Genomic DNA, 72,089 nt, shown 5'->3' on the forward strand with positions numbered 1-72,089 from the left:
TCAATTTCCCATAAGGAGATGCAAGATTCATTCTCCCATAAACCAGGCCATCTGGATGTAAAGATAAATGAGCTTCCCACATTTGAGTAAAAACAGGCATATAATAGCATCATACCACCATCTGTACCACCATGTACCCCACGTAGCCTCGCAATGCCACCATATAACTCAATATCTTTACTGTATACTCTCATAATGCCACCAAATATTCCCAGGGGGCCTCTATGTAGCCTCTTCTTGCCAGCTGCCAGGGTCCACTTACTGGGTGTGACACTGTTCTGAACTACTGTATGTGAGACATGGTGGGACTATGTAATTTGATAAATGTATAAATCATAAGATATATTCATTATTTATTCCATGCAATACGATAGTACTGATGGGAATAAAGGCCCTTACACATATTGCATATCATATACATTCATATATATAAAATTCTGTAAATCGTTATTCTTTCAGCCTAGTAGTGTTCATATGTTGCTGGGTGGTTCAACCGCTGCATGTACATTTCTAAGGGGAGATATCTGTGAGTTCTTAGACCTCCAGATTACGTTAAAATATTAAAATCCTTTTCTATTAGTAGCCATACTCAGACTCAGGCTTTCATAATGAAGTAGAGTTTCAGGACATCCAGTAACGGCCTTTCTATACTCAGATCTGGGAAGAGCCTACCTTCATGGCCCCCATAGCAGTGCCAGGCTTTCTACTCTCAAAGGTGCTTCACTGACTCAAAGAATATCAACAACAAAGATGGTAAACAGGCCTTGCCCTGTATCAAAAAATCTGTTCTTTAGAAATGTGCAGAAAGATAAAAGTGTATTACTGTCCCTATAAGATGAACGCATTAGAGGAGAGATGTATCAAACATTCGAGAGAGAAAGTGGAGAAGCAGCTTCTAGCTATAATATATCTAGCACAGTCTATAAAATGACAGTAAGAAACTGATTGGTCCATATGGGCAATGTCTCCACTTTATCTCTCTCAAAGGTTTGGTACATCTCCATCAATAAATGTAACCGCTAAGTAATAAAAAATGAATCTATTGTGCAAGGTTACACTGAGCAGCAGACTCTCAATGCTGAACTAGGCACCAACCACTACATTAAGCTTTTAATGTTTTCTTTTCAATCATCATAGAGGGAACATTTTATCTTGTGTATAGTCATATAATAGTTATAGGTTATGCCATGATACTGCATTAATAAGCTAGTTTATTTGCTAAATATTGGTAAATCTGTAGAAAGGAAAATGTTATATATTTAAACAATACATATATTAAATGTATAAAGCATTTTTATAATATAGGAAAAATATAAATCATATTTTATTAATAATATTTTTTAAATAAACATAGATCAGACATACAGTGGTATTCTAATCATACAGCAGTAGTTAAGTCAAGATTTAACAGAGACCAACACTGCCACTAACTCTAGATTAATTACATTTCAGGCCTCCAGACCTGGCACGAATGCGAGTGTTCCTGTGCTAGTGTTTAGGCTGAGCCGTGTGAAGTGGAATGAAAATCATCTCTAATGAGGACTGGGATTCATCAGGCTGCAAGGACAGATTGTTTTTGTTATGGATGTTCTCCAGAGACCGTCCTTGCAGGGTTTGCACCCGGTATCTCTTCAGCAGAGTCACAAGAATTGCTTTCATCATCACCATGGATATGTACTTTCCTGCACATGCCCGAGGGCCAAAACCAAATGGCTGAAAGTAGCGATGTGGAACCTGCAAATATTAGGGAGAGACATTCTCAGAGGTAGAAGAAACATCTCACTTGTCTGGGTATGATGCAATCACTAATAACACTATAACATTGCTCTACCATCCGTTCTTTTGTTAGACCCCTATACAGCTTTATCCCCATGACCACAGGCCTACTAGAGAAAGAATACACTCTTCTTTCAAAAAGTCTAACAGGGCAAATCCAGGATTCTCATAGATATCTTTACCCTTTCTAAAATGATGTGTATTTTCTTTTGGTAAATACTACAACATATATATATTTATATATGCATAAGAGACATATTATATACACTCCAATATGGTATATATTAATCTGTACAGACTTTATAAGGCTGATAAGACATTGGCCCCCATTTACTAACAAGTTTTATCACCAAAACGAGTGATAAATGTATTATAAGTGGGGCTCCAGCCAATCAGCTCCCAACTGTCATTTTTCTAACAGTTGACAGTTGGGAGCTGATTGGCTGGAGCACCATTTATCATACACAGTGACATTTATCACTCGTTTTGGTGATAAAACTTGTTAGTAAATGAGGCCTATTATGTGGCACTGCAGGCTTAGTAGGATTCCAGAGTAATGTAATCTCTGGGTGACAGTGATCACATCACAAGGATTGTGGTTCTCATAGCTGACTTCTACAGTATCTCTCTAATGTAAGTTCATCCCAGACGCCCGGAGGCAATTTATAATTTGGTGCCCCCTGTCACAGCCGCTGACATTGTAATGCCGGACGTGTCACACTGACATAATCTGAGGAGCAGCGACACCCATGAGTAGGGACAGGATATAGATAGACGGAGGTGACAGCTGATGGTCTGACATGGAGCTCTCCGCTAGTGTATGGTGGCTTCTCAGGTGCCGGGAAGAGGTGCCATGTATTGGGCGGCCATGACGGTACACTCCGGGTACATAGTTACAGCCCTAAGTGGGGTGAATATATTGTGGGCAATGGAGGAGGTGCCCCTTCAGTGCTGGCGCCTCCATTGACTTCCACAGTTCTGCCCCTGGTGGGGTAGGTGCTGGGGGGGACCGGGGTGATATATTTAAATAGTATATATCTTATCACTCTGTTATGTAAGGGGGTGTGTGTGATATATTTAAAGAGCATATGTTTTATCACTCATGTTACGGGGGGGGTGTCAGGTGATATATTTAAATAATTTAACATGGCAGAGTGATAAAATATACAGTATGCTCTTTACATATATCACCCCCCCCCTAACATGGCAGAGTGATAAAATATACAGTATGCTCTTTACATATATCACCCCCCCCCTAACATGGCAGAGTGATAAAATATACAGTATGCTCTTTAAATATATCACCCCCCCCTAAGATGGCAGAGTGATAAAGTATGTGCATTTAAAATATATCACCCCTCCACCCACTCCTACCCCCAGGAATGACCCCACCCCACCCTCATAGGGCTTGACAGACTTACTATGTTTTACTGCCAGACTGTCTGCCACCGCCCACAGAGCCACTGCCCACTGCTTATCTCTCCCGAGTCCCAGGCCACTCTCTCTCCCCGCAGTGACAGCCGCCGGTGCCTTGCAGTATCCGAGAGGAGCGACCAAGACAGTCTCGGCTCCTCAGGCGGGCAGGCATAGGGTTGCGGGCAGTCACATGCTACGCGAGCTGAGACCATAGAGTCCAGACGTGGAGGAGGAGACGCCGCTGATGCTCAGCTCAGTGGCTCCTCTGTTTTGGAAGGAACTAAGTACTTAGAAGCGGCTGCCGGTATGACATGGAATGGCCGGGACCCGGGTGACATTGTAGGAGGTGCCCCCTTCAGGGCTGGCGCCCGGCGTCAACTGACAACATTGTCTCCGGGAGTACTGGCACTGCACACCACTATTCAGACTGCAAATTTCCCAGAATGGTGACACAAAGCTGGAACACGAAGATGTGAAATGGCCTGCCCTGCAACAAAACTTCATTTGTGTGTAATTCCTTTGTGTGATCTCCAGTGGAAATATTTTTCTGTCTCTGCGAAAAACCAAAAAGCTAATAAAAAGTAATAATTAAACTAAATTGATTATAAAATCGCTTTTTAGATATTGCCTCTGACAATATTAGAGTCCTTATTATAGTTAACAGGAAGGGCTGTAGAAATTCATGTTAATACATTCAACAATATTCAGTATGTTTTGAAAATGTGTTTTTTGAACATCACAGCATGCATTCATTTTCCACTGTGTTGTCATATAAATGTGCCCACGTACTATATTCCTCCAACACAAATTTCTAATAAACATGCAATTATCACTGTTATTGAGAGGATACTGTAACAATGAAAATTGACTATATGATCTGAATGCCCGTTCAGTGTTTGAACTTTAAAAGAAGATGTCCATGTAAACAAAATATTTAAAGTCACCCTCATTCCACCAGCCAGTGGTGCCCCTGAGTATATTTCACAGGCTGGTTTAATAAAAGATGCTTGACTTGGCTGAGGCTCTGTTATGATATATAATTATAGTTGCAGATTATGATGGGAAAATAAAACTTGCAGTGCTATAACTAATACAGAAATGCCATGTCCAAGTTTGCACAAATACATTTAATTAATAGTTCCACTAAAAATGAAATATTCCAATTCCAAAATGCCTAATGCTGGTCATACACTGATGGATAAATGTGCGACAGACATATCTGACAGCCCGACACCCAATAGACAGCATGGCCATACACTGTGAGATACTTCTCAGTGTATGGACCATGATATGTGGCTTCCTCCCCTGGGGAGGAGACATTTTCCCATTCCTCCCCTATGAAAGAACAGGGGAACTGTCAGGCATCTACACTGTTATATGCGGTTCACCAATTACCGGATTTATAGAACGATATGCTGGACGATTTTATATGTCCGACAGACTAATAATTACAGTTCGGTCATGGCAATACACTGTTCGATTGTCGGTCCAATCAAATGATTATCAGCGTGGAAGCCACATGCACAAAGTAAAATTAATATTTTACACCATTAAAGCAAGATAATAGTATATGTAACAAGGATAACAAAAATTTGATTGTTCTGAGAAATCCATAGGAATTATACTAAAGAGAAACTAAAGAAGTGATTATATACTGTACCTGTTATATTAATTTAAATTTTCTTTTTGTTATTTTTGGTAGTCTGCTGCATTGGAAATGGTTTTTAGAGAAGATTGTTGACTAAGAGGCGAGTTTGGCTGTATTTTAAAACTGATGGATATCTTTGCAGATCAACGGCGGGTTAATGCCCAAATCCCTGAATGTACTAAAGGTCGTATTGACTTTCTAAGCTCAACCCACCTTTGATGTTTATTGGTTTCTAAACACTGATCTATTATGAGCCCCTCATAAATACCACAGCAAAACTGCTATTGTTTAGAAATACAGCAAAGATCCCTAGGATCCATGCAATAAATTATATATATATATATATATATATATATACACAGACATACATATATTAGGCATGTGCGGGTTCGGATTTAAGAAATCCGAACTCCCCTGAGCCTGCCCGATCCCAGGTGAGAACCGAGTCCGGCTCTGGTTTTCCCGACAGACTCTGTTCCCGGAACGAGGCAAAACGTCATCCTCGCGCTGTCGGATTCTCGCGGGTTCTATAAAAGGTCCCCGCGTCAGCGCCATTTTTCACTCAGGCTGTGGACTGTGAAAAGGGAGGGAGGGGGTTGCTGTGCTGGTGCTGCTGTTGTCTATAGGGGCTGTGTCCAAAGTCCATAGGGGCTGGCTGGGCTGTGTTGTGCAGTGCTGTTGTCCCATAAAGGCTGTGTTGTCCATAGATGGACGGTGGAGGTTGCCGTACTGGTGCTCCTGTTGTCCATAGGGGCTGTGTCCAAAGTCCATAGGGACTGGCTGGGCTGTGTTGTGCAGTGCTGTTGTCCCATAAAGGCTGTGTTGTCCATAGGAGCTGTGTGCAGACAGAAGAGGGGGGGCTTCAGTGGCTCCTGTGTCACTGTAGTCCTAAACGGGTGCTGTAGTGTTGTCCAGGGGGTGCTCTGTCCATCAGGGGTGCTCCCCCCAAGTGCAGTTTTTATTTCCCTGTGTTTGTGTGCACGTTAGCCGCACGTGCATCAATAAAGTAGCAGCCTTTAAGCGTGCGCCTGTGTCATAAGTCAAGGGCCGGCTGGTCTGTTGAAGGGTGGTGTAACCCCCAAAGTGCCCAAAAAAATTAAAACATTTTATTTTTTTTTATTTTTCTGTGTTTATGTGCGTCTTAGCCGAACGTGCATCAACAAAGTAGCAGTGCCAAGCATGCTCCTGTTTCATAAGTCAAGGGCCGGCTGGTCTGTTGAAGTGTGGTGTAACCCAGAAAGTGCCCCCAAAAATTAAAACATTTTTCTGTTTATTCTTTTTCTGTGTTTGTGTGCGCGTTAGCCGCATGTGCATCAACAAAGTAGTAGCACCAAGCACCAAGTCAAGGGCCGGCTGGTCTGTTGAAGGGCGATGTAACCCCCAAAGTGGCCAAAAAAATTCAAACATTTATAATGGTTTATTCTTTTGTGTTTGTTTGCATGTTAGCCGCACGTGCATCAACAAAGTAGCAGCGCCAAGTATGTACTCTTTGGGGCCTAGTTTTTCAAACTGCCATCCTGTCTGCCACTGCAGTGCCACTCCTAGATGGGCCACGTGTTTGTGCCGCCCACTTGTCTCACTTAGCATAATCATCCAGCTACCTTGGTGCAACCTTTTGGCCTAAAAACAATATTGTGAGGTGTGAGGTGTTCAGAATAGACTGGAAATTAGTGGAAATTAATGTTAATGAGGTTAATAATAGCGTAGGAACAAAAAAAAAAAAAACAAATTCTGTGATTTTAGCTGTTTTTATGCTTTTTTCCAAAAAAATACAGATCCAAAACCAAAACCCAGAACCCAAAACACGGAAGGGTGGTTTTGGCAAAACCAATCCAGATCCAAAACACGAAAAAAGATCCAGATTCAAAACCAAAACACGAAAAGTGGCCGATGCACACCCCTAATATATATATATGCTTCGCCCCCGCCCCCCCTTCCAAATTGCTAACCAGCTGTAGACTTTTAAGCATGAGGTACCCCTGACTATCCAATAGCCTGCATTATATTAAGGGGGAAATGTGGCGTGGTGTCCCCCCGCCATAGTGCCAACCATCCTTACGTTATGTGCTGGGCATACATTGTCAGATAAAATGTCACAGACCGACTAAAAGACATTTTATCTGACAAGCTAAAACCCATTAGATATTGTGGCCATACACTGTAAGATATGTCAGGGTATGTCCACAATATCTGTGCTCCTCCCATAGGGGCCTAGTCATCATAACTAAAAACTTGATGGAGGTAATTAGGTTTAAAACTCGCATGGAGTTCTACCTATTTACCGGAGGAATTCATCATTCCTCCTCTCCATAACTATCTATATGAAAAGCTGCCATTTTTGCGATGACAGCTTATCAGAAAATAGATACTTTTCCCTATCTGCTCTAACTTACCACAGCTGTAATCAGTGCTGTGCATGGACCGTTACTTTCACAAAATGCGGTGCATGCGCAGCACTGGCTACAGCTGTGGTAATTCTGTGTCCGTCCGCCATCCCCAACCTCCGCTCCCACCTACCTGGCCGCCTGGTACACAGGCTGCAGCCGCGGACCCCGGAGCTCCCGTCTGAAGATTTTTTTTTTTTTTTTAAACATTAGACTGTGTCAGAGCAGCAGCCAGAGCCGGAGGAGGGACCAGGGAGCGATGGAGGGAGCCGAGTAGGACCTGCTCATGCTGTAAGCAGGCAAAGTATAACCCGCTATACGCCGCCTGAGAGTGGCGGATAGTAACACCATCACATTCCAAAAATACATAATTTTTGGAATTTGATGAATAACCTAATTTCTACATCACCATACTAATGTATGGGGAGTGTGGAAATTAACGCAGACTGACTTAACGCAGGAGATATCACTGATATCTCCTGGTTAAGTGTGTTAATGAATACTAGAAAAATGGTAATTGAGGAAAATGTCCTTAGAACCGTTATTTTAGTGTTGATGAATAGGCCCCATAGGGAGGGAACATTTTCCTGTTCGTCCCCTGTGAACAAACAGGGGAAATTTTGAATACCTATGCAGCTGAACAATTATCGGGTCTATCAGACATGCTGGATGATTTTGCATGTCCGACAGACCAACAGTTACACTGTTCGATTATCGGGGCGGTCAGAAGATTATCGACTGATCTGCCGAATAATTACATAGTATATGCCCACCTTTAGTCATTACAGGGCTGGAATCCTTTGGTAAGTGGGATCTGGCCTAAAAAAGTAGGCCCCTCCCCTAGACGTAATCAGCCCCTTGCTGACAGCACTAGGGCTATATCCCACAAGCCTTGGGCTGTGGGTTTGGGACTAATTAGAAATAGTATTGTACTCTACTGGCACACTACGGTTCCCAGCTACCACTGTCATTCATGCCTAATATAAATGGCTGCCAGGGCATGCTGGCACTTGATGAACCATAAGTGCCAACATGCCCTACTAGACAGGGCATGCTGAGACCTGCAGTGCATCTCTAAGAAAATATATATTTAAAAAAACAGTACAGATACACCATGTCAAAAATAATTAAATAAGACTCCCCCACATCCCATCATTCACCACTTTTTTATGCACATATATTTTTAAGAAAAGAGTCCTTTCTGTTCCATGTATACATCCCTGAAACGTTGGCAAAACCTCCTTCTTTCATGTGTATGACGTACTATTTTCTCCAACGAGGCCCCGCCATTAATAAGAGTTCACATCTGGTCATTGCCACAGATGAGCCAATCAAAGTGTTCTAATGCATTGCTATGGTATCTGAACATGAACTCAGTCTTGTAGGGGAAATCAGGACTGCGATTTCTGTTTTAAAGTTTTGTTTCTCTGCCTTTCTGTGAAGTTTTTGAGCTACCTGCTGAAAAAATGCTTCAATCCCGGCTGGATTTCAAACCCTCTGCTTAGTAAATTTCCCCCATAATATTGCTTGAATGGAGTGTGGAGTGTAGGATAGAACTATTGTTCATTGTTTCTCTATTGGAGAGAATCTGTGACGTTGGATTCAGGCTATTGAGATGACAAACTTTGCATTGAATTACATCAATGTGGCCTGTCCCTTTCTCTACAATACCGGTAATTGCTGCTGATATAGTGGGGGTGGTGTCACAATAATGTGATCGGTACAATACGCCCCCACACTGAAGATGGCGTTAGCCGCTGTAGCCTATGGGCTACACTTTGCATAATTAGCTGGGAGAGGGTTCCTCCGGAACCATCTCCGGAAATGGCAGCTGTGCGTGTGCAGTAAGCGTGTGTGCGTGTGCAGTCAGCGTGTGTGCGTGTGCAGTCAGCGTGTGTGCGTGTGCAGTCAGCCTCGGCAGCTCTGTGTGCTGGATAATACATTCCGGGAATAGGATCGCATCGCATGGGCGGTAATGTCATGCCCAGATCGCATTGCAATTGCGATCATTAATAAATGGGGCACGTCTGCATAGAAACCTGTCTATTAGGTATAACTCACATTCTTTCTCCATGTTGACATCCAGACAGAGGTGCAAAGGGAGCAGGAGATGGTGCTGGTGATTAGAAATGTACGCATACCAAATGGCTGGCTGAAACAAAGGTGTTTTAATGATTTAGATCAGTGGTTCTCAAACTCCTCCGTCCTTAGGACTCCAAACAGTTCATGTTTTCCAGGTCATCTGTGGATCTTCAAAATGTGACATTGGTAATACACCTGTGCACCTGCTGGGTGACATGCAAAACTGCAAACTGTTTTTGTTCCTGAGGGCAGAGTTTGAGAACCACTGATTTAGATGATTGATGCACGTCGCACCTCAGATGCTATAATAAGAACAGGGTCACTATTGTGCCAAATGATTCAGTCTCAAGAATCTTTGACTTTGGCCATGACAAGGACTATTACTGCTGTCCAGTGTACTAGATCTCTGCCTTTGACCCTGACCTCAGCACCTCTTCAACTGTTGGGCATCAGTCCTGTTTACAGTTCCTCATCCGATTCCAAGGCATATTTGTCAGCAGATTATTGCCTCTTCATCAGAAGTTGCCGTCCTGTTGTTTTGATGGGGGGGCACACTTTTTTCTTTTAACATTACATGTTTTGTTTTAAGTCATTGTATTCTGTAAGCTACTGACGATGTGTGGATTTTTCAGCCTCCAAATTGCCAGCTATTACACCCAGTGATATGGAGACCATATAACTGTTGAGTGACCTGGTCATAATGCCCCTAAAATTAGGTGGAAGTGTCATCAAGGCAATATGTACATGTGTCCAGTAGTATGAACAGAGCATCCGAAAGGTCCTGTCATTACGGAGATTAAATAGATTCCTCCAGTATGTATGTATGGAATATTGTCTGCACTATATGGTAAGCTATTTGTCATTACTTACAAAAATAGTTCCAAGTAAACTAAAATCTTTTTTTAGAACATTATAGAAACTCAGTTGTAATTATGAATCATTATTACTATCAGTCATGGCATTTTTACATACCTAACTCGTTATTAGTTTGGGTGTCTTCAATAATCAAAGATGTACATACCGTTTTTTCAAAATTTTCCAAGGTGAATTCATTTGGCTTTGGAAAAAATTCAACTCTATGCATGCGTCCTAGATTTAAAATGATGTTGGTGCCTTTCTTCACATAATAGCCATCAATGACATCGTCCTCCAAAGCCTTGCGCATGACCATGTCTACCACGGGCTGGTACCTCATGCTTTCATAGATGAAGTTCTCTAGCACTTTAAGGTTTTGCATGTCACTATGCTGCACTTCCCGGTCACCTGCCAATGGAAAAGTAAAAAGTTATTGCTCAATCTCCATGACAGGTTCATTTACCTCCTTCTTGCTTCTCTGACTGAATAAGTCTATTAGTTAACCCTACTCTCCTTCCAGTCAGTCCAAAACCTAAATTTCATATGGGAAAACCAAAATTATGCAGTCATTAAGGGATTATTGTTATTCCCTACATGGGCATTATGCAATGGGTTCACACATAAAGGGACCGAGGTGATTTCAGCAAGGTTGTCATTAAATTTAAAGTTCCAATCAGTTATAATGCAAAACCAGCTGTGCGAGTATGACTGATTGGTTCTTTTAATTCAGTGGCAAACTTGCCAAAATCACGTTGGTACCTTCACCTCAGAACCTATTACATAACCCCCATTTTGTGTGTTCTAGGAGGTGCTAGCCTAAATAAATGTTTTCATATACAGAGTTAGCATTATTTATTTGGCTTTACATACTGTATTATACAGTAGGTGACCTTTGTGGGATAGTGTCCTAAATTTCACTACAATAAACCTAGCTCTGAGCAAATAGTTATCAAATACCTACTTATACTGTACAGTAAGTGAGATGCTCTAACACCAAGTTTTATTCAGCAATTTATTTAGCAAAACTTTGTGATGGGATAATAGAAAATGTCACTGTATATTATCAATATGGCATTACACCTTTGACATTACACTATTTAAACTATGAAGCTTGTGTACGGTTATCAATAATCTAATCAATTTAATCCTTTTCTCACATTGTTTTCTATAAATATTAAACATATTTAAATGAATAGAAAATCATAGAAAACAAATCTAAACTCCCCATATGTTAGCAATCAGTATATTTACATCACTATGCGAAATGTCATGCACAATTGTACTTTAATGTGCAATTAAAAGCAGCTCTAGCCTCTCCCTGAACTACAGTGGCAGTTACTATGCTTCATTGTTGAATTAGGAAAATGTCACTGAATCTTTTCCTTTCTATTTACAAACAACTGCACTAGCAGTAATTTTATTGGTCGCTAGGAAATTATAGAGAGAATAGCCAAAATAAAGTAAATCTGGAAATAGGACTAGCATAATATGGACAATAGATATTTATCTATGTGGTCTTTTACCAGAAAACAATCGTTCATATGTCATTCTGTGCTATTCTGCAGAACATTGCACAAACAAAAAAATATTGTTAACTTTCTTATGTTAGGATATGATTTGAGTTTTACAATGTCATTTAAATCTTTTTAAATTACAAACCAACCTTCATTATTTACATGAATTGCCACAAGCTGAGTTTAAATAGGAACAGGGTCGACTTTTGTCATTGAATTGCCATAGAATTAAAACAACAATGCATTGCCTACAGAGCGCAAACGTTACACAGATCTAATCTGACATATTGGCCATCTTGAGGCAGTTTCTAGCATTAAATGGGACAGTCATTTTCAGTTTATTGGTAATACACAGTTTGCCAATTGTGTAAAATGTAATTATATTTTCTTATTGCATAAGTTTATAATTTATTTTATACAATACATCTTTTTTATTAAACTTATAGTAGATAAATATTTTTCTTTTGCTGTGGGCTTATACTTTCTCATAGGTTATAAATAGTTCCCGATGCAACTGCTGGCTGAGTGGGAACACGTTCTCTATAGGCAGCAATGCAAACAGTGACACCTACTGTCTGTAACTTGTTATTACTACTATACTAGAAAAGTTATAATTAAAAAGAAATCTTGAAATTATAATTTCCCCTGGGTAAACATGTATGTTACATGTATATGAATGGTTTTTGGGCTATAACATTTTATACTACTTTTTTTTATATTGTATTTATATTCTCATTCAAATAACAATATATATTATATTTCTTACTTTTGTATGATGTAAGCTGGTTCAATAAACACGTTGTAGGAATAAAATTTAAAAAAACCTACAGTATATTCAAAATAATTTTATTTTGAAATTTACTGAAGTTCTATAATTGTTTAAAGTTAAAGTCAATACATAACTATATTTTGTGAATTCAGTTAGTTCTCCAGGAACTAGTGACACATCCAGAAAGTCTCAGTGATGTCACTCATTCTGTGTAGAGATAACTGTGCTGTAAAATCGAGTTTTGCTGCAGAACAAGCCATTTGTTAAAGGTGCTTCTGTGAGGTCCTGCTGTTCTGTAGAATGGCATTCTGCCCTGTATTTCTAAATTGGCTTTCTGCAGAAATAATAGTTTATAAGCAGAGCTGGGATGACAATGGTGTCAATTAATTCTGTGCTGTTGTTTGGAAACAGTAAGGGAGAAATTCAGATGGAACAGTAATGATAGAGGAATTCTGTACTGAACACTTTCTTCTAAATGACGCCAGTAAAACCTGCATATCTTGACAACCAAATGCAGAACGAGGTGAATATTTTGAAGGATAGTTTTAAAAGTTTCCCTCATCTAATTCTGAGTTTTAGACACATAATGAAACCTACAGGGATCAAAGGTCAAGATTCCAGACACAAAGCAAAGGAAACAAATCTGTGTGCAGCAAATATAAGCAATTTGTACAGGGACCTCATTTGTTATTCAGTATTATGGTGCTGTGGATTTCATAGTTATATTTACCAATAACAGAATGAATCTCATTCATTATCATCTCTTCAGTCTTTGGATGTTGCGCAATCAATACAAGCATGAAGTAGAGAGTTATGGACATAGTGTCAGGAGCAGCAATCAGCATCTCCAAGATGCTCTGGTTCACATTCTCTGCTGTCAGTTCTCCATTATTCTGAGAGAAGACAACAAGTAAAAAGGATGTTTTAAAAATGTTGGTATCTAATTTGGACTATGTTTCTTGAATTCATGAATTTGTACATTCAGACATCTATAATGAATTGATATGAACAGACCCTATTGCAACTTTTACTTAAACATAGCACAATTTTCCTTGTTTCATCTTGTTTCCCAACTCCAGTCCTCGGGGACCAGTAACAGTGCATGCTTTACAGATCTTCTAATTGGAGCACAGGTGTATTCATCACTGGCTGACATCTTAAAAGATCAGGTTATTCTCTGCCATATGCAGAGGGGAGGGGGGGCACTTTTGTAAAGTTTTAAAGTTAAAATGAAACTTTTATTCATGTTATTTTATAATGTATAGCAGCAAAAAAAAAGCCCAACAACATTACATTTGACCATACATTGTTCCTTATTCCATACAACACAAATCTATTGCAGGGGAAACTTTTTTTCTCTCTTAAATTCCTGAGATGTATTAGGATAAGCACTTTATGTTCTTTACCATATAGACTTGTTTCAGGAAAATCAAATAACTGAGAGAAAAAGGTATTGGGCGAAAATATTAAAAGGCCCTTATGGAGGGTACACACGGTCAGACCATCGGACTATCAGATAATGATAATGATCGTTATCTGATCATCCTGCATGTGCTGGATCGAACATCCAGCAAATGCAGCAACCCCCCAACTACTATAACGACCCACAATCAACGATCGCGGGTCCCTATAAAAAACAGGCTAATATGGTCGATATCGACCATATTGGCCTGCATGCATGGGCGATGGTCGATATCTATATCGACCATTCGTGCCCGCGCATCAGCCATCGTTTGGCCTTTGAAAGGGTTAATATTCCAGTCGATATAAATGATCGAACGATAAACGATATCGTTATCATTTATATCGTCCAGAATATCTGACAATGTGTACGCACCATTAGCTTGTTCTGGATTAGTTTTACTGGAATTCTCAGAATAATCTTTACACAATCAGATGAACTGAACGTTTTATGTGAATGCATCAGACTACCTTGGTGGATAATAAAAGAGCTTATATCATTTAAGCCAGAGATTTTTACACTTATTTCAATCCAAACATGAGTTTATGACAATGAAATAGTGGAACCCAGGAACTATTTTAATGTGTCACATAAATATGTGACTCTTGAGTACAAAGATACTCCGTCGGTCCTCTGACAACCCTATGGTTGCTCAGAATGATGGTTGGAAGTCAGCCACCAGAGCCATTGTAACTGCGTACACAGACGCATTCGCAGAATTAGAAACACACCAAAACAGTTGCGACATGCCTGTGTTTGACAGCCCAGTTACCTCCCAGAAATGCTCAACTACTGTTAATCACTCTGTGTCCAAATCCTCCATCAGTAATCCATCGGGACCTATACGCAATGTGACTCAGATGCTTGCGCAGTACAAAAATAATTGCTCAACTCAGCAAACTTCGGCATTGCATCCACTTCTTAATCAGGCCCATAGTCTTTCCTATGGTATCACAGAAGTGTAACTTCCAAATGATTGAGTAATATAAAAACATTAAGATTTACATGATCACACAAAAAGATCAAATAAATCACTCAGGTTATCTTCTCATTATGATACATAGATTGATGTGTTTCTAATAAATAGCAAAATAAATTATTAAGCATGTGACACAATAAGTAATTAGGTATTGCAGCTGAGAGAAAAAAAATAATTGTCCAGCATTAGTGACCCCAAGATTTCTGCTGTCTAAACGTTTGTGTCAATGGCATTGGACGGTGGATGAGAGAATCTCTGGGTAAAATGCTTGGACAGAAACAGATTAGGACAATTGAACCATGTATGTTAACATTTAATATTGTTGTTTTTTTTGCTGCTATATATTTTAAAATAACATCAATAAAAATTAAATTCTGTCTTAAAAACTTTACAAAAACAGTGCCACCCCTTCCCAAAAAGTTTCTTCTTCTCTCTGCATCTGGCAGAGAATAACCTGTTCTGATACTTTGTTTTTGACTCTGGGAGCTCCACCAACTCCGTAATTTGAGAATAAATATACTCTTGAATCTAACCTTTACAGTTAGTACAGTACTTATATTACTTTAAGTTGTGTATAAATGCCCTTCCTTTCCCATATACTTTTTAAAAGATCTTCATGTGGAGCTAATTATTTTGCTTATGATACTGACAGGGGCCTCTCCCCTCCTCCCTCCCTCTCTCTTACCTGAGCCGTGCCACGGATGGTCAGGGGCTGTGCTTTATAGCAATAGGCTGCAAGGCCCCTGCACCGCACAGAGGAGGAAGTGTAATATGCTGTGTTTTAACTTAAAGACCGCACATTACACCTCCTCCTCCACGAGGTGCAGGGGCCGTGCAGCCTATTGCTATAAAGCACAGGCCCTGACCAGCCGCGGCCGCCACTCCTCTCACATGTTTGGGGGGGCGATTCACCCCCTTGCCCTCCCTTGTTCAGGCGCCCATGGTTACTGATGAAATCTGTAAAACAAGCAAAGTTAGAGGTCCCTGAGGACCTGGTTTGGGAAACACTGGCCTAGCCCATTTAATTTCATATATATTTATCTGCTCCTGAGGAATTGGCATGATTTACCTCTGGACAGCGGTTGGAATCCCGACAGCGGCTGCCCGACATGGGTGAAAATCCCGATCATCCCCAGGTAAGTATTCACTAACCTAACCTCCCCCCCAACCCTAACCCTCCTTAGGGGTGCCTAACCCTAACCTTCCCCCCAGTGCCTAACCCTAATCCCCGCTCTAAGTGCCTAAACCTAACCCCCCCATCCCTGCTGTCTAACCCTAAGTCCCCTCTGGGGGTGCCTAACCCTAACCCTCCCTCCCCCTAGCCTAAACCTAACCTCCCGGGGGGGTGCCTAACCCTAAGTCCCCCCCGGGAGCCCTAAACCTAGATTTAGGCGCCTGTCATTTTACCCTCGCCGGGATAAAGCAGTTGGGAATAAGTCCGCCGGCTTCCCGACTGCATACCGCTCCTGAATTTAGCACTGAGTTACTAAATTAATCTGTGCTCAATTAATGAATTGGGTCAGGTTGAAATCTCTAATATAAAGTATTTAAAGTTTTCTAAGTGTGAATCGTAAAACATCTTCTTTACCTTTCCTTTGTGTGCACTATATTTTTGTGTGTTCCTCTTATATTTGATTTCTACTACTAGTTGTGGAGCACAAGCTGCTCCTGAGAACACAATTACTTATTCATACATTTCGTTAAACTGATGGAATACACACTTGTGCGAAAATAAGCTCTGATGCAAAATCTACATTCTCACTCAGCTTCTCTGAAGTCGAAATCTCCCGTCGTTTTTGTTCAATAAGAACTTCAACAGCCTCTTTCAAATCATTGCTAAAATACAGAGAAGATATTTACGTTTTGAATCAGCGTAATTGTTTTGCATTGATACACCATTTCATTTGTTCTACTGTAGGTAGAGCATTGTTTAGACATTGATTACTCACGCTGATTTCTCGTACTTCTTGTACAGCCAGGAAATTTTGAAGAATATGTCTGGTTTCAGTAGAAGAGCCTGCCATGCGTCAAAGTACTTCTGAATCTTTAAAACAATGTCATTTTCTGGAGGAATAAATATGATATTGTGTTTAAACATAAACCATTTTACAGATACCCATTTATCAAAAGCAAATTTTCTTTCATATATTATCAGCAAATTTAGGGACCTATTTATCACAGAACACATATTTTTGATGCGTTCTGATGTGACAACGACTAATCCATAAAGCAAAAATAAATGTGTTCACTCAAATTAGCAAAAAAGGATACAGGCTCCAATAAAAGCCCTTCCCAATGACCTGACCAGCTGAAAGTGCATGCGCATACTTTCCTAACCTCCTGGGACGGCTGGGAGGCTCCTAAAAATCAGGTGCTGCTCCTGGCCGCCCGGACAGACATACAAGTATTCCACAGTGCCTTGGTCCCCCCGGCGGCAGCCACTTCTAAAGTGGGCGGGCCAGGCGGCCGATGACACGTGCTGAATCGTGTCATTGTAGGCATGCCCTCTATTTTACAATGTCGTTAATATTGACATTGTGTAGCTGGGGGCATGGCCACAATGAAGTGATCATGTTGGCATGCCCCCTCGCATCGGCCACCTATGCCACGCCTCTCACTTCCCTGGTTTCCCTCTCTCGGAGTGGGCAGCCAGAATGATGGGAAGTATGTGCATGCACAGCCATCAGGCTACACGCATGTTAGTGGATGTCTATGGGGGGGGGGGGGGGGGTGTGGAAGGTCCTTCTCTTGAAACAATTGCAGAATAGCAGACCATAGGCCACTATGGGCTAACACCGTGTGAAGATGTCAGTGCCAAGGATCTGGAATACGTCCTATTCCAGATCTTAGTAAATCTCACACTATGGCAGCCCCCATAGAAGCCTATGGGGTCTGCTTTGCAATCAAAAATATGGGACCAAAGCAGTCAATGAGATAGCTGCTTTGGTTCCTATCCCCTCTAGATTCAGTACATTCTGGGAATGCTTGAAAATTGAGGATATCCCCTGATAATGCTATCTTTGGGGGATATCCCACACATTTATTTGTATATAAGCCCCTTATAATAACCAGAGCTGGTATTCACTCAAGGCGCATAACACAACAAGGAGTACATGAAATATTGATATATTTTTCTGTATAAAAAATAATGCTGAGTACATAAAGCGGTCTTTTCCCACTGGCTGTATGACAACAGGGTCCCTGTCACAGCCCATTTCTGCTGGTTGCTCCCAGAATTCATATATGCCATAGTACAGACCATGCTGTGGGTAACACCTCCCAGACTATTGTAGGCATTTAGTACATGCATGCAAGCTGGGGAAAGGTGTCTTCACAGGGAGTGGGTGAGAGGAAACTACACCTTCTATAATGCGACGGGTATATTTATATTTATTTTCTTGTATTCACTGAAACAGGTGAAAACATTTCTTTGCAGTCATATTAACATGGTCTAAATTCAGTGACGGTTCTAGGGGCGGGAAAGCAGGGCGGTCACCGGGGGTGCTGCGGCCTGGGGACGTGCCCGCAGTCACCCCATTGGTGCCGTCTAATCTGACAGGGGTGGGCTGGGGGCCCCCCGGGCAGCTACACTTTTACAGTTTGGGGCCGACAGCTGGATGCAGTTGCATGCCGTATCATATGCCCAGAGGCCATTAAATAAGCAGCTAAGGTGCCTAACTAAAGGTGCATAACAACATTGTTATCGTTCAATCGCTTCTTAATCGTCGGCAAATCTGGCAGTTTAAAGTCAAAAGCAACCAGCGATGTGCATGCCCGCTGGTCGTTTTTTGACATCTATCATCGCCTGAACATGCTGGCCAACCTGACGATAACGTCAGGTTGAGCATGTACGAGTATGATTGATGTGCCTACACTGAATGACTGAACGTTCAGTGTAGGCACATAACAGACTGTGAAATGACTGCACGATTACAATGTCGTAATCGTGCTCTCGTTTCACAGTTGGCAAGTGGATGTGCGGCATAGTGCCGTTATTAATGTAGTGTTGACCACGGACGTGTATAAGCTGCCGTGACCCCGCCCCCTTAGGGGCCACAGTGTCACTGAAACTGCCAGCAGTGCTGCATGAACAGGAAGCCAGGTAGCAGCACAGGCAGCCCACCCCCTTTACAAGGGACGAGGAGCTGAAAGCCTGATAATACACCTGCATGAGGAGGACTGCAGTGGGGAACACTTGGAATAAGAATTAAAGTACAGTAAGCACCTATTTGTGTAAAATATATTAAAAAGTTAAAATACAATCAAAAATAGTAAAAGTAAGCATAGCTTTGTAAATAAATAATAATATACACAGTAGATGCTGCTATACTTTATCATTTTGAAAAATTGTGATTTTGGGGTAAAAATTGTGTGGAGTATCCTGAAGAAATAAGGTTATTTTCTATTTCTATCTGTCACCCACTGCCTCTCCGTCACCCACTGACTACCCAGTCACCCACTGTCTCTCCCTGTCTACCTCTACCCTGTCACAGATTGGCTTTCTCTGCTTTCTCCCTGTCACAATCTGCCTCCCGCTGTCTCCCTCTGCCTCTCGCTGTCTCCCTCTACCACCATCTGACACCCCAGGCCTCTACCTCTCCCTATCACTCACAGTCACCCACTGCTTCTCCCTGTCTGCCTCTATCCTGTCACCCAGGGCCGGTTCTAGACATTGTGGAGCTCAGGGCGAAAGTTCCCAGTTGTGCCCCCCCCTCCCCAAAAAAAATAATTAAGAAATAATGGTTTGTAGATGGTGTTACTCTGTGCGCGCTACCGGAAAGGGGGCATGTCCTTGTGGAACACCCCCAATTGATCACACTGTGGGGCGTGCCCAGCACTTACGAGGGTGCCGGGCTTCCCCCAAGCTCTCCCCTCGTGGCGAATAATTGCCATGTGCAGTAATACGCCTTACACAGTATGTCTTACACTGTAATGCCCTTTATAACACATTACGCCACATGCCAGTAATGGCCTTTATAACACATTATGCCACATGCAGTAGTGCCCTGTATAACACATTATGCCACACACAGTAATGCCCTGTATAACACATTATGACACACGCAGTAATGCCCTGTATAACACATTATGCCACACGCAGTAATACCCTTTATAACACATTACGCCACATGCAGTAATGGCTTTTATAACACATTATGCCACATGCAGTAATGCCCTGTATAACACATTATGCCACACGCAGTAATGCCCTGTATAACACATTATGCCACACGCAGTAATGGCCTTTATAACACATTATGCCACATGCAGTAATGCCCTGTATAACACATTATGTCATACGCAGTAATAAGCTGTATAACACATTATGCCACACGCAGTAATGCCCTGTATAATACATTATGCCACACGCAGTAATGCCCTGTATAATACATTGTGCCACACACAGTAATTCCCTTTATAATACATTATCCCCAATTCAAATTACGCCACACAGTAGTCCCTTATTCATGTTATGACACACAGTGGTGCCCCTTTTGCACAATGCCCAAATTAGTGCCCCTTATACACAAGGCCCACAGTAGTAGTGCACCTAATACAATGCCCACAGTAGCAGTGCCCCTTATACAATGCCCACAGCAGTGGTACCCCATACACAATGGCCCCCCAAGTGGTGCCCGCCATGCAGTGCCCTCATTAGTAGTGACCGCAGTGGTAATGCTCCCATTGGTAATGCCCACAGTGTTAATGTCCCCAGTAGTAGTGCCCCCATTGGAATGTCCCCAATAGTAGTGCCCACAGTAGTAATGCCCCCTATAATAGTGCCCACAGTTGTAATGCCCACATTAGTAGTGCCCACAGTAGGAATGTCCCCTACAGTAGTGCCTAAAGTAGTAATGCCCCCTATAGTAGTGCCCCCAGTAGTAATGCACCATTAGTAGTGTCCACTGTAGTAATGCCCCCTATAGTAGTGCCTCCAGTAGTAATGCCCCCTATATTAATGCCCCCATTAGTAGTGTCCACTGTAGTAATGCCCCCTATAGTAGTGCCTTCAGTAGTAATGCCCCCTATATTAAGGCCCTATTAGTAATGCCCCCATTAGTAGTGTCCACTGTAGTAATGCCCCCTATAGTAGTGCCTCCAGTAGTAATGCCCTCTATATTAATGTCCCCATTAGTAATGCCTCCATTAGTAGTGTCCACTGTAGTAATGCCCCCTATAGTAGTGCCTCCAGTAGTAATGCCCTCTATATTAATGTCCCCAGTAGTAATGTCCCCATTAGTAATACTCCCATTAGTAGTGTCCATTGTAGTAATACCCCCTATAGTAGTGCCTCCAGTAGTAATGCCCTCTATATTAATGCCCCCATTAGTAATGCCCTCATTAGTAGTGTCCACTGTAGTAATGCCCCCTTTAGTAGTGCCTCCAGTAGTAATGCCCCCATTAGTAGTGTCCACTGTAGTAATGCCCCCTATAGTAGTGCTTCCAGTAGTAATGCCCCCTATTAGTAGTGTCCACTGTTGTAATGCCCCCCTATAGCCGTGCCCTCAGTAGTAATGCCCCCTATAGCCATGCCCCCAGTGCTGGTGCTTCTGAAAAAAAAAAAAATTAAAAAACAAACACAATACTTACCTTAAGCCCCGCTCCTGCCGTCCGCTGCCGTCCGGTCCGACAGCGGCTCCACCACAGACCTATAGGAGAGACGTCATGACGTCCCTCCCATAGTGCTCTCTGGATCCTCGGATCTATGGGAGAGACGTCATGACATCCCTCCCAAAGTGCTCTCCGCGGAAGCTGGAAGCCGTAGCTCAGGAGTGAGCTCTGGCTTTTGGCTGCCGCTGGAGGGAGGGAGCTGGACACCCGCTGATATGGAGCCTCCCTGCAGCGGCTAGCGGGGGGGGAAACCGGCGCTGGGTTTTTTTTTTCTCCTGAAGACTCAGTGGCGCCCTCTAGGGGCCGGCGCTCCGGGTGATGGCCGTGTTAGCCCGCCCCTAGAACCGCCACTGCTGTCACCCATTGCGTCTTTGTCACCCACTGCCTTACGCAGCCCCCCAATGTCTCTCCCTGCCACTTTCTTCCCGTCTCTCTCTACCTCGCCATATGCCCCCTAGAGTGATGAACAGGGGGTGTGTCATGAAATCACTCCCCCTTTTTGGGAGTGCGCAGAAGGGAGTCCTCTTTTTTTTTTTCTTTTTTTACGGGGAGCTAAAGGAAACTTTTGCACATTGCACACAATGCTTAGCAGGCCTTGCTGGGAACTCAAATTCAGGGGTGGCCAAAGCATCAATCATGATCGACTGGTCAAATGCGGACACTCGACCTGCAGATTGCGGTGACGTCCAGTATCAGCCAATGAGAATCGGCATGATTCTTATTGACTTGCTGCGATAACGTCGTGGATGTACCTGTTCATTGTCACATGTGACAGCAATAACCAATAAGAATCAGGCTGATTCTTATTGGCTGAGGCTGACCTGCACCCGGCTCATGTGGTTTCAGTAGACTTGATTCTCTCCAACACCACCGTCGGCTCCACACTGCATTCGGAACACAGTCTGTCCACTACACACAGGCTGCTACACAGCTTCTCTACATTAATAACAACAGCCACGTTGAGACACACTCCTCTGAGCTATAAAGTGCGAGGCTCGCGGGAGCACATTCTGGACAATAAAAAGGCGACATACTGTGTGGACTAAGGGCCGTATTTAATAAGGTGCGATAAGTGCCGATATGCTGGTAAATTATCGTACTGGCAATAATATCGCTATCGCACACTCTATTTTGCAGTAAATTATCGCACCCGCGATAATCAGATAGTGTGAAACAGGCAAAAAGTTTTCACCATCTCATACCAGGTGAAAAAAATGCAAAATCCCTATTTTTGCCTAAAGATGTGGAGATTTCTTTCAGAACCCTTTGGACAGCCCCCCTAATGATTACCCCAATAGTTTTTTGTAATTTGAGTAATTTGGGCATAAACGACCGGCCAAGTTTTGGGTGAAAAAAACAAAAATAGCTGAAAATAGGTTTAATGTATTGGGTCTGGTATTTCGGGGGGCTATATGGATGCGACAGGTGTTTTAAACATTGCATGTGGCAGGAGCAGGTGGTTTTTTTAACTGTTTTTAAAAATGCGCTTTTACGACAAGAAAATATACTTGCACCTATTTTAACCAATTTGCACCTATTTTAACCCCCAATTTATGTGCAACAGTAATTTCCTGGAACAAATATAGCTTTCTATAATTTTTTTTTTTTTAATACGCAAATTACAGCCAACCGACGCAATATAAGTACCCTAAATACTTACGGCCAATAAAACACTTCCAAATTGATTTCCGATGTACGTTAGCCATTTTATTGGGTACAGACGCATTTTCATACATGTCCTGACATTTTTGCTTTTTTTCGCCTGTTAAATTATCGCACCTACCCGTTTTCGCCTGTTTTTTGGCGAAAAAGGGAGCGCGGATGCTATTATTGGCAATAATATCACGCAACAATCAGTGAAATCGGCCGATGATATCGCCGCTAATTGAATACGCCCCTTTGAGTGTGGTGAGAGAAATATCAGCTCAATATCACCTGTGTGAATAACACCTTGTTGCATGCAGTAATTACTGTACTAACATCCAGATTACTGCCGATTACTATCTGCAGCATCTTTATTTCTTACACTGTGGGGCCTAGTCATCATAACTTAAAATTCTCTGGAGGTATTTAGGTTTAGAACTCGCATGGAGTTCTACCTAATTACCGGAGGAATTCATCATTCCTCCTCTCCATAACTATCTATTCCGAAAAGCTGTAATTTTTCCAATGACAGTTTTTCGGGAAATAGATAGTTTTCCCTATCTACACTACCTTACCGCAGCTGGAATCAGTGCTGCGCATGCGCTGTTACATCCGCAAAACCAGTGCATGCGCAGCACTACCTACAGCTGCGGTAATTCTGTGTGTGTGTCCCCAACCCCTCTTCCCCCTACGAAAAACTCCCCCTTGCCCGCACTTACCTGGCCGCTGCAGCACCTCCGACTCCGGTGTCTGCTCTGACACATGTTCTCCCAGCAGACCATAGTACAGTTTAGAATAAACAAAAAAAAAGTTGTTTTTTTTTCTAAACTTTATTGTGTTCTGCTGGGGTACACAGTGTCCGAGCAGCCACCGGAGCCAGAGGACGGACCAGAGCGCCGGAGGAAGACGTAGGGGGACCTCACCAGCTGGAAGCAGGTAAGTCTCACCTGTTATTCGCCACCTCACAGTGGCGGATAGTTACTCCATCAAATTCTGAAAATACATAATTTTCGGAATTTGATGAATACCATAATTTCCATATCCCCATACTAATGTATGGGGAGTGTGGAAATGAACGCAGGGGGACTTAACCAGGAGATATCAGTGATATCTCCTGTGTTAAGATACTTCATGAATACTAAAATAACGGTAATTAAGGAAAATGTCCTTAAAAACTTTATTTTAGTGTTGATGAATAGGCCCCTGTGGCCATTAGTCTATTGATTGCAGTGCTAACCTGATATGTGGAGTTAGTTTACATTTCAGTGGCTAAGTCCCCACGCCCATTGCTATGAGGCCATGCCCCTTTTTTTCGGGAGCATGCCTATGGTGCGCGCAAATGTCCCTTTTTGGTAGATGGAAATCAATTTGTGGCCTTTAGAGTACATCATTGAGTCCAAAAGTCTGACCTTCCCTTAAGTATAGTAATTCTAACTCTATGTAAACTATTGTAATTTGCTACTTAGGGCCTGATTCAGAGATGTACGCTGTAGCACAGCTGCTGTGTCCTTGTACGCAGCGGCTGTGCTACAATATGCAAAGGTCACAGGAGGCATCTTTTGTAAATAGACCCCTCCTGCCGGCTTCTGTGATCTGATGCTGTATCCGGAAATGTAGCATTGGATCACTAGCATAACCATTGGACATCTGTAACCCTTAGGTTACTCAGGATGTCCGGTGTAATTACGCTGCAGAGGCCAGGATACTGTGTCGGAAGATGCAGGACCTGGCCTCGACACGCCTTGAAAATGCGATTGCTCTCCCCCATCGTGAAGAACACAGTTCTTCGCCGCCCCCTCTCTGCCTCCAAATGTCTGGACCATATCAATCATGCTGCAGCTTAGGGAGCATGCGCAGATCGCAAATCATTGAGAGTTGTGTGTAAACCATCAGGTTTGTGTACAACTCTGAATCAGGCCCTTAGACCACTGGAGCTAAGCAGGTCTATGTAGTGTGCAGCTGCATGTTAGTAAAGTTGTAGCAGGTACTCAGTACCTCCTACTAACCTGCAGCCACACACTACATAGGTCTGATTACATGGTGGCCTAAGCTACGAATTATAAATAGCTTATAAATAGTTATTAATTACTAGGCTTGCTACATAGTAGCAAATAGCAAATGTGTTACATGTGTGACTGTGGTGCATGAAGTTGTGAGATCAAGTCAACTGCACTGCATGCTAAGCATTGTTTTACATAAAGGCATCTACATTCACAGAAGGTCAAAATTGATACATGAAAAAAAAAATCAATATAATTAATATCAGCACTTGCAAAATGTTGACATTGACTGAATGTCGACATTTCCCAGGGGGTATTGTTAGGGACAGAATGAGAAGTAAACAGTATGTCGACATTCTAACATGGCATGCTGAATGTCCGTGAATGTAGAAATTGTGATTATCGAACATACAGTATATACCGAACCCTCAAAATTAAATGATTGACAAGGTGCACATACATAACACTAATACTGATAGCTTACAAGTTAAGAGTCTGAATATGGTATAGGAGGTTTTGTGTTTAAGGACCTCACTCAGAGCCGGTCGCACAGAGCGTGCGGTTGGTCTGAATGAGGGGAGGACCTCTTGAATTTTCAAGACGTCCTCCTTTGCGGTTGTAAGCCTTACGACCGCCTAAGGTGATGGTCGCGATGGTCAAGACCATCGCGACCATCGGGGCTTACGACGAGACCCTAGGGTAGGGTCTCCCTTGTCGTAAGCCCCGGAGAGCTTTCGGCTCTGTCTGGGCCGGAAGCTCTCCACTGACATCACTAGTCCCCATGGGAACGCCCCCATTTGGGCTGCCACCCCCCCGGCCCGCCTTCCAAACGGGGCGAGCTGTCAATCAACATCGACAGCTCGCCCCCTTTGGATCGAGACCCGCTACGACTGGCGCTGTCGGTCGTAGCGGGTCTCACGCATGTGCACGATGGCGCCAACGTGCGCATGCTCTGTGGGGGGCCATCGACCCGTTCCGAGCGCATCGGCGCTAACGACCGGGTCTGAATGACCCCCTAAATCCCTTGCTTGTAGTGTTGTGTATTTCAAAACAGGGGGATTTATTCAGTGAATGTTATAATTATAATGGTACAAACACACAACATAATTACACATATCTCTCTGACTATGTGGTCTGGAGTTTGAGTCCTTTGCAGGATGAGCTGTGAAGTGTGGATTTTAATACATAGAATGATGTACACTTGTATGATATTTTAATCATGTATACATTAAAAGAGTATACACTAAGAAGTAGGAGATGTCAGAAATAGAAAGTGGAAGGGTCTATATTAATTGTTAATATCCCCCCTCCTCCTCCCTAAAAGAAAAGGCTAGATCTTCCCTAATTCAGCAGTCAGAGGCTGAGCCAGTTGGAAACCTGGATAGGAAGTTCTGGCTCCCGGTGCTCTTCTCGATGGGATTGATGTAAGGTATGATGTTATGTTGTACATACAGGGGGAGGCTGGGAACAGTTCGAGGAGTCAAGAGGAGGTCATCAGAAGCCGCCCTCCATCATTGAGGTGGGCCTGTATGCTTCAAATGCCAGGGCCAATTTCTAGTCCCTGTGAGGTGGCAATGAGAGACATATGGAGTAAGGGGAATATGAGAGAGCAATGAGGGGGTAAATAAGAGACATATGAAAGGGGAAATGAAGAGCTATGAGAGGGAAAAGGGGAGCGATATGGAGAGAGCAATGAGAGCGTTATGGAGGTGGAAATTACACTCTTTTTTTATAGTGCGCCAGGCTGTATTAGAGCATGGTGATAGACATTGCAATTATATTGTCAGAGACAACATTCTGAGCCATTTCATCCAGGAGATATTTATCTGCTCCTGAACCTAGCACTGGTTCTTCTTTAATGGGATGCAGTCGTCCCCGACCACCGGGAACCCGGCACTCAGTATGCCGGTGCCAGAATCCCAACACCTGTCAGAATCCCGGTGCCGGCATCCCAACCGCTGGAATCCCGAAGGTAAGTAGCGGGGTTAGGGGAAGGGTTAGGGTTAGGCACTAGGGGGAGGGTTAGAGTAAGGGTGCGGGGAGGGGGGGTTAGGTTCAGCCACTGGGGAGGGAAGGTTAGGGTAGGGAGAGGGGAAGGGTTAGTTTACCGACCGACAGATTTTGGTGTCCTAACCCTGTCGGAATGAGGGCATCGGGATTCTGACCGCCGGGATCTCGAGTGCCGGCATCTCGTACCTAACCCCTTTTTTATTACCTATAACCCGTATAGATTGCAAACTCATATGAGCAGCATTCTTTTAGTCTTTGCCCTCTCTACAAAATGAGGCTAACTGCACACTGCAATTATGTATCTATTCTATATGAATGAATTTCATAATGTCTGACAATAGCATTATTTACATATTTAACATCATTTAATAACCAGCACATCTTTGTAACTCACTGTAAAGGGGGGTATCCACTTAGCGATTTAGCGAAGCGATTGCACGATAACGACATCGTTATAGTGCAATCGCTTGCAAATCGCGCATGCATCAGGCATGTTTTGGTCGGAAGCGACCAGCGATGCGCGTGCCCGCTGGTCGTTTCTGACATCCGACATCGCCCGTACATGCTGGTCAACCTGACGATCTCGTCAGGTTCAGCATGTGTGGGGATGAGGGACGTGCCAGGCCTGAACGAGTGAACGTTCAGTCTAGGCACCTCACTAGCTATACAAATGACAGCACGATTGCAATGTCGTAATCGTGCTCTCGTTTGTATAGCTACAAGTGGATACCCGCCTTAACAGTGTCACTATTTCTAGTAAAAACATAAGCTGTCAGGTCATGTGATATAGAATAGCTTCTTAAACCTGGTTGGACTTGGTACTGAGTTTTTTAATCAAATATTCTGTTTTAAATGAATGTATTAAATTTTCTACATTTTTCTAGGGAATGGGTATGTAATACCGGCAGGGGGGATGTCTCCTGTCAAAATACAGACAGCAGCATCCTGATGGTCAGTATCTCGACTGGGTAAGTATAACCCTCCCCACCCCGCACCCTTTAGTACTTAAACCTATGTCTCCCCCTTCGTGCCCCCCCTTAGTGCCTAACTCTAACCCCCCCAGTGGACCCTAATGCTAACCCCGCTATGCTGTCTAAACCTAACACTCCCCCCCTCCCCCCACGGATAACAACTAAGACACCCCCTACTTACCTCATTCGGACTGGCGTCTATCTATATTCCGGCGTCGGTACTTCGACGCCTATCTTAAGTCCTATGTCGGGCTTACCCCGTCGGGATTCAGACTGGCGGCATGCCGTCCGCCGGTCTGCTAACTACATCCCTTTTCTAGCACTTTCTACAGACGAATTGCCTTTGGTTAAGACTAGTGGATAATGCTGCACTGCATTTGGGACAATTAATGACTGATTTGGATGTTGCACATATAACAACTGCAGGGCCAGGTTAACAATGGGGCGGATGGAGCTACAGCTCCAGGCCTCCACATAAAAATAGGCCCATCAACATGACAGCATTATTACCCGCTGCCTAACTGGCCATACATTTTAAGTATTTAAATAGTTTTTTTATTGCAATTTTTCTATTTCTATGTATTGTCCATAGTGTAGGGGGTGCACACACCAAGGAGACTCTGAACACACTCACACAGCACCAATCACAGCTCTTCCCCTTCTCAGTATAGGCCTTTGAACATTTTCAGCTCCAGGCCCATGTGAGCCTTAGTCTGGCCCTGAACATCTGTATTGTATATATATACTGTATGTACCTGTTATAATTGAAGGGTCTGATGCAGAGATGCATGCTAATGCAATCGCAACTGTGATCTCTCATGGATTGCAATTGATAAAATATGTTAATGACTTCCAAAGCTCTCTCAAGCATGGGGACGCCCACTGCTGCCTTCTCATATCCTTCTGACAACAAGCAACAGGGTAAACATTGGGGCCATCAACGCAGATCTGGCAGTCACACAGCTTCGGAGTAATGTCTGACCTGTCTCAAACACTGCGTCTCTCCTAACACGCTGAGAGCTCTCATGCTGCAAAGTAGAGCGCAATGGCTAATTTATGCACTCCCATGAAACGGAGTTTAAACTGTCCTGACACGCCTGCATTTGCCTAGTCACCCCGCATTACCTCCTCCACGCTGACTATTTGTCACTCACTTTGCAAATTAATCCCCTGTGTGAGCGTAATCGCAAACTAATCGCTGCGCATGCGCAATACAGCTTGATGGCTAAAAATCGCTTGATCTGCGTAAATATCGGCATTGTGTAAATCTCAGAATCAGGCCCTAATTGTTTAAGCTACTGTTGCTGACAGGCATGCATCTTACTATACAGTAGTTGTCACTTTGTTAATGAACGCAATTGCGCCTGCGATGTGTTGTGCGATTCTGGACAACTCTTCATCCTGAAATTTTGCAAACAATGTTTGTTTGTTTTTTCAGATGAAACTTCATACATACCGTCAAAGGGAATTCTTAGAAATAGGTTGTTGGAGGTGTCTAACATAATAAGTCTCATTAGCTTGAGTACATTTACGTTTCCCATTTCATCAGCGACATCAGCCAACTTTGCTAGGAAAAGTTTAGTTGACTTAATGCAGTGTTCCGTGGTCTGTCCGAGTCCAGGTCCAGACAAGGCTGAAAGAACAACAGGTGCATAGCTAGTAAGGTATTCAGTTTTTTTTTTGTCAAGTGCATCATAAATTACTGTGACAAATAAAAATGTTGCTGTGCAGATTGTGTATGAGCTGGCATATTTCACCATGAGCCATCATAAACTCTTCTTTGTAGCTTGTTTTCAACATCTGGTAGCAAGGATTATGACGCACAATTTAATATACATTTTTAGAAACTATGGGCTTGATTCAGCTTTAGGAATAGAGTAATATGTCTTTCACATCGCAAATGCCGGGTTGCACCCGGGATTTGTACATGCGTCCATCCCGGTCCCGACCCGGTTGAGACCCCTTTCAGACTGCAATAATGGCGGGTCGATGATGTCACCGCCATCACTAGTGAGCCGGCGGTTGGAGATGGGATCATCTCCAAGTGCCGACTCTTTCTATGCAGAGAACAAGACCCGGGTCGAGATTACATGTTCACACTGCACTGTGAGCCGGGTTTAACCCGTGTTCAACTCTGCTTGTTATCTGAGTTGAAATGCCGGGTTATTTCAACTTGGTCCTTTCACACTGCACAGTAACCTGGGTTGCTGTGCGTTCATGTGCAATAACCCGGTTATTTGCTGTCAGTGTGACAGGGGTATAAGACATACCTGCCGACTTTCTGGCTGCTCCTTCCGGGAGGGAGCAGCCAGATCGGCAGGACAGGGGGGCATGGCCGAGACAAGGGGGAGTGGCCGGCTGGGTGACATCACTTGTGGGCGTGGCGGGGGCGGAGTCACACGGTCTCGTCAGTTTGGCCCCGCCTCCGCTACACAGTGCCGATAAAATAGGCATTGTGAAGCAGGGGGCGGGGCCAAAATGATGCGAATCGCGTCACCGCCCCCCCCGCTGTGGCAAAATGACGCGAATCGCGTCAACGGCCCCCCCGCTGTGGGGGCTGCAGGGGTTATAGCGGGGGGATAGGAAGGGTGAGCAGCAGCCGGGAGGTCGGGAGCGGCACCCGATTTTCGGGAGGCTCCCGACCAAATCGGGAGGGTAGGCAAGTATGGTATAAGATATAGCAAGCAGAGCCGTAACTAGACTTTTTGGTGCGCTGTGCCAGAAAGAGCATTGGCGCCCCCCTCATTTTGGAAAGGGACATAATGCACCCAAAAAAGGGCCATGGTTTCATGGGGAAGGGCCAAGGAAGAGATAGGAGATGACAGGAGATGCTGGGGATGAAATTAGAGGAAGCTACAAGCAAGAAAGATAATAAACAGAAATTTGACAGGCCCAAACAGCGCCCCCAGACCTGTGGTGCCCTGTGCCATGGCACCGGCCGCACTACCCTAGCTACGGCCCTGATAGCAAGTAACTGTGCATCTTGGTAAAACAATATTGCAATATCCCTTGTCTTGTTTTGTCCAACTGCAGGAGGTACAGTATATGCTTCCTAAGTCATATATTCATGCAACTCAGCCTAAGGGGGAGATCTATCAAACCTTCTAAATAGGTCAAGTGGAGGTGTTGCCGAAAGCAACAAATAGGTCCTAGCTATAATTTTATAGAGTGTGCTAGATAACTGATAGCTAGAATCTGATTTGTTGACAGGGGAAGCTCCACTTCTCCTCTATAGAGGCATTACTATACTGTGGGTATGTGTGTATGGTTGTGTGTGGTTTGCAAACTGCTACATATCAGACGGGGTATTCAGAGGCTAAAATCAAGATATATTGTAGAGAAAGACAGAAGAAAACAATACATTATAAATTATGGGGGCATTTATTTTTAAGATGTCAGTATAATTCATTTATTTAATCATGTTGGGAGATCAATGTTCTGTGCTCTTTCTGTCTGTTTCCCCCACGTCTGGTGGGTACTAGGACCTACAGCGGAGCTTACAGCAGGCCTGTCCTGCTGAATGAGCTACTGCGCATGTGCGGCCATGCCACACATCTTGCTGTTCCAGTGTTCTAGTTGCACAGGTGCTCCAGACCCTGCCACAGCTGTAGAACCGTGCTGTACCACCACTGCTTAGGTGCCCAAGCACTGTGCTGACCCCTACAGTGAGCAAGCATCCTGAATATGCATTCTACACCAGACGCACCACATCACCCAGCATCCTCTTGCTTGCTCCAGGCTGACACTAACACTATTGCTGATATTACTACTGTGTACTATACCACTGTTTAATCCATACATTACTTGTTACCCTGTTCTTATCAATTAACCTACATACTTGGTTAAGGGCAAACTGTCTGGCCTAAACTCCATTTCACAATTCCGCTGGTTCCTATTTTTCTACTCCCACTTATCAACAAATAATTAATTTATCTAGTAATGGGGGAACTATAATACAGGTATTTAAAAACCATGCGGGCACAATCATTAATTTATCTAATAATGGGCGCTGTAACTGAATGTTAGATAATAGAGAGAGCAAGGTCATCCAACAGCAAATTATGGTGATGATAAAATCCTATCAGGATCATACAGCTAATTTGTTTTAATGTACTTTTTAGATAATTACAAATTTGCAGGCACAACAAGAGATTTCTGGTTAGGATTGAGGACCTCATTCAGAGTCGGTCGAAGCGGCCGCACGGTCGTACGGGAAAAGGGGCCGGATATTCAAATGATTCCCTCGCAAGTTGCGTCCCTAAGTTCGGATCGGTAGCTGGTCGACCAAGGGGAGGAAGCGGTCGGAATTCAAAAAAGTACGCCCCCTTCTCGTACTCATTGTACGCCATCTCCGGGCATATAAGGATTACTCGAGACCATCGGGAACCATCGGAACTGGTCGTAGAGCTTAAGGTTGACCATACCCTCTCTTAAGCTCTACGATCATGTCAGTGTAAAAACCTCCCATGTCACATGTGCCATGACGCTACTTTGTTAATTATGCACTCCCATAAACCGTATGCACTCCCATAAAACGCCGTTCGCATAATGAGGCACGCCTGCGTTCGGATCTCCACTCCCCCGTTTTCAAGCACCTTCCCCTGTTACCACCCACAAACGCCCCCATCTGTCACTCAAACTACCGACCTGGCTGTGTTCAAGGAGAGAGAAATTTCTGATCGTAGCGGCTAGTTTGCGCACGCGCATTGCAAACTTTACGCATGCGCAGTATAGCGAACATCGGTGGGGTATGACCGTGCGGCCGCAACGACCGACTCTGAATGAGGTCCTGAATCTTGGTGGCAGCTGAGTATACTTTTGTTCCTTGGCTCCTGGAGCATTGTCTTCTTAATATGATAAAACATTCATATTAAAGAGAGCAATCACAGAATCACTGCATGCCAGCTACCAGGCAGTCCTGCTGTAGGTACATGTTCTGTAGTGAAATGGATTTCCCTTTCTGTGAATACAAATAACTGGCTGTAAGTACAACACAGGTTGTGTGCTTCTGAGGCTTCTAACCACAACTGCTTTGCTGATTGCATTATTATTCCTCTTTCAGTGACAATTTATGCTAAATCCCTTATTATCCACAACAATTTCCAAGAGAATTTGAAAAATTTTGCAGAACATTTAAATAAGCCGACATCATATTTCTTATTCAAGTATTTTGTGTGAAAATCAGAAACTGAGATTAACCTTGAATTTAAGTATGAAACATTCCAAAGAGCTGGATTTACCAAGTAAACCAAATTCCCCATGTTAACATTACGGAAGCTAGAAAATACATTTACAGTTAGTATTTATGCTGACAAAGTTTACCTTTAAAGATATAGCTTATATAAATGAATCATCCAGATGCCAACTTTATATTACTATAATGCATTGGTTTATTTATGCCCTGCTACAACATTTACTAAGGTGTATATGTACGCATTCGGTATTCCGACAGCCCGACAGAGGAGAAAATCCCGATCGTCCTAAAGGTAAGTATAAACTAATCTAATTCTACCCCCTAACCCTAACCCTCCTTTAGGGTACCTAACCCTAACCTCCCCCCTCGTGCCTAACCCTAATCCCCCCTCTTAAGTGCCTAACCCTAACCTCCCCCCGAGGGTGCCTAACCCTAACTCTCCCTCCCAGAAGACTAACCGTAACCTCCCTGGGGGTGCCTGACCCTAAGTCCCCCCGGGAGCCCCTAACCCTCCCCCCCCGCGGCTATCCGCGCCCGGCATCACTTCGATCGGGATGCCGAGCGCCGGTCTCCTGGCATAGGTAAAATGACAGACGTCTAGATTTAGACACCTGTCATTTAACCCTCACCGGGATTAAGTAGTCGGGAAGCCGGCTGTCGGCATTGTGACGGCCGGCTTCCTGAACGTATACCCTATGTACAGTATTAAGCCTTAGAGAGAGATAAAGTGGATGGAGATAAAGTACCAACCAATCATCTCATCTCCTAACTGTCATTTTTCAAACACATCCTGTAAAGTGACAGTTAGGAGCTGATTGGTTGGTACTTTATCTCCATCCACTTTATCTCTCGCCAAGGCTTAGTACATAGACCCCTTAATCTATAACTTTGATTGCACACTTCTTTTTTTCTACTTTTCAGCCAGGACATGATACAGGGTGGTTTATATGCTTTGCAGTGGACTATAAAGCTGGGTACACACTGACAGATACATTGGCTGATCAATTGATCGGCCAATGTATCTGCTGCCCGTCGGGCAGTGTGCACCCACGATATGTCAGTGAACGTCGGCGTTCACCGACATATCGCATTGGCTGTGCTGCACAGCCGATGGAGAGATAAGTCTGCAGACATATCTGTCCATCGGCAGGTTTGAACGGGCGGTCGGCAGACATGAGGAGGGGGGCGGGACATGCCCCCTGGTCCCCGGGACCCACAGCAAGACACAGATGATGGCCCTTCAGTGTGTATGAACGACCATCATCTGCAGATATATCTGTCAGGTGTGTACCACTACCCACCTTAACACAATGCTCCTCCCAGATAAAATTGGATCTAATAATGGAAGATATTTGAGCTGTTTTGCATTTCAAAGGGACAGAAGGTAATAAAGACACAGCTAAAAGCACAGAAGGCCGATAGAAAGATATTAAAAGTTGCAGGAGGGCATTTACAAACTAATAACTTAAAGGGGTCTATTTATGAAGCTTTAAAAATAAATTTTTACCTACAGTATTTATGGGCTATTGGTGCGTACACACTGGGCGATATTACTGAGCGATTGCACGATTACGAAATCGTACTCGTGCAATCGCTCAGTAATCGTGCAAAAATTGTGCGCTCCTATGTCGGAAACGACCAGCGATGCGCACTCCCGCTGGTTGTTTCCGACATTGTCCATCTCCTGAACATGCAGCACAATCTGCCGATAACGACAGATTGGCATGTTCAGGAATGATGGACAGTGCCTGCACTGATCGACTGATTGTTCAGTGCAGACATTACAGGGGATCAGGCACGACGGTACGCAGGGCCGCCATCACAAATTGTGGGGCCCGGGACTGAAAAAATAGGCAGGCCCCCCCCTCCCAGTGCCCCCAGTAGTGGTGCCCATTATGTAGTGCCCCCAGTAGTGCCCTTTATATAGTGCCCCTAGTAGTAGTGCCCCTTATATAGTGCCCCAGTAGTGCCCCCCCAGTAGTGCCAGAGCCCCCAGTAGTGGTCCCCCATATGCAGTGCCCCTTATTTAGTGCCCCCAGTAGTTAGTAGTCCCCCCTATGCAGTGCCCCTTATTTAGTGCCCCCCCAGCAGTGCCAGTGCCCCCAGTAGTGCCTCCCCCCAGCAGTGCCAGTGCCCTCAGTAGTGCCTCCCCTCCAGCAGTGCCCCTTACATATACAACGAAAAATACACACAAAAAAAACAAAACACTTACCTGAATCCCCGCTGCCGTCCGTAAGCAGAAGGTGGAGCCTGGCTCCAGAAGTGTCTCCCTTTGTCTAGCTCCCTGTGGGAGGGCTGTGAGCATGGCGCACAGCCAGTTCCGTGCCGATTCAGGTGTCAGCGCTTCCGCGTCAGGTGGTATGAAAGCCACCTGACACGGAAGCGCTGACATCTGAACTGGCAGGGCAGCGCTGTGCCGCCGATTATGGGTCACCCGGGGATGGTGCAGAGATGGAGACAAGGCTGTCTCCATCTCTGGAAAAAAAAAATTGGTTGGGGGGGGTTCTGGGTACTTAGAAACCCCCCCCCCCTCCGTGCACTAGTGGGTCACCGGCAGCTGGCATTTTTCTTGGGGTCCCCCAGTGTTACAGCACTGACATTGCCGCCGGACGAGGGAGGCCAGCAGGGACAGACAGGTGCGGATGGCCACTCATGTATTTGTAACAGAGGGCACCCGGCACCTGTAGCCAATTAGCTATGCAAAGAGGCTGTTTAGCCTCTTCTGAGCGTCTGCGCATGTGCAGAAGCAAGGCTGTAGCAAGAACGCTCCAGCCCTGCTTATGCACACGAACACAGCCACGCTCCAAAGAGGCTAAACACTGCCCGAACGGAGCTCTGCTGCTGGCCCAGAGGGTAAGTTGTAGGAGCAGCCGGGCCCTCCCTCTTTGTCTGAGTGTGCGGGCCCCGGAATCCAGGCCCGGCTGTCCCCCCCTGATGGCGGCCCTGACGGTACGATTACGATGTCGTAATCGTACTGTCTTTCCTGATCGCCCAGTGTGTACCCACCTTAACACCGTCACTGCCTTCACCATGCAGAGAATTAGGGGACCTATTTAACAAGGTATTCTCTGATAACTATCACCATCTCAGCATGGCGTTACTGGTGGGCAGTGAACAAAAATTGTTTTAGTACTAAAATAAAAAAATAAAAATTCTGATAAATGCAATAATATATGTTTTACTATATTCAGATTGTTGTTCTTTCTATCTTTTAGCATCTTGTTGGAATGCGAAACGCGGGTCACATGTGCGCAGGGGACCGAATTAGTAAGAGTCCTCTTAACGCTTCATGCTAATGAAGAATTTCTATCGCTGTTGCTATAGGTCAGGTGGCCTTTTATTCTAATTTAGCTTCTGACCATTCAATACTAATAGTCAGTACTGCATATACCCAGTGTCAGTCTGAGAATTATATTGGGGGCTGGCCTTGGGCAGAGAATGCTGTTCACACCCAAGAATGTTGTGCGCCACCCTGTGCTGAATTGAAGTTAGGAGAATAAGAGAAAATTACTATATTTAACTGTAAAAATAAAAGTTACTCTAATTTTTTGCTGGAATATTTATGAAACATATAGTATCTGTGCTTTCACTGATTTGCATTAGATAAAAGTCTACATTTAGAGCACTGATTGTCCTCCATATAACATAGGCACATACTCCTTACTAGGCACCTCTGCTATTATAGCAAGTAATTTCCAAAGTCTAAGCATTGTGAAGCATTGCAGCGAGGTGGGGAAATGCTTCCATGATTTGCAAGATGCACCATAACACAAAACCGAGAAATATGTTACCCCCCTCCAGATATTATGGTCACTTCTTCTTAGGTCTTTTTAATGGTTAAAACTTCTTTAAAGGAGATCACTACAGTATCAAGAAGGACTATGCGCTTATACTATAAGGCGATGGGATGTTTCCCAAAGAAGAGTTATATGAATGAAGACCTTCATCTAAATGCATGATATTTATTAATATTTTATTCAATTTCATAGCTCTGTCCATGGGTGGATCCTGTCCACTAACTTCTTAGGCAACAAATGTGTACATTTTAAAATAGAATGTAATGAATTAGACCCAGATAAATGGATGACTATAATATTCTTTAAAACATATACAGAACATATATATGAAGATAATAATATTATCTGTCTTTTTGACTAGGAAGTGACACAACAGGATGGAACAAATGTAATAGGAGACGTTCTTCCTATGGGATTAAAACTACTAATCGTGTAAGCAGGAACCCTATTAGAAAAGCACATAAAATCAGCTATATACATGGATTAAATAATCCATTTGAATAGTGGATTTTAATGTTGTATGGATTAAGCACTGGGATACATAATACACATATAATAACTGGAATGCTGAATGCACTGTCTTAAAATAATTAGGAAGTGTGTGTGCATGTGTGTGTGTGGGGGGGTAAGAGTGTAAGGTGACATCATAGGCACTTTACAGACTTTTCACTTGGGCCTCCACTTGTTCTAGATCAAACCCTGGTGCTAGGTGATGTATAATGGGAAGGTGCTATGAGTATTATGTATTGTATACTGGGGATGATGTGTAATCTTTCCTGGGGTATGCTTTGTAATCAAAGTGGTCTCCTATGCTCCATTGAGTCCCCTATATCCCAATGTCAACTGTCAGAGATTGAGAGCTGGGCCTTAAGAAGGGCAGTGTGGCTGGTGCCATCGCGTAGGGCGGGATTCCCCTCTGGGTGGTACCAGCCGTACTCACCCAATGCTGCAACCAGTGACATGAAGTGAGGTTAATAGCTGGGGAGGGACTCATGGAGATGGGTCTCACCCCTACTCACTGTAACTCTCCCCTCACTATGCTAAGCTTCAGTGTCCATTGATTCTCCTACCTGCACCACTGTGTCTTCCTTGCTGTTGCTGAGTGAGCTCTACTCTCTAAACACTGCAGTGCACAACCTGGTCACATGACACATCCAAGGTGTCTATCAGTGATCAATGCCCGTGCCCCATAGTAAGAGGCATGCCTCAATTAGCTCTCTGTGCAGCTTACTACCCGTGGTGTGGCCCCACCCCCGGCTCTGCAAGCAGTGTCTGAGTATACAGAAGCAAAGCTGAGCTGTTGCTACCTCATCTCTTGTCTCCCTGCAGTCCCAGGGAGCTCCACAAAGCTGGTGAGTGTTAACTATAAAAATGATTATAATAAACAAAGAAGATGTTTATAAGTTATAAATATCTTATTTGTATTATTCTAATTATTTTTATATCAAATATTAAAAGTATGACAGAGGAGGCTCTGCCTACCCCGCATAGCCTGCCTACCCAGACTGCACATCCCTGGCTGCAACCAGCTCACTGCTCTGGCTTACAGCTCCCGCACTGTGTGGGGACAGACATTATGGACCTCATTCAGAGTCGGTCGTTGCGGCTGCACGGTCGTACGCCACCGATGTTCGCTATACTGCGCATGCGTAAAGTTCGCAATGCGCGTGCGCAAACTAGCCGCTACGATCAGAAATTTCTCTGTCCTTGAACACAGCCAGGTCGGTAGTTTGAGTGACAGAATGATGCGTTTGTGGGTGGTAACAGCAGAAGGTGCTTGAAAACGGGGGAGTGGAGATCCGAACGCAGGCGTGCCTAATTATGTGAACGGCATTTTATGGGAGTGCATACGGATTATGGGAGTGCATAATTAACAAAGTAGCGTCATGGCACATGTGACATGGGAGGTTTTTACACTGACATGATCGTAGAGCTTAAGAGAGGGTATGGTCAACCTTAAGCTCTACGACTAGTTTTGATGGTTCCCGATGGTCTCGATTAATCTTTATATGCCCGGAGATGACGTGCAATGCGTACGAGAAGGGGGCGTATTTTTTTTAATTCCGACCGCTTCCTCCCCTTAGTCGGCCAGCTACCGATCCGAACTTAGGGACGCAACTTGCGAGGGAATCATTTGAATATCCGGCCCCTTTTCCCGTACGACCGTACGGCCACTTCGATCGACTCTGAATGAGGTCCTATGTCTTCTACCACAGAGGTGTAAGATCTGTTCTGCAGTTCGGAGCATTGTAGGATGCTCCGAGCAGCAGGCTAGTGTTCCTTAGAAGGAACTAACCCTTGGGGGGCTAGGTAATGATGGCTTGAGCACCGCTCAGGTGGAGGGTGTAGCACAGGGCGCAGCGGCAGCCTGTTATGGTGCACTGCTGATTGAAAGGGAGATGTTTCACGCGTTTAAGAGAGATAAAGTGTAGAAGTTGAACATAGCAACCAATCAGTGTCTAACTGTCATTTCATAAGCTGTGCTGGATAAATGATAGCTAGAAGCTGATTGGTTGCTATTGTTCATCTTCTCCGCTTTATCCCTCTCAAAGGTTGATACATCTAATCCTGAGGCTGGAAATAGCTGCTTAGAGATAAGTGTGAGTCTGTAAGAGTTCTGAAAGGAAGATTCCAGGACTCAGCCGTACTAAGAGATGTACTTGAGTGCCAGTGAGAGAATGCCTGAGTTCCCACTGGTTAGTTCACACCATCATGGGTGTGGCTGTGCCCCCTTGGCAGCCTGACCCCTGGGCAGATTTGAGCCATAGTACTTTGTACACGATCACCGTCTCTCAGTGCTCCTGGCACTAAGCTTACATTATAGACAGACAGAGTGACAATCCCAGCCAATGAGAGTATCAGAAATCTGGGCAAACGGTGTCATTTAATATAACTGTGATTTATGCAACCAAGAACAGTGCAAAAAAGAAAAGATTAAGTAAAATGCTTCTATATTTCCTCATGGAGATTGTCTGACTGACACCCATTCATTGTTTCACCTACTGTAACTCAACTGCTCTATGGGGGGTGATTTATTAAAGCTTGGAGAGAGATAAAGTACCAACCAATCAGCTCCTAATCATTTTATACGCTGTGTTGAAAATGACATAAGCTGATTAGTTGGTACTTTATCTCTCTCCAAGCTTTGATAAAAGCAATGTTTTTTATCAGCTCCACACCTTTCTTATTACTAATCCTGCATATACACGGGCACCTGTACAAGGGTAATGAGCGAGAGCTGGTTAATGACTATGAGGATCTCTAATGACAGATGCCTGAGAGTATGCACATACACCACCCACCACATTGGCAGGGGTATCACCTATTACATGGCATGTTATGTTTATTTGATACATCCAGTACATTTGTTTACATGGGGCAGATATATCAAACCTTCAAGAGAGATAGAGTGGAGAAGTTGCCCATAGTAACCAATCAGCTTCTTACTGTCATCTATCTAGCATAGTCTATAAAATAACTGTTAGAAGGTAATTGGTTGCTAAGGGCAACTTCTCAACTTTATCAATCGGTTGCTATGTTCAACTTCTCCACTTTATCTCTCTTGAAGCTTTGATACATCTCCTGCTATATGTTTCTGCTCTTATGAAAAACTAACTGCTCTGCTCCAGATTACATACAGTATAAAGTGTTAAATAGGCTGTTGATAAAGAGGACAGCCACAGTAATACTAGCTGTAGCAAGCAGGTGGCAGTGTAATACCCTTTCACTAAGGTCTTCTGTACTAGGCATTGTTATGTAATGTCTGTGTAATAATATAGATTAGATTAGATTAGATTAGATTAGATAGATAGATAGATAGATAGATAGATAGATAGATAGATAGATAGATATTGTATTAGTTGTTTATGGCACACCAATGTTATATAATTAGAAAACTTTACAAGGACACTCACTAGCAAGCATACAAGTTGTTGTTTGTTGTTTCTTGTATTCTAAGCACAATATATGATATTTAAAAATTATTTCAATATTATTGCTCTATCACTTTTTATCTATATACAGTAGTCTTATTTTTGTGTGAATCCTGTTATTACTGTTAAGCTACATATGAATAGCACCAAAATATTATATACAACATAGAATCTTTTTAATAATTCTTATCAATCCCTGCCATAGTGGAGTTTACAATCCAAGTTATCTACCAAAGCAAACTTTATACTTTTTATTGTTGTATTAAAAAGTCAACATGTGATCTCTCTATTGGCCAAGATTCTATCCTCATCTGGACCAGGGGATGTTGTGGTGTGAGACCTGTCATTTCTGTGGATAATTGTATAGGGTAGGATACAGGATAATAACCTCAATTTCCCCTAATGTTCTTTCCTTAATGGCATTGTTACTTGTGTGGAAGGCTGTGCTGGGATCACGTGTTTGATCCCAGCATCAGCCGAGGTGCAGGGGCAGGCAGGAGGGATGTGTCCTCTGCGGGACACATCCGTTGCCGGCGCTGGGACAGTAATGTCCCTAGCGTCGGTGCAGATACCACGGGTACCTGGTGAAGGGACCGCCTGGTCCCTTTCACCAGTGCCGGCGGTACTGTGGCGCCGGGAGAAGCTTGGCTCCGGGCGCAAGCTCAGCGGAGCTTGGCGCCCGGCAGCCAAGAAGCGGCGGGTAGCCGGCGCTGGGACAGAGTACCTGCTCCCAGCGCCGGTTGGGCGCGGTGTACTGTGCGGCGGGCATTTGGCTCTGGCCGCGAGCCAAACCTGGCTCGCGGGCCAGCAGCCAATCAGAGGCGGACGCGACGAGCCAATTGTGGCTCGCCGCATCATAGCCCTGCCCACTCGCGCCGTCTTGTATTAGATGGCGCCGAGCGGGAAAAGTTAGTTCGGCGGCGGAGAGGGAGGAGAGAAGACCTCCCGAAGAGCGGAAGATCGGCGCGGCAACAGGGGCAGCGGCCGTGGAAGAGGCCAGAAGACGCCGCTGTCAAGAAAGAAGAAGAAGACAGGCGGCGCCGGCTGGAAGAAAGGAAGAAGAGGCGGCGCCGCTGGCCAGGACGGGCCAGCGGCCGAAGAATGCGGCTGAGGACCGGAGAGGACTGCAGGGGAGGAAAGTAAAAGAGCGTCACGAAGTTCCCCCGCGCAGCCTCTTCCAACGTAGCAGGTAGGCCCTCCGTGAGGCCCACCATATACCCCCCTCCCTAGACCGCCAGGATTGTCAGGCGCTAGGCCCGTGGAGTATTGTCGGGCACTAGGCCCGTGGGCAATTAGTCGGGCACAAGGCCCGGGGGACAGTAGCGGGCATTAGGCCCCATAAAAGGATTGGCCCGTAATAAGGTGTGAGTGGCCTGGGTACTAGGCCCAGGCCACTAAATGATTGAGTAGGCGGGCACCAGGCCCGTGGCCATAAATCAGGCGTAGGCCTGTACCCATACAGGAGGGCACTAGGCCCTATATCTGAGCCCCAATAAAAGTGGTCTGGACATTAGGCCCAGGCCACTACCAGAGCCCACCGTTAGGCAGGCCACTAGGCCTGAGCTGCAAAATAGAGCGGGACTCTGGGCAGTAGGCCCAAGTCCCTTGAGTACCCCACAGTAGGCAGGCATAAGCCCTGAGCCGCTGGTAAGACCCTGGGCGTTAGGTCCAGGGCCCTGAGCCCATTAGGTAGCCCCCGCATAGATGATTAGAGGTGTGAGCAGTGGTGGAGAGCTGTACGGCTTCCACCCATGAGGTAGTGGTTTCCCCAGTCACCGAGAAGAGGAGCTGGCCAGCTCTAGGTAGGTAGCAGACATTTAAAGAGACAGTACTGTGTTTTGCTCTTGTATATTTGGTCTGTGATTGGTGTTCCGTGCAGGGCAAAAGTTTAGTTGTTGTTATGTCTGTCGCACTACATACACTGTAGGTTGAGGGTGATGCCGTTTAGTATGTGTAGTTGCTTGACTTAGGTTTAGGCCCTGCACGGCTGTGTTGTGTATCTCCTTACAGGGACCTGTAGGCGAGTGAGCGGATGAAGAGCAAGAGTGGACACGGTGAGAAATATCTGTGTGTACTGTCTCTCCCTGTTTGTTTGTCACTATCTATCTCTCCTTCCTTCTGGGCGGACGGTGAACCTTGCAACCCGGTGCAAGGACGGATCTTCACCTGGTGCGTGAGTACCGATAGGTGAAAATTCGGGATCTGAGGCCAAAAGTGCCAATGATGATCTTCACTTAAAACCTGAATTTATCCCCCGGTTCGGTAGGGCGCGTCGGTCGACGTGAGGAAGGACGGTACTCACCTCGTCTCCTTCCCCCTAGGTCATCGTGTCCGTGTTCTATTCGGAGGTTCCAGGACCGTCTGCTCAACACACGGCCTGACGGTGAGAGGGTGCGACGCAAGGTAAGTAACAGACGTACACCTGCACGGCAGCAGGCATTGCACCGCACCCGCCTCTCACACTTGACAGGTATTGCTTCCTATTATTATCAATGTAAGGTTGTACTTAAAGGCATCCTAGAAAGGTATTTTACTTGGTATGCAGTCGGGAAGCCGGCAGACCTAATTCCGACAGCCGGCTTCCCCACTGCTTAATCCCGGCAAGGGTTAAATGACAGGCGTCTAAATCTAGACGCCTGCCATCTTACCGATGCCGGGAGACCGGCGCCCGGCATCCCGATCGAAGGGACGCCGGGCGCCGAGCGCAGATAGCTGCGGGATGGAGAGTTAGGTTTAATAGGTTTAGGGTTCCCGGGGGGGCTTAGCGTTAGTCACCCCCCCTAGGAGGTTATGGCTAGGCTAGGGGGAGGGAGGGTTAGGGTTGGGCACCCCCGGGGGGGATCTAGGGATAGGCCCCCCCCCCGGGGGATTTAGGTTTAGGCGGTGGGGAAGGGGGGGTTAGGTTTAGGCACTGGGGAGGAAGGTTAGGGTTAGGCCCCCCCTAAGGGAGGGTTAGGGGGTAGAATAGGTTAGTGAATACTTACCTGGGGACGATCGGGATTTTCATCCTTGTCGGGCTGCCGCTGTCGGGATTTGAACCGCCAGGCATGGGTCCGGCGGTAAATCATACCGATTCCATTTTACTTATTATATGCCAAAACTTATCCAATCAGCTTCTATTATGCTAACTTCCTGTGCTTAGAGCTGCTTCAACACAATCTCCTGGCTGTTACTCCTGGATAATTGCAGGACTGCAGGCACCAGTGAGTGTTTTTCACAAATAGCAGGGATACCAGGAGAGCTTTAGGAACAATGGCTACTTGTGTAGGCCAGGGAAACACAGATTAATCGCAGAGATTAACCAGAGTAATATAATATTATAAATATTTACCTCTGTTGAAGTAGGGACGTATTGTCTTCCACAATGATGGATTACTGTTAAATATGATCCCGTTTTCATTCATGCCAATGCACTGTAATCCCAGTTTGCTGCCAAACCTTGACACATAATGAGGGTGCTTCATCACGTGGCATGTGGCAGAAGATCTATGGGTAGAAATATCAGATTCAAACTGTTATTGGTGTCCATTTGTACAATGATATATATTGTTTAATGTAATGACAATCTACCAATATACTGTATGCAATGTAAATACCGATGGCTCCTCCAGTTGCTTTGCATTTCAAGTAATAGATACATCATCTAATGAACAAAAAATGCTGCCACTTACAGATTAATGCCATGTGTCCATGTGACAGCCGCCTACATTTAAAACAAATGTAGTCTTTTATAGCCAAATGTAGCAATGGCATTAAGTAATAAAAAAGCTAAAATAGGTATGAACACACACACATACATACATATTCTGTACACTGTACATAATTATATTGGAATAATGTGCAGTCACTCCAAATTTCTTTACACAATCCATATATGTCAGATGTTATAGATATTTGTAATAATTATTTGGTTCAGGTGCAGCACCCTTTATACGTTGCCATGCCATTATACATATATGTTATAACAGGTATGAGGAGACCACAGGACCCCCCTCTATTCATCTGTCTGCTTCTCTGAAATTTTTCCTGATCAGTTCAAAGAGAATTAGGTAACAGCTCTTCAATAAAGAAATGAACATATTTCACTAAATATAATTCTGTTTATGACTTAGGGGCATACTCAATTAGGTGCGAAAAGCCGTTTTCGGCGAAAAAGTTTCGCTGGTGACGTAATTTCGCCAGGTGCAAACTTATCCCCATATTCAATTTTGGAGACTTTTCACCGGTGCGGAAATTCAATGCATTGGACTCGGCGGAAAAGATTCGCCTATGCAAGCAGGCGAAAAAAAGTGCAGAATTGGGGTTTAGGGGTGCAAACTTGCGGAAACCACACAGCACCTTGGGACAGCACCCCAGAGCTAAACTGTGTAAAAAAAATAAAAAAAATACTTGACACCCCAAAAAATTACTTTAAAAAAGGGGGCGAAAAAGACAAAAGTTGGGGGGCAAACATAAAAACTAGTGAAATAGATTCCAGGGGGGTCCCCAAGTATGCGCCAGGTGTTTTTAAGATTGCAGGTGCTTGCTGCAGGTGGATTCTTTACGTTTTTTAAAACTTCATAATTAGCAACTTTTACATATGCTAGCACCCATTTTCATGTACCCAAAGTTATTTTGTTGGAAAAATATTGCCTAGTGCCATTCTACACCACTTATGCAAAGACACTAATGGCAAGCTTTTGAAAAAACTAAAGTACCCAAACTAGCTTTATTAGGGGTACTAGAACACCCCTATAGTGATTCCCTATGTTAGTGCAGCTATCAGGGGGTACACCCTGTTTTCCCCAATATTGACAGGACTTTTTGCTTGCTCTGAATTCGCCGGCTGCCGTTTTCACCGATTTATAATTGAATATGGGGATAATCGGGGCCGCGCGGGATACTTTTCCGCATGGAAAACCAGTGATGACGGCAAAAAGTCCGGCATGCGAAAAGTTTTCGACTTTTCGCACCTAATTGAATATGCCCCTAAATCAGAAATTCTTGTAGACAATACATCACCGGATACTGTATGTAATTTTATATTAATCTGCCTATGGGGGGAGCTGTTACATTGCATTTGTATTGTGATATCAGATCTTTTTCATTTCAGATCTTTTTTTTGTTATGAAATAATTGTTGATTTGCTGTGTGGTTCAGATGTTATCCTTTTTTATAGGATTAAATTAACCCCTTATTATCTATGATCACAGATCCTGTACATTACTTGTGTTAAGTGATAGAGAGTGCACAGTTTGGGAAGGTAGAGTTACAATATTCATCTTAATTAAGGTGAGTGCCATCCCAAATTTGCTGAATGATAGTCTATGAATAGAGGTATTATAGTCTTTCATTGAGTAAAACTGGTAAAAACTAAAGGCGCATATCCACTACACGATACAAATGGACGATTGAACGATTACGACATCGTTGTCATTCAAACGTTCATTAATCGTTCAGTGAATATGCCAGCAATGACCAGGGATGCGTGCTCCCACTGGTCGTTGTCTGCATCGCCTGAACATACTGCCCAACCTGCCGATATCGACAGGTTGTGCATGTTCAGGGATGAGGGAGGGCGACATATCATTCAGTGTGGGCTCTCCACAGTATAATGAACGACTGTACGATAACTATGTCGTGGATATGTGCCTTTAGACCTTTTTCCATCCTGGTAAAATGTGCACAATTGTGCAGACAAATATAGAATGGAGGAAAAATTTTTCATGGTACAGTTTTCAAAATCAGTAGGATAAATCCTTATTGTATTTAGATGGCAGACAGACAAATGCAGGAAACAAAACCAAAATAATTAGGCATCAGAATTAAAATACAAATCATCTTTGTCAGAATAATATATATTTAAAAATTCTGCCAAGTCTAATAACAAATTAGCAAATGAATAGATGAACAGAGTCATGTTTCTTCTATTGTCTTTCTGTCAACATTAAAGATAATGAAGGGCAAGATCTCTCTGTAATAAGTTGTTATAATAATGTACTCCCTCACATCGGATACATGGTATAAACAGATTTATTAAATATTTAATCAATACATCTCATATAAATAATAAACATAATGCAAAAATCAAATTGAGTTTATGTAAACTTAAGTTCGTCACCAGGAGATGTCAGTTAAAGGTGTTTGCAGCATATACATATGATATAGAGCAGAGGTTCTGAAACTCGGTCCTCAGGAGCCCACACAGTTCACGGTTTCCAGGTCACCTAGCAGGTGCACAGGTGCAGTCATTACTCAGCAACACATTTCAAAAGTTCCACTGGTGGAGCTAATTATTTCACTTGTGATTCTGTGAGGAGACCTGCAAAACATGCACTGTTTGGGGTTCTGAGGACCGAGTTTGAGAACTTGTGATATAGAGGACATCATACAGAATTGGATGCAATTGCATCAAAGTACAAATCTTCAGAGGTAGCAAATGCGCCTCTCTCCCCACGCTACACTGTGAGCAGTGGCGTCCCTCCCCACGGTGACACCCGGTGCGGGGAGGGACGCCATGCGCGCGGCACCTGCCGAAATGGGGGCGTGGTCTTCGGAGGGGGGGTGTCGGGGGCGTGGCCTCGCATGTCTGGCCTTCGGGAGGGGCGTGGCCTCGCGGCGCGAACCCGGCCCGTGGTTAACAAAATGATACATTAGGTATCAATGGGGGGGTGCCGGCGGGGGGTGCAGGAGGTGCGGGCATGGGCAGTGCCGGCTCCCTCACTGACAGGAGCCGAGTGCTGCACTTAATGCTATAGTGCAGCACCCGGCTCCTGTCACTGAGGGAGATCCTGCACCTTGGTGTCACCCCTCGGCGGGTGACACCCAGGTGCGGGCCGCACCCCCCGCACCCGCCTTGTGACGACACTGACTGTGAGCGCAAAATATGCTCAAAAACATCATACAAAATTCATACATATAGCAATAAATGGCCGGAAATTGTATATAAGAAGTACCCATGTGCTTTAGAGTGTGTTCACTGCAAATAAACGAAGAAGCAAATATAACATTTGAACTTATTTTACTTATTTAAAGTCTAATAAACATATCAGTTGCCGCCCTCTTCCTAGAGTAAGAAACGTGTACATTTGGAAAAAACAAAAAGAAAGACTTCAGTTCACTTCAATCTTGTTATTATACCACAGCCGCAGCAGTTATACTACATTTTCATAACTGGATGTGTTTTAGATGCGTTCGGCAAGTCAGACGTGTCCATCACCATCAGCTTACAACTTGCTTCAGGGATTGACTACCCAGCCACAAGTCATCTCCCCCCAAACAGCCACATTTCTTCCTTGTAGGCAGACATATTGGGTGCATATTGCATAGACATGCCCTTACTGCACTTTAGTCACATTTACACTACTCCTCCAACCCTCATACCGGCCTCCTTGGAGTACGGGTCTGTAAGAGTAACTTGCAGCCAGGTTACAAGGGGAAAAAAAAGATGCGCATCACATAAAGATGAACACACCCTTCAGCTCCGATCCTGGACACAGTCCCATACTGCAGTATAGGGACCTTCATTCATCAAACTCCAAAAATATGACAAATTACAGACTTTGACTACAAGAACCTGCACCATCTTTGGAGCCCCGCTCCTTCCTATGGGAAGGAAGTTCTGCCCCCTCCGTCCTGTGTACTTTTCAGCTATATGCATACATGAACTCAGTTCATGCATGCGCAGGACCCAGGAGTGTAAGACTGTAATAGGGCTTATGGGGAAAGCTGCTTTTTACAATTGCTCCGATAATTTCGTATCTGGCACTGCAACTCGCGACGGGTTGGATACCAAAATAATAGGTCTTTAGGGGTATATTAATGAAAATGCCCCTTAAAGGATCATATGCAGGAGTATAATGTGTCTTACATTAGAGCATACCATCTGCAAATTCTTTCAGCGAATATCAGCTTGCCTTAACTCCATGACTGAGATCTACCTGGTAGGTAAGTAAACAGAGTCCAGTGTATAAGGTGTGTCGTAATCGATACAGCAGGATATGTTTAGTTTTTTTGGTGCAACTGGAAATTGGACTACTATTTAGAATCTATGTATTGATTATTTTTTCTGCAGTTCCCGTTATGCTGGTCAACACTTCATGATTGCTGTGGTCTTTAAATATTTTAAACCTTTCAGAAATTCTATGTATCCTTCTGTTTAAAGGCAGGACTTACTAAAAGGAAAATGCAGCCAAAAGTCTGAAAAAACTAAAATTTTCGGAGATTTACCCACATTTCCCAATGTACCAAGCTCTGGAATGTTTTACTTTCTGGACCTTGGCCCTGGTGGGCAACACCCAATAAAAGCCAATGGGTTGCATTGTGCTCTAAGAGGGATTCCATCCCTAACATCATCCCCAGCGACACACACGTCATACACAGAAGAACTCCAGGTTCGTAAACCCGGAAGTCTAATCATCGTAAAGGACGGCTCTTTTCAGAAGAGCTGTCCTTTGCGATTTAAGTCACAGTTCTAGGTACATACCGGCATTATTAACGCTGATATGTATCCGATAAATAGAGGGATCCAAAATGCAATGCATAGTACATCCTGCCCTGAGGCTGGTATGCATTCTATTCATATGAATGTAACAAGTTTGATATGATATTGTATTTGTTGTAATGCATTTTATACCAAAAATAGGGATGCATGGGTGGTATAATTACCATTGCTACAGAGCAGATCTATTTTACACAGAGTTGCATAACCTGGAAATTTGTTTTTGCATTTAATCCTTTTATAATCAAAAGCCTATGAAAGGTTGGTTAATTTAAGATTTTGTTTTTTTAACAAATTAACCCCAATGTTCCTTTCTTGGCCATAAAATGATCAGCAAGTCTCAACTTAAAAATGGCCTGCAAGCCGCAACTATAATATTATCATGGAAAATCCCTCTGGCTGATGACTGCAGTCTTCAAACGTGCCACCAACTGCTGAGTGGCCTGTGGTTTGGCCTGATTGCCATAAGACCAGCTTAGTGCAGTTTGGCCACCAGTCTCTTATGTGTGTCCAGACTTAACAAAGATCCAGTCATTCTGTAATTGTAATAAATTACCATATCTACAGGAGTGTGGCAATATTTATTTTAGTAATGTTTGTAGTACTATGGGAAATATGCATTTACCTGCTGATGATGAGTGTTTCCTCACCATTGATCCAGACTCTTACAAAGTCCCCATATGTGGTATTGTAGTAATTTGATGCGCTTCCAATTCCCTTCCATAGAAATCTTCCATAGGATATCAGTGGACCAAGTCCCAGACAGTAGGAAGGACCTTAAATACAGAAAGAAGTTGAGATAAATAGATATGGGGATAGTTACAGTAACATAAGATTCATGTAGTATGTGGTCTGAGAGGTCATTAGTAAATATAATGTACTAATAAGAAATGAAGTATATTTTACGCATGTAAAATAGATAAGTAGCGACTAAACATTTAAAGATATATATATTTTTTAAATTGCTAATCAACTTGCTTTTATGTTGATAAACAGATAATAATGAATACAAGATTAGTACAAATAACACATATTTACTAATAAAAATTAAGAAGGTGAATCACCATACAAGTGAGAGAAATAAAAAAAACTCAGAAAATAAATCAAATTCTGGATTTGTATTCAGACATAAAATACAGATTTGTGCATCAATATTTCAATAAATAGTAATTTGTAATATAACAGAAAAGACAATGACAGTTATTTCTCTGAAATAGAATTGCATAAATCAGAAAATCATAGCAATGAAATGCTGTAGGAAATAAAGTAATTGTGTGGTTTAAAATTGCTTTTGATATCAATGTACTGTAGATAAGACTTAAATAATGTCACAAAATAATATTGCATTTTTTCAAGCTCTAAAATATTACCAACGTTTATAATGATCTACAAACCATAGTCTTTTATACAAAAATATATTTTTCTCTGTTTTGTGTGTTTAAACATAACATATTTAAAAAGAAAAACATGAAAAAACATATCCATTTGGAAATACTGTTTATAGCCGACTGGTACATAAAAATAAGATTTTCTGCAACATTGTTACATATTACATACTGTAAACAGATATTTTGTACTCTGTAAATTATGAGTGGAAACTCGATTACATGTAATTACTAAACACTATGAATTGAATAACACATTAATGTTTTTAGAAATCTATTATTTTATTTATATACACAAACAAGTAGATGCATTGGGTAAACGACTATGGGTTTTAGATTATTGTAAGAGTTACTCTAATATTAGCACCAGGAGCATATTGAATATTACTTTACCACATCAATTACGTCTTCTCTGTGTTATCACCAATCATATTTTTACACTACACAATTGCTTAATTTGCTGAATATTTCCATTATGTGATTATTTGATTTATTTCATCTATTTTAGACAATTAACAACTTTCTTTTTTTTCCAAATTATAAACTCAACATTTATTGATGTACAGTATTAAAACATACTCGTATTTTCTGTCCAAATTCAAGTCCAGTATTTTTTTATGACCTGTTTTTATTTATTTTCCACTGACGTCATCTTCTTTTAACATGCCATTAAATAATTTGTTATTTTGTTGATCTACGGATTTCTGTTTCCTACACTGAGTGTATACAGTACTTCACACTTAAGATAAGACCCAAATGTTACAGTCATTAATTTCTATAGATGTACTATATAAAGCAGCGCTGCGTACTATCCTAAGTTTAATATCCATAAGTACAGAACAACAGTGATTTTACTGAAACACGTATTTTAACAAAGTGTATTTCTATAAATACCCACTATTGTTAGTTTGCTTTCTTTGTCTGTGACAATTTTGATTTGTTTAAAGTGTCTTAATGTAATAACAAATGTTTATCTTACATTCATCTCACTGGGATCAAGAGATAGCACTAGTATACAAATACACAAAGGATATCGTGTTAGTGCTATTTAATAAACAAGTTAAGATAAATAAGATGGAACTGCAACCTGTTATTATACTTTTACCATTCAACTTTTTCTTTAAACACATTTTTTTTCCATTGATTTAGTAATTTACTCCTTCTTCTTACCAAAACTCGGCCTGCAACACTATTCATAAGTAATCAATTAGATATTGTGTTAAATTTCATAAGAAAGCAGACAGATGCTAGGTTTCTATGGTCACTACAGACAAGCAATTCTGTTTAGCAAATATAAGAGGCAACAGGGTTTTTCACCAAGGGGACTTTTTTCTAGTTGCTTATATTAACAAATCAAACATATTTTATATAAATATATACACACATGACCAATGTGGAATATATAAATATTATCTGAATAATATTAGGTTAACATGGTATTTTGGGATAATTTTAAGTATATTCCAGTTGTATTCTGGAAAAGATGAGTGTCAGGGTCTCTGTTCGAGCGATAAGATGTGAGTATCAAATTTGCTCTTTATTAATGTATATATGATGGTTTTACTAATATCAGAATCATACCAGGTTTAATATAATAACTCCAACTTAACTCTGTGCTTGAATTTTAATGGGATGCTAACTATCCACACAACATTATTACATAATTGCTCCTGGATAAGGATATTATCCAAATAATATCATAATTAGCATGTTCTGACCATATAAAAAACACACACATTGCAGAGAAGAATAGTTATAACCGTGCACAATCTATTAAATGATGAGTTAGGGCAGATTTGTTTTCACTTCACGGACTGGTGTCTGTATCTGTTTTGTGGTTTTGCGGCTAACCTGAAGACAGACGCCATTAAGAGATGTTGGCCAAGATCCAGTTTTGGTAACTGAGCTCTGACATTTTTACACATCTTCTTACACTGTAATTGTTGTCAATGTAGTATTACTAGGATACTTAAACATTCTTAATGCTGGTCAGTCATACATGTACTAATGTTTCCATGGCATGGTGGCAAAATGAGTGCAATGCCCAAATCTAATCTGATTGAAATTGATGAGAAATGCCGTCATAGTTGTGTGCACAAACATCAATTTGCCCGTCCCCTACAGTCATCCAAATCTGTCCACATTAGCTACACTGGCTATGACCAGACTGGTCAGTGACAGGGTCTGCTTCTGAGTTGGGAGCAAAGCAATAAAAACAAGTAACTGTGCACTTGGACAAACCATGTTGCAATGCAAGGGGTGCAAATACATTTTTTTTCATGCAGTGTAAATAAATACTGGCTGCTTTTGCATGTAGTCCACAAATGCTGGGCAGCTTTAATTTTGCACTGCAATTTTAGAATTGGTTTGGAAGCTCCCCTCCCAAATCTAAATCTCTCTGCACATGTTACATCTGCCCCACCTGCAGTGCAGCATGGTTTTAGCAACGGGCACAGCTACTTACTCCATTTTGCTGCACTCCCATCCAGATCCAGCACAACCATGTGTACATTACTTGCGCTAAGCAGGATTGGCCCATATGAAATCAGTTTAAGCTCCCAACACACAATCAAACTGTTCAGCTTAAACACTAATGATCAGTCAGCAATGTTGCCATATACTACATACATGAAAAGACTACACAGCTGTAGCTATTTGAACTACACAGGGAACAACCAGATCGTATTGCAGAGCAGCACCTCCTGCTCCTCCCCCCTCTGCTTTGTGTAATGATGACCTCAGAAGAGCAGTTATTGCGCTCATGTTTGAACCAATTATCTAGATGAAATGTAATGCAATATGATTGGAATTGTATCTGGCAAGATCAATCCAACCAGTACGGTGAATGGTGAATTTGGTTGAAATGGCCAAACTGTTCAACCATGATCTTACCATGCGTTGATGACTTCAAAACATAATTATCTCTAAAGTGACATTTAGTTAATATATGCATTTAGAAATCAGTTCATCTTCTTACCTGGTATTGACGAGGTCTCCTCATAATTCCAAATGACTATAAGCAAAAATATGAAGATTAGCACAGAAGCTGCTGTAGCCGGGGCCACTACGGGCATAACCTCGGTGATGTTGTATTGCACCATGTTCAGGACGTTCAGAATCATTTCTCTCTGGGGCTGTTTCCTCTCCTAAGTATATGTGCAGAGAGTGTTACGTTCTAATCTTCCTGGACCTTTAAAAGTTCCAAGTGACAGTAGATATGGAACATGGCAGTAGATCTAAATGCTATTCTGTTGGCATTTACCCTTTTCATGTTTTGAGAATCTGCTAGATAGGAGGCAAATTTAGTCAAAACAGGAAGATAATGTTTATTCATCAACTTTGTACTGCGCATTTCACTTTGATTGTACAAGTGGCAGCTGTGAAGGGAGGATTGCCCTTGAAGGACCAGTTGAAGCAATGGGAATTGCTGTGACTTACTCTTTTTATTGGATGCACAGTATAATCTAGAGATATTCTGTACGAAATACAGAAGATAATGACACAAAATGCAAAATAGATTTAAGGGGGAACTATCATGTAATTTTTATATACATACTGTATGTAGAGCAAATTGTTATGTATTGTAGATCCCTTACTTACAATGATAAAAAATTTCAATGGGGTAAAAAAAAGTATTCTTTCTTGGGTGAGGATTGATAGGTCTCCAGTAAAAAGGGTGACAGTCAATAGGTCGACTGGGTTAAAATGTTGACCGGGTTAAATGTCGACATTTAAATGGTCGACACATTATTATATATATATATATATATATATATATATTAGCATTCCCCTAACTTCTAAAACTAACCTGAAAATCAGTAAAGAAACATTTTTGTGTCGACCATATTAATGTCTACCTTTTAACCCTGTAGACCTAACTCACTGTGACCAATTACCTGTTGACCTAATGTCCCGGTCGACCTAATGACGCTCAGAGGTCATGGCACTTTTCTGAGCAGCCTCATGTCTACTGCAATATTAGCTAAGGGTGGCAATCAATTTTATACACAGCCCCAGCCACCTACAAATCCCAGATGGATGCAGAAGTTGGGCAAGGGGAAAGCAGAATGAAGGCAATCCCTCCAAAATGTATAATACGTATGGGTTAAGAAAAGTGTCTGTTTTAATCTATTTACAAAATAATTAATAATGTTCCATAATGGAAAAATATTTTTCTTCTTTTCTTTTTTGAAGGATAAACCATGGACACTACTTATATATGCTGCTGTACAGTTCACTGTATATGTAGATAATCTTGTAGGCAATGATGTAAGGGGGCATACTGTATGCAGCAGGTGAAGACAAATTTGGAGTACTGTGATATCTTCAACTTTAATTGTTTTAATGCATCACTGTCACATCATATAGTAGGCTGCTGTTTAGAATGTGGAATAAAAAACTGTTCAGTTTGCTCCACTTCAAAGCCGGCAGTAACCAATATCTCTAAGACCATATATCAATTCATACTTGTGCACCACATTTGCTCATACTCTTTTTATAACACCCTGTCTTCCATTATTCTCATGACAAAAATAGTTAGTAGATATAATTATCAAAAGAAAGAAAAATACATTATAAAACATTTATAATAACTTTTCTAGGCTTAATCTTATGATATAATGATGGTATTGTCAGTGTAGCAGTTGCACACTAGAGATGAGGGGAGTCCCCATCCCCCCTTAGAACAATTAGTGCTACTTGACTAACACAGAGAGCAGGCCCACCTACCCTGCACTATCTCCACCCAGATGAGACTAGGACATTTAACTTCCACATAATAGCAGGTCCCATACTGCCGGTGTCGCGCACCCCCAATTCTCCAAGCACACAACCACTGCATGTTATAAGCGCACACCCCACATGCCTCTAATTTGCCTCAATTGTTTCTGTGCTACTTCATCCTGCCCACAGCTCACTGGATACATTTTGAATAGGGGGAATAATGGGGGAGACAGGAGCAGTAGGGGGATATAATAGTTGGTAGAAATAGTGGGTACAATAGGGGAGACCATAAAACATTGTGGGATGAATAAGGATAGACCGGAGGAATTATGGGAAGAATAGGGGGTGATTGGAGAAATAGGGTGAAAAATAGAGGGAAATGGGAGGATTAGGGAGAGGCAGGAGCAGTAGAGGGCAGAGTAGGGGGAGATGGGAGAAATGGGGAGAAAAATAGAGGGAAATGGGAGGATTAGGGAGAGACAGGTGCAGTAGAGGGCAGAGTAGGGGGAGATGGGAGAAATGGGGAGAAAATAGAGGGAAATTGGAGGATTGGGGAAAGACAGGAGCAGTAAAGGGCAGAATAGGGGGATATGGGAGAAATTGGGGAATAATAGAGGGAAATGGGAGGATTAGGGAGAGGCAGGAGCAGCAGAGGGCAGAATAGGGGGAGATGGGAGAAATGGGGGAATAATAGAGGGAAATGGGAGGATTAGGGAGAGGCAGGAGCAGTAGATGGCAGAATAGGGGGAGATGGGAGAAATGGGGAGAAAAATAGGGGAATTGGAGGATTGGGTAGAGACAGGAGCAGCAAAGGGCAGAGTAGGGGGAGATGGGAGAAATGGGGGAATAATAGAGGGAAATGGGAGCATTGGGGAGAGACAGGAGTAGTAGATGGCAGAATAGGGGGAGATGGGAGAAATGGGGAGAAAATAGAGGGAAATGGGAGGATTAGGGAGATACAGGAGCAGTAGATGGCAGAGAGGGGGAGATGGGAGAAATGGGGGAATAAGAGAGGGAAATGGGAGGATTAGGGAGAGACAGGAGCAGTAGATGGCAGAATAGGGGGAGATGGGAAAAATAGAGGGAAATGGGAGGATTAGGGAGAGGCAGGAGCAGCAGAGGGCAGAATAGGGGGAGATGGGAGAAATGGGGGAATAATAGAGGGAAATGGGAGGATTAGGGAGAGGCAGGAGCAGTAGATGGCAGAATAGGGGGAGATGGGAGAAATGGGGAGAAAAATAGGGGAATTGGAGGATTGGGTAGAGACAGGAGCAGCAAAGGGCAGAGTAGGGGGAGATGGGAGAAATGGGGGAATAATAGAGGGAAATGGGAGCATTGGGGAGAGACAGGAGTAGTAGATGGCAGAATAGGGGGAGATGGGAGAAATGGGGAGAAAATAGAGGGAAATGGGAGGATTAGGGAGATACAGGAGCAGTAGATGGCAGAGAGGGGGAGATGGGAGAAATGGGGGAATAAGAGAGGGAAATGGGAGGATTAGGGAGAGACAGGAGCAGTAGATGGCAGAATAGGGGGAGATGGGAAAAATAGAGGGAAATTGGAGGATTAGGGAGAGGCAGGAGCAGCAGAGGGCAGAATAGGGGGAGATGGGAGACATGGGGGAATAATAGAGGGAAATGGGAGGATTAGGGAGAGACAGGAGCAGTAGAGGGCAGAATAGGGGGAGATGGGAGAAATGGGGGAAAAATAGAGGGAAATTGGAGGATTAGGGAGAGGCAGGAGCAGCAGAGGGCAGAATAGGGGGAGATGGGAGACATGGGGGAATAATAGAGGGAAATGGGAGGATTAGGGAGAGACAGGAGCAGTAGAGGGCAGAATAGGGGGAGATGGGAGAAATTGGTGAAAAATAGAGGGAAATGGGAGGATTAGGGAGAGACAGGAGCATCAGAGGGCAGCATAGGGGGAGAAATGGGGGGAAAAATAGAGGGAAATGGGAGGATTAGGGAGAGGCAGGAACAGCAGAGGGTAGAGTAAGGGGAGATGGGAGACATGGGGGAATAATAGAGGGAAATGGGAGGATTAGGGAGAGACAGGAGCAGTAGAGGGCAGAATAGGGGGAGATGGGAGAAATTGGTGAAAAATAGAGGGAAATGGGAGGATTAGGGAGAGACAGGAGCATCAGAGGGCAGCATAGGGGGAGAAATGGGGGGAAAAATAGAGGGAAATGGGAGGATTAGGGAGAGGCAGGAACAGCAGAGGGCAGAATAGAGGGAGATTGGAGAAATGGGGAGAAAAATAGGGAATGGGTGGATTAGAGAGAGGCAGGAGCAGTAGAGGGCAGAATAGGGGGAGATGGGAGAAATTGGTGAAAAATAGAGGGAAATGGGAGGATTAGGGAGAGACAGGAGCATCAGAGGGCAGCATAGGGGGAGAAATGGGGGGAAAAATAGAGGGAAATGGGAGGATTAGGGAGAGGCAGGAACAGCAGAGGGTAGAGTAAGGGGAGATGGGAAAAATGGGGAGAAAAATAGAGGGAAATGGGAGGATTAGGGAGAGACAGGAGCAGTAGAGGGCAGAATAGAGGGAGATTGGAGAAATGGGGAGAAAAATAGGGAATGGGTGGATTAGAGAGAGGCAGGAGTAGCAGAGGGCAGCATAGGGGGAGATGGGAGAAATGGGGGAATAATAGAGGGAAATGGGAAGATTGGGGAGTGACATGAGCAGCAGAGGGCAGCATAGGGGGAGATGGGAGAAATGGAGAGAAATATAGAGGGAAATATGAGGATTAGGGAGAGGCTGGAACAGCAGAGGGTAGAGTAGGGGGAGATGGGAGAAATGAGAGGAAAAAGAGGGAAATGGGAGGATTAGGGAGAGGCAGTGTCAGGTCTGGATTATTTTTTGAACTCGGGGTGGATGCAGGAGAAGAAGCAGGAATTGGTTTGTAGTATTGAAATGCACCAGGTTTAATAGGAGTATTATTATTCATGAAGTGGTAATTTATATATAAACTGTCCGAAAATAAACAAGTCCAAATGAAGTGAGGCTGAAAACAAATGTCTGGCAGGAAAACAAAGTCCAGTTAATGAGGCTGGAAACAGGTGTCAGGCAGAAAAACAAAAGTCCAATGGAGGTGTGACTGAGGAACAGAGGTCTGAAGTACTGGAGGGTTCACAAACCGTAGGGTGAGTAACGGGGTATAGCAGGGTAGATGCGGGTATCAGAGAACAGCCTGTGATGGGGACAGAGCAGGAAATGGAGCACTCCTGGGACTGCAATAATCACAATGAGCTAAGGAGCATAGAGAACTCTCACACAGCTTGCACTGTATATACATTACACTGGCAACTAGAGGGCATGCTGAACACCCTTAAGTACTGTACCATGGGAAGGTGCATGATAGGCTGCTGAGAGTACACACAAGATGCTCCAACCTGATTGGCCCATTCAGGTCACATGCCCAAAACTAAGATGGAGGCACCCAGCAATCCCCAGGGTGGTAACGCTGCCAGCCTCACCTGTCACCACATGGCCTGTACCCTTCGGACATCCATGCGCACCTCGTGCCAACCTCCAGACACCACACCCCCACTGGTAGAACTGCACCAAAGCACCCGCACAGGCAGAGACCACAACTCGCCAAGTACAACAACTCTGGTCATGACAGTCAGGAGCAGCAGAGGGCAGAATAGTGGGAGATGGGAGAAATGGGGAGAAATATAGAGGAAAATGGGAGGATTAGGGAGAGACAGGAGCAGTAGAGGGCAGAATAGGGGGAAATGGGAGAAATAGGGAGAAAAATAGAGGGAAATGGGAGGATTAGGGAGAGGCAGGAGCAGCAGAGGGCAGAATAGGGGGAGATGGGAGAAATGGGGAGAAAAATAGAGGGAAATGGGAGGATTAGGGAGAAACAGGAGCAGCAGAGTGCAGCATAGGGGGAGATGGGAGAAATGGGGAGAAAAATAGAGGGAAATGGTAGGATTGGGGAGAGACAGGAGCAGCAAAGGGCAGAATAGGGGGAGAAATGGGTATAAAATAAAGGGAAATGGCAGGATTGGGAAGAGGTAGGAGCAGTAGATAGAAGAATAGGGGTAAATGGATGAATTAGGGTGAAAAATAGAGAAACATTTAAGGATTAGGGGAAGTCAGAAGCAGTAGAGGGAAGACAGTAAGAATAGTGGAAAGAATGAAGGAGGTGGAGAAGGAATTGTTGGAAAAATAGGCTGAGACAGCAGAAAAAAGAAGAAGAATAGAAGGAGTTGGGGTGGAATAGGGGGAGAAATAGGGAAAGAGGGGAGGAATATGGGGAAGAATAATGGGTGACCAAAGGAATAAGGGGAAGAATAGAGGGAGAGGAAAGAATATAGGGAGATGGGAGGAATGGAGAGAACATGAGGGTGATGGGGGGAGACAGGATAAATAGGGAGAAAAATAGGGGGAGTCAGGAGGAATAGGGATAAGAGTAAGGGGAAATAGAATGAATAGAAGGAAGAGTAGAGGAAGATGGGAGGTACCAGGTCACCTCAGTCTGCCAGCTGCCCTCAAAACTGTCTCGCTCTGCCACTTACCCCGCTGTCACTCTGACTAGTCAGATGACCCAGTGCATGCGCAGACAGGACATCCTTTTAAGACTCCACAGAAACTTTGAGGTCTGCAGCAGAAGACAGAATCGCTAAAGCCCTCCTTTTTGGTTTACATTGCTACAAAGGTAAGTGCATGAACAGATGCAATATATATAGCAAAAAATATCAAATGGGATCCACAATGCTACATGAATAGACCCCTATGTGAGATTTGTACAGGAGAAAATGTAATCTGAAGATAAGATGAGAGATCGAAGCTATGTGAACTGAGTACAGGAGAAGAGGTGATCTGAGGATAAGAGGAGAGAGCTATAGACAATTTATGAGCTAAGGGCCTGATTCAGAGCCGCTCGTAAGCGGCCGCTCGTTCGTTCCGAGCGATGTTCGCACATTTGCGCATGCGTATGGGTCGTAATGTGCATGCGCCAACCAGTCATTGCGGTCGGAAATCGAGCGCTCGCAAAATAGCGAGTGCCTGCTAATTTGAGTGACAGGATGAGGCGTTTGTGGGTGGTAACAGGGGAAGGTGCTTGAAAACGGGGAGTGGAGATCCGAACGCAGGCGTGCCAAACGGTCAAAACGGGTGTTTTAAGGGTGTGCAAAATTAACAAAGCAGCGTCATCGGCCACATCACTTGGTTGTTTCTTAGCCTGAACTGTTCGCATGATTGCGGTAGGAAAATCCTACCACAAGCACTGCGAGCAGTTCAGACGCCTTTCGATGTACTCGATTAATCAAATAAATAGCGGAGATGACATAGGATGCGAGCGGCCAGGGGGCGTCTTTACAAAATAGCGAGCGCATGTTTCGTTCGCTCGCTCAGACATAGAGGCGTCAACAGACTGCAAAGAGCAAGCGCTCAAATTAAATAGCCGGCCCCTTTTTCTGAACGAGCGGAAATAGCGTCCGGCTCTGAATCAGGCCCTAAGTACTACAGAATGTGTGATCTGGGTATAAAAGGACAGGAGATGTAAGTTAAGTAATGAAAAAAAGGTAATCTAAGAGTAAGGTGAGATATGTGTTGGGGTGGCACTACCCCTGGGAACACCATAGGCGGATGCTCCTCCCATCAGAGGTGGCACCCATCTTGTGTTGACCCCCCTAACAAGTGGTGCCATTGGCAAACACTTAGGTTAGTACCAGCCCCGTATATGAGAGCTGGTGACTGAAGGAGAGACAATCTGTGTATAAGAGGAGAAAAATAATATCTGCCCAGGGACTGGAGGAGAGTTAATCTGGGGTTGGAGGGGAGAGAGAGAGAGAGAGGGAGAGAGAGAGAATATGTAAGCTGGGCATTAGCGAAAAGGGGAGATAGGTACGTGAGAAAAGGTGATCTTAGGATAAGAGGAAATATAAATTATAAGAGGAGAGATAGAAGTTATTCAAGCTTTGTGCTGGAGGAGAGATGATCTGGGGAAAAGAGGAGGAAGAGAAAGAGAGAGGGAAACAATGTGTGAGCTGGGTATTGGAGAAAAGAAGAGATAGGTATGTGAGAAAAGGTGATTTGGGAGAGAGGAGAGATAGATGATTAGAGGACAGATACACAATATGTGAGCTTTGTGCTGGAGGAGAGGTGATCAGAGAAAAAGAGGAAAGAGTGATAGTTAATGTGATCCGGAGAATGAGCAGAGAGCTGTGACCTGTTAATGAAGTACAGTAAGGAGACCTAGGGATAAAACAATGTTTTTTTCAGCTGCTGTGAGAGGTGCATTTAAAAGGACAATAGTAATATGCACAAAATCAGTTTTGCATTTATTCCTCTTGCCCTTTTAAATCCAACACTCAAAGCTGCCAAGAATCGTCAGGTTTGAAATATTGATCTTTAATAAGGTGTATTGTTACGGGTGTGTCATAGTGGAAAATACTAAGGGCATTTCAGGCAATAGCCTAAGCCTCTGACCCAGGCCACCTTACATTGAGACTCATTGCTGCAACTAGAACTAACATTTTGGGGTGAGGGGCCTCCTATATATTGCAATATATTTTGAAATACATTGTGGCTGATTATTTAAAAATACTTGAAGCATGAGGCTTGTTTTTTATATCAATTAGAGATGTGTGCGGAACCCTGCATTTTGGCTTTGTCAAAACCACCCTCAAAGGTTATGGTTCGGTTTTGGATTTCTGTATAAAAATTGATAAAACAAGTAAAATCATGTAATTTGGACCTGTTATTGTTCCTATAGTATTATTAACATCAATAAGTTTCTTGTCCAGTCAATTTTGACACCTGAAATCACGAGGGAGGGACTTATACACAATCAAAAACACGCAAGATCTGGTTTTTTAGATCCGAGATCTGATTTGCAGGAAAACACGAGCCGGGACTCATTTCTACTCAGAAGTTCGGGTGTGTTTGGTTTTCAGAAAACTGAACCGCAGTCATGCATAATACATGTAGGGAGAGAGGTTTAAAGCAGGCTCTACTGAAAAAGACTCATAAGTAGACCAGAGAGAAAAGGAAAATGTTCAGAATGTATTATTGGATGATCAAGCATAAAGAATGTATGTGGAAAGGAAACCAAGGCTTACAGTGTGTACCCAGGGTGAGTGTTCCTACTCTACTGTCACCTATACATAGAACAATAGTACAACACTTGTGCAGGGGTAATCTAGATCTATATCCAATTGTACTTTTCAACTAAAGGTTCACCTGGCATGACAGAAATTACTGGCACTTTTAGGAACATGCCGAATGATGCATATATTTATTTATTTTCAGTGAATCTGTCATCAATTGTTCTGCAGATATCATTTCTTATTCCTCTAGAATAACAATCAGTTTTATGTGTTACAAATGACTGGATCTGATCTGGCTTGAATCTACAAAGAGTATTCTGCCAAATCCATAACAAGGATTTCAGGATGATTGTTCTCTATATCACAGAACTTTCTAAATAACCATCTCTATTACACTATTATCATCAACTCCCAATTGTAAGTTATATTATTATCAGCAACAACAAATCGATTAAAGATATACCCTGTCCTGGGTAAAATGTTATAGAAAATTGTTGCAATAAAATTGTGCGGGTATATATTAAAATAAAATTTTGCACCCACATATTAAGCTAATGGAGGACATTTGCCAACCAGATGCTTTACTGTTATTTAAAGCTAAACAAGGAACTGCTAAAATAGTTTAATAATTTATGTAGATGTGTTTCCTTACAATGGGTTAAAAAAAAACATATTTGCAGTGTTCTTTTTTGCCAATGACTGTGGCTGTCCATCTCCCCCATTCATCCTTTTATATGTTCTATTGTTTCAAAATATTCTATATAGATGGGAAAATAGTTTGTTATTAACCAATGGCATTGATCACTGCCAACAAAAATACAATACATCAAAAAAGTCAGTAATTCAGCTTGAGTATGCATTTCTCACTAGATTTGACAAAATTTGATTATAAACTTTACAAGCAAAATTTCTAGCGTATCTTTTATTTGTCTGCCATTTAGACACTGTTTAAAGTCCTCAGCAGCATTTCAAAGGGCTGTTCTTGACATCACAGAGCTTTGGCATAGTGTTATCAGACCAATGCTCCTCTATGATCCAGCTGCACTAATTGCACATCTGGGTTTTTTCTTCCACCAACTCTATTATTATCAGGTTAACCTTTAATGAATGAACTATCTTCAATGTCACATAAACACTGTATCCCATATGGTAGAATTCTGGAGGACAATGTAAGGAAAGAACATAAAACAAGAAAAAACCATATTATATATATATATATATATATATATATATATATATATATATACATACACACACACACACAGTATATATATATATATTATTTTTTTTATAAATAACATAATAAAAATAAATCATTAAAATAGTAGGAAAATATTAAATGTGTTTGAATTAGAAAATATCTGATATAAATTAAATATTCTAATAGTTTGCCTAGCTAATATCAAATAACACTGTAAACAAAACTTAGTTTAAATGCATTATCATGTTAATTCCCATTGATAAATAACTGATTACACAGCACTAATAAGTAACAGAAGCGTACCTGTGTGTCCTGAGTACATCTGTATTCTGTGAAGAACCCCTGAAGTTCTTACCCCTTTAATATACTGACTGACGAAAAAAAATTGAACCACACGGTTTGTGGAAAGGTGCTTCAAGTTGCTATGAGATCAGTTGCTTAGATACAGGTGATTTATTTCAGAAGTGTCATTACTACAAAACAGCAAGTTTGTAACTTGACCTTGCATCTGAAACCATTTACAAATTCAATTAAGGCATAAATATATTGCATACAATATTGGCAAACAATGTAAATGATAAAACTTAAAAACAAAAGATGTTTTTCCTAGTTGCGACTCGCGAGATAACAATGTCTCTTTTCTAGAATGGAAAATTGTGAAGACAGTGGGAGTGATTTGCGTCTCTCTCTCATATATATACACATATATACATAAAGCCATGGCCAAAAGTTTTCCGAATGACACAAGTATTGCTTCAGTGTTTTTAGATCTTTTTGTCAGATGTTACTATTGTATACTGAAGTAAAATTACAAGCACTTTGTAAGTGTCAAAAGCTTTTATTGTCAAATGACAATTACATTAAGTTTATGCAAAGAGTCAATATTTGCAGTATTGACCCTTCTTTTTCAAGACCTCTGCATTTCGCCCTGGCATTGCTGTCAATCAACTTCTGTGCCACATACTGACTGATGGCCACCCATTCTTGCCTAATCAATGCTTGTAGTTTGTCACAATTTGTGGGTTTTATTTGTCCACCCACCTCTTGAGGATTGACCACAAGTTCTCAATGGGATTAAGGTCTGGGGAGTTTCCTGGCCATGGACCAAAAATTTCAATGTTTTGTTCCCTGAGCTGCTTAGTTATCACTTTTGCCTTATGACAAGGTGATCCATCATGCTGGAAAAGGCATTGTTCATCACCAAACTGTTCTTGGATGGTTGGGAGAAGTTGCTCTTGGAGGATGTTTTGGTACCATTCTAGCAGTGTACATGCAAAAGCTGCCAGTATTTATATACACAGAATGCAAAAACAATAAATGTATAGTAATTGAACCCTTTACATTGCAATATGGTTTGTCCAGGTGCAAAGTGAATCAGCCCCTAAATGTAACCAGTCTAAATGCCCCCATACACAAGCGATTGATCGGGGCAATTTGCATATCCCCAGATGTTGGGGTCGGCGCATCAATGAAATCCAACACGTTGGATTTCACTGATTTGCCGTTCATGATCGAAACATGATCGTGATTAGCAAATTGGGTGCATTTCCAACTGGCGGTTTGGCGTTTCTGGTCTGATCAGTGGATTTGCAGATTGCCCTGTAGATATTTGGGGCCCTTTACCCCAAATCACACACAGCAGAACAAACTTGTTGTCCCACTTCTGCTCATGAACTAAAAATTTACAAATACTGCTGAAAACGGCATTACATGGGCGGAATAGCAAAACTTAAACTCAATGATAGTATCACCAGAACTTCACAGGGCCTAATACAATAACAACTAGGTTCACATAAAGGTTAACCACTACTTCTGTCTTCTGTATTGTGGGGGTCATTCAGACCCGCTCGCGAGCGCAGGACACTCGCAAGCGGGTCGATGTTGTCCCACTGCGCATGCGCGAGACCCGGATAGCGGCGGGCTCTCCATCTCTCCGGGTCTCGCACCAAAGGGGGCTTGCTGTCCATGTTGATTGACAGCACGGCCCCTTTGGTGGGCGTGCCGGGGGCATGGCTGCCAGACGGAGGCATTCCCATGGGAACGCCTACCGTCTGAAGCCGGCCCCACTGACATCACTAGTGATGTCAGTGGGAGTGATTTTGGCTCTGATAGAGCCAAAATCACTCCAGGGCTTGCGGTAGCGAGACCCTACCGCAGGGTCTCCGTCGCAAGCCCGATGGTCGCGATGGTCTTGACCATCGCGACCATCATCATGGAGCTCGCATAAGCTGTGGGTGGTCACCCACAGCTATGCGAGCGTCCAAGAGGACGCTCCATTTTCATGGAGGAGGGCCCTGATTCAGAGCGAGCGCTCTGGTCAGAGCGTTCGGCTCTGAATCAGGCCCTGTGTTCTATGGGCACGCGTGTGCAAACACAAATGTCCTGCACAAAGGCGGAAAGTTTCAGCTAAATGCAGTTTTTCCTTTTTGTGACATCATACAATGAGCAGTATTTCAGGAGAGAAAGTTAAAGTTGTAATAAATTGAGTTATCTAATAACAATGGTCATCAGTAATACAGTAAGTGGTGAGGTACTGTAGTTTTTGCTTTTGTCCACATCTGCATTTCTTTGGCAGACACAAACCAACAAATGATTTACAAAATGCGTGAGATGGGGACAGGACCTGTAACAGTGTCTGCTATTTTCTGTCCCATGAGATGTACAATATACAGTCAGGTGCATAAATATTGGGACATTGACAGAATTGTCATATTTTGGCCTCTGTTCACGACCATAATGGCTTTGAAATGAAACAAACAAGATGTGCTTTAACTGCAGACTATCAGATTTCATTTGAGGGTAATTACATCCAAATCAGGTGAACGGAGTAGGAATTACAACGGTTTCTATATGCGTCTCCAACTTTTTAAGGGGCCAAAAGTAATGGGACAAACTAAACAATCCTAAATCTAACTTTCACTTTTTAATACTTTGTTACAAATCCTTTGCAGACAGTTACAGCCTGAAATCTGGAACGCATAGACATCACCAGACGCTGGGTTTCATCCCTGGTGATGCTCTGCTAGGCCTCTACTGCAAATGTCTTCAGTTCCTGCTTGTTCTTGGGGTATTTTCCCTTCAGTTTTGTCTTCATCAAGTGAAATGCATGCTCAATCGGTTTCAGGTCAGGGGATTGACTTGGCCATTGCATAACATTCCACTTTTTAGCCTTAAAAAAACTCTTTGGTTGCTTTTGCAGTATGCTTCGGGTCATTGTCCATATGCACTGTGAAGCGCCGTCCAATAAGTTCTGAAGCATTTGACTGAATATGAGCATATAATATTGCCCGAAACACTTCAGAATTCATTCTGCTGCTTTTGTCAGCAGTCACATCATCAATAAATACAAGGGAACCAGTTCCATTGGCAGCCATACATGCCCACGCCATGACACTACCACCACAAATGTCACACCTAGAATCAACTCCAGACCTTTTACCTGTTTAATTGATAATGAAATAACGAGGAAATAGCTCACACGTGTCCATGAAATAGCTTTTGAGTTGATAGTCCCATTACTTTTGGCCCTTTAAAAAGTGGGAGGCACATATAGAAACCGTTGTAATTCCTACACTGTTCACCTGATTTGGATGTAATTACCCTCAAATTAAATCTGAAAGTCTGCAGTTAAAGCACATCTTGTTTGTTTCATTTCAAAGCCATTGTGTTGGTGAATAGAGGCCAAAATATGAAAATTCTGTCAATGTCCCAATATTTATGCACCTGACTGTATATTGTATCTCTGCATATTTTTCTGGTTTGCAAATGATCCACAAAGAGTTAAATGTACTTTATTTTTCAGACTTTATAGTGTCAGATCTATGCTACACATGCACTTAGGTACAATTGTACACAGTCATGTAAGTACTATTGAATCAACTTTACAAAATGACAGCAATAAACTGCTTATTTAATACTCAATATTGAAGTTAAACAATGCAGTGAAATGAGGAATTGTGCAGCACAGTGGTTAGAATTACTGCCTTAAGGTCATGAGTTCAATTCCTGAGACGGCACTATATGTTTGGAGAATGTATGTTATCCCAGTGTTTCTTTGGGTTTCAGCCAGGTGCACCGGTTTCCTCCCACACTTCAAAAACATACTGGTTGGCTAATTGACTTCTGAAAACATATTTACCCTACTATTTTGTGTGCCAATGTGATAGAGAATACAGGGAGATTGCAAGCTCCACTGCAGGGCAGGGATCTTTGCAGAGATAGAACAGAAGGGAGAGTGTCCCAAAATCTTGCCTAGGGCTTTGTTACCTGAGTGGACATAGAGGATTTTGGTGGCTGAAGGAGCTTCACAACAGACTGCACTGTAATGTTTAATACCATTACAATATGTGCAGGCTTTTTTCCATGCACACCACTTCTGGTCACAGTGCGATTTCAGTTGGTAAGATGTGTAGTGCTATTGCCCTTGAAATTCTTCCCCTGAAATTCTCTCTATGATGTGTACAAATGGTGTACGATTGGACATATGATCATACGATCCGATTCGTTGTTTCCGATTTCAAATTGTTAACAATGCATTGTTTATTGCTAAACACCTCACGATAAATCTTCTGGAATTTGAATAGGGGAGGGCTTAGCTAGGGGTATAAAAGGCAGCATCCATTTTAGATCTGTGCACACTCTGCTCAGTGACTAGTGAGGCTTGGTTTTATACTCTGCTGAACGCTGTACTTTGCTTGTGGGTTCTGCTTTGTTTTAAGGCTTGCCTTTTACAAAGTGTTTGTATTCTTCTTTCTGATGGATTCCTATTGCCATAAGCTTCTGCTAGTCTTTGGCTATCTGAGGCTGAAAGGTGTAGGACCTGAGGAGAGGAGGAGGGTGGGGTCCTGCTGGACCAAGGAGTGGCTGATGAGAAGGGAGAGTCGCTTCTAAAAGCCCCTGCTGATAGAGATTATGGAGAACAACCTGGACGATTATTGCAAATATCTGCGGATGGATGACGCCACATTCCAGGAGTTGCTGCGTCTGGTGACTCCCTATATCCAGAGGCAGGACACCAGCATGAGGATGGCCATTCCGGCTGAGGAGAGGTTGGTGGCTACCCTGAGGTACCTGGCTAAAGGACGGTCTTTTGAAGTTGGGGCGCATCATCCCGAACACCTGTGAGGCCATTGTGAAAGTCCTGAAGTTCCAGTACTTCAAGGTGATTAAAAACACAAAAATGTAGTTTTGTGACAATTTTTTTAAATTTTTTTATTTGGAAACACATATGTAATAACCAACATGGCTGTATTTAATGGTGTGCAACCAACGTTACTGTTTTTTTTGGGTACAACAAAACCAAACATGGTCTTTATATTAGCCAAACTAGTATATCAACAAACACTGGCTGATACAGTGGCAAGGAAATATTTCTTCAAGAAACTTTTTCCCTTTACAGAAACACTAATATAAATTTCACACAAAATAACAGGTGTACCGACCATTTTTTTGGCTGCCCAATAGATAGCCAGCTGCAGGGTATAGGGTGTGTCAGATGATGGATTGAAGAGAGCAAGAAGCGCATGGCGCAAGTGCAGATTGAAGCCCCCGCAAACTACAATCTGCCCTTGTGCCATACGTTTGGTCACCCTCTCCAAACCGCATCATCCACACCCTATACCCTGCAGCAGGTATTGGCCAACCAAAAACTGGCTGATACTGAGGAAATTTTCACTATGAAAATGATCATATTGGCATGCCTCCTCAACCTTTGACAACATGGCATGATAAAGCACCTCTGAAGAGGAGGATGTTGAGGGGTAGGATGCTTCAGGCATACTGTAGGTGGGAGAGAGTAATGGTTGGGATGGGGTTTACCCCATTCTTCCAGTGTCCTGGTAGATTGATGGTGGAAATAAAGGTGATGCCATATATGGCCCATATTGGTTGTGAAGGTGAGTACCGGCTCCTTGATAAGGGATCGGCATGAAATACCGCTCGATGCTGGAAGACCTTCACCAGTGAAGATCCTGACAGCAGCTAAGGTAAGTACTAACTAACCTAACCCCCCTAACTCTCTCTTCGGGGTACCTAACCCTAACCTCCCCCCCAAGTGCCTAACCCTCCCTGTAAGTGCCTAAACCTTATCCCCCCTTCCCCGCAGCTTAAACCTAAGTCTACCAGGGGGGTGCCTAACCCTAACCTCCCCCTGGGGGTGCCTAACCCCAACCCCCCCTTCTCCTAGCCTAACCCTAACCCTCCCAGAGGGAAGCCTAAGTCCCCCCCGGGAGCCCCTAACCTAACCCTCCCCCCCTGTGGCTGGCCACACCCGGCACTCAGCTTACCTTCGATCAGGATGCCGGGCATCTGGCTCCCGGTGCAGGTAAAATGACAGGCGTCGGGATTTCGATGCCTGTCAGTAGACCTTCGCCGGGATTAGACAGTCGGGATGCCGATGGTAGCCATTTAGACTGTCGGCATCCCGACTGCATACCCCTTGATAACCCTGGAAGTATTTTCAAGTTGCTTCCTTTTCCCCTGAATGATGATGTTGTACATCTGCCTTTCAGCGTGAAGTTGCTGATCCTCATCCATGACACGGAGATTGCTTGTCACATGTAACCCAAGGCTATCAAATTGATCTGGTGGTTTGGCTAGGGCCTGCTTTACCTGCAGGAATAGGGGATCAGGGCTTGGCAGTGGCAGGTTATGGCATGCCATTCTTCAGATATGGCACGGTGGCTCTGCCACTTCTGGCTCACCTTCAGCAGGCTGGGTTAACTATGGGCTTGCAATTGGGTCAAACTCTGACGTAGCAGACTATAGGAGGAGAGATAGGAAAATGTTATTTTAATGTGTTTCAGAAAATGTATTTGCAATTTTGCTTGTTTTTTAGTTTCCAACATCGATTGAGGACTGGAAGACCATTGGTATTTGAAAGTCAATGGAATTTCCCAAATTGCGGAGGAGCCATTGATTGCAAACATATACGCATTACCCCGGCTCCCCACTGTGGCTCCTTTTATTTCAATTATAAGGGATTTAACAGTATCGTGCTGATGGCGGTGGTATATGCCAACTACCAATTTATTTATGTTGATGTGGGGAAAAATGGCCGCGCTTCTGATGGTGGTTCCTTCAAGCAAACGGAACTGTATGACCGACTTACCACCAACCATCTAAAATTGCCTACAACAGCGGATACAAAGCACGGCCTGAACTTTGTGTTTGTGGCAGATGAGGCATTTGCTCTACAGGAGCATTTAATGAAACCATATGGACAAAGATGACTGACCAAAGAGAAACACATTTTCAACTATCGCCTATCCAGGGCCCGGCGCATAGTTGAAATTTCATTTGGAATTAAGTGTAGTCAGTTCCGGATATTCCATATGGCTATAAACCTTCATGTGGACAAAATTGATTCTGTGGTCATGGCCTGTTGTGTCCTACACAAATTTTTGCGGACAAAAATCTCTAAACAACTTGTCTCTACGGGTATGAACTTGGATGACCAGGAACAAGCACACAATATTGCCCAAATGCCCTCTGTCGCAACACCCACAGTAGTGAGGGAGACACTGCCAAGTGCACAGGCAAAACAGGTCAGGGAGAAATACCTGGCCTACATTAATGGAGTGGGGGCAGTACCATGGCAGGAGGACAGCATACGATAAAAGACAATATTAAATAAACTTACAAGATCCAGAGAGGTCGGTGGTTCACTCCCTAGGTTCTCAGAAGACTCCTCCTCGGGGACCGTGTCCACTAAAAGACTTCTGGATTCACGCTGGGGCTCCACTTCATGGAGGAACTCCAGAAGTTTATAGTACCATAACATACTAGTATAGATATCATCTGCCACCACTCCAGATGCCCGGGAGTCACTTTCCTTCTTCCTCTCCCTCACGTAAATGGTCCGCAAGTTCTGGATCCTCAGTTTGACCCATTTGGGGGTTGCCTCGTGATAATACCTGAGGCTGAAGGTCACCATCTCGTCAATAGCAGCAGCCTTTTTCTGCTTGTTGCTATAATCCTTTGACTTAATTTTCCATAGGCACTCATGGGCCCTGTACAACTCCAGGAAGCCTGTGATGAACTGCCGGTCTCGAATGCTTGTCATTTCTGATGAAAAAAAAAAACATCAACTGCGTAAAGATATAGCATTTCACATTCAAAACTGTAAACAAAAATCTGTTTTAACACAGTTTGTTTGAAAATGTTTATGACGGTTTCAGTTCTAAAGTTCAATAGTTTAAA

At 43.3% G+C, this 72,089-nt stretch overlaps 1 protein-coding gene across 1 annotated transcript; it reads right to left on the reverse strand.

The window, feature by feature from the left end:
• Nucleotides 1-1,460: 1,460 nt before the first annotated feature.
• On the reverse strand, nucleotides 1,461-54,031 carry CYP19A1 (cytochrome P450 family 19 subfamily A member 1). The gene is made up of 9 exons (XM_088472968.1): nucleotides 53,887-54,031; nucleotides 50,150-50,300; nucleotides 44,377-44,531; nucleotides 29,579-29,755; nucleotides 16,835-16,949; nucleotides 16,607-16,721; nucleotides 13,175-13,337; nucleotides 10,328-10,569; nucleotides 1,461-1,734 (listed from the first exon to the last, which is right to left on the reverse strand). Exons 1-9 carry the CDS (start codon nucleotides 54,029-54,031, stop codon nucleotides 1,489-1,491), a joined length of 1,509 nt encoding a protein of 502 aa, XP_088329094.1. The 3' UTR covers nucleotides 1,461-1,488.
• Nucleotides 54,032-72,089: the final 18,058 nt, after the last annotated feature.

This window comes from Taudactylus pleione, unplaced genomic scaffold, assembly GCF_031769625.1.
Source record: "Taudactylus pleione unplaced genomic scaffold, aTauple2 ptg000129l, whole genome shotgun sequence".
Classification (NCBI taxonomy): Eukaryota; Metazoa; Chordata; class Amphibia; order Anura; family Myobatrachidae; genus Taudactylus; species Taudactylus pleione.

Excerpts from the sequence above, each read along its gene's own strand:
- CYP19A1 (XM_088472968.1), bottom strand. The coding sequence starts at position 54,031 with ATGATTCTGAACGTCCTGAACATGGTGCAATACAACATCACCGAGGTT. Across the intron at positions 16,722-16,834 it reads AAGAAGTACGAGAAATCAGC|CAATGATTTGAAAGAGGCTG; the intron begins GTGAGTAATCAA and ends TCTGTATTTTAG. Across the intron at positions 13,338-16,606 it reads CAGAGCTTATTTTCGCACAA|AATAATGGAGAACTGACAGC; the intron begins GTGTGTATTCCA and ends GTCTTCTCTCAG.